The following is a 72,089-nucleotide window of genomic DNA, read 5'->3' on the forward strand; positions in this document are numbered from 1 at the left end:
TGTGTGGGGTGTGCACCAGGACTACGACTAGTTGTATGTGGGGTGTGCACCAGGAGTATGACTAGTTGTATGTGGGGTGTGCACCAGGACTACGACTAGTTGTATGTGGGATGTGTACGAAGACTATGACTAGTTGTATATGGGGAGTGCACCAGGACTATGACCAGTTGTATGTGGGGTGTGCACCAGGACTATGACCAGTTGTATGTGGGATGTCCACCAGGACTATGACTAGTTGTATGTGTGGGGTGTGCACCAGGACTATGGCTAGTTGTATGTGGGGTGTGCACCAGGACTATGACTAGTTGTATGTGGGGTGTGCACCAGGACTATGACTAGTTGTATGTGGGGTGTGCACCAGGACTATGACTAGTTGTATGTGGGTTGTGCACCAGGACTATGACTAGTTATATGTGTGGGGTGTGCACCAGGACTATGACTAGTTGTATGTGGAGAGTGCACCAGGACTATGACTAGTTGTATGTGGGGTGTGCACCAGGACTATGACTAGTTGTATGTGGGATGTGCACCAGGACTATGACTAGTTGTATGTGGGTTGTGCACCAGGACTATGACTAGTTATTTGTGTGGGGTGTGCACCAGGACTATGACTAGTTGTATGTGGAGAGTGCACCAGGACTATGACTAGTTGTATGTGGGGTGTGCACCAGGACTATGACTAGTTGTATGTGGGGTGTGCACCAGGACTATGACTAGTTGTATGTGGGGTGTGCACCCGGACTATGACTAGTTGTATGTGGGGTGTGCACCAGGACTATGACTAGTTGTATGTGGGGTGTGCACCAGGACTATGACTAGTTGTATGTGGGGTGTGCACCAGGACTATAACTAGTTGTATGTGGGGTGTGCACCAGGACTATGACTAGTTGTATGTGGGGTGTGTGTGCACTAGGACTAGGACTAGTTGTATGTGGGGTGTGCACCAGGACTATGACTAGTTGTATGTGGGGTGTGTGTGCACTAGGACTATGACTAGTTGTATGTGGGGTGTGCACCAGGACTATGACTAGTTGTATGTGGGATGTCCACCAGGACTATGACTATTTGTATGTGGGGTGTGCACCAGGACTATGACTAGTTGTATGTGGGGTGTGCACCAGGACTATGACTAGTTGTATGTGGGGTGTGCACCAGGACTATAAATGGTTGTATGTGTGGGGTGTGCACCAGGACTATGACAAGTTATATGTGTGGGGTGTGCACCAGGACTATGACTAGTTGTGTGTGCACCAAGATTATGACTAGTTGTATGTGTGGGGTGTGCACCAGGACTACGACTAGTTGTATGTGGGGTGTGCACCAGGAGTATGACTAGTTGTATGTGGGGTGTGCACCAGGACTACGACTAGTTGTATGTGGGGTGTGTACCAAGACTATGACTAGTTGTATATGGGGAGTGCACCAGGACTATGACCAGTTGTATGTGGGGTGTGTGTGCACTAGGACTAGGACTAGTTGTACGTGGGATGTCCACCAGGACTATGACTAGTTGTATGTGTGGGGTGTGCACCAGGACTATGGCTAGTTGTATGTGGGGTGTGCACCAGGACTATGACTAGTTGTATGTGGGGTGTGCACCAGGACTATGACTAGTTGTATGTGGGGTGTGCACCAGGACTATGACTAGTTGTATGTGGGGTGTGCACCAGGACTATGACTAGTTGTATGTGGGGTGTGCACCAGGACTATGACTAGTTGTATGTGGGTTGTGCACCAGGACTATGACTAGTTATATGTGTGGGGTGTGCACCAGGACTATGACTAGTTGTATGTGGAGAGTGCACCAGGACTATGACCAGTTGTATGTGGGGTGTGCAGCAGGACTATGACCAGTTGTATGTGGGGTGTGCAGCAGGACTATGACTAGTTGTATGTGGGTTGTGCACCAGGACTATGACTAGTTATATGTGTGGGGTGTGCACCAGGACTATGACTAGTTGTATGTGGAGAGTGCACCAGGACTATGACTAGTTGTATGTGGGGTGTGCACCAGGACTATGACCAGTTGTATGTGGGGTGTGCAGCAGGACTATGACTAGTTGTATGTGGGTTGTGCACCAGGACTATGACTAGTTATATGTGTGGGGTGTGCACCAGGACTATGACTAGTTGTATGTGGAGAGTGCACCAGGACTATGACTAGTTGTATGTGGGGTGTGCACCAGGACTAAGACCAGTTGTATGTGGGGTGTGCAGCAGGACTATGACCAGTTGTATGTGGGTTGTGCACCAGGACTATGACTAGTTATATGTGTGGGGTGTGCACCAGGACTATGACTAGTTGTATGTGGAGAGTGCACCAGGACTATGACCAGTTGTATGTGTGGTGTGCACCAGGACTATGACTAGTTGTATGTGGAGAGTGCACCAGGACTATGACCAGTTGTATGTGGGGTGTGCAGCAGGACTATGACTAGTTGTATTTGGGGTGTGCACCAAGACTATGACTAAGTGCAACCTGCCACCTTCTACCATAGTCCTCACTCAACTACTGAACCCCAAATCCTCTGAAGAGCAGGAGCAGGGTTTTAGGAATTACCAGGATTCTCTTAGTAAAACCCTGATATTATGGGGGTGCTCCAACTGCCTGATCTTCACCGCCTATGACCATGTGGATAGGGGGAACAAGTCATTCATAGGACACCCCCATTAACCCTTCAGTCCTTACACTCCTTTCCTTTTCTCAGTCCTCTGGCTGAGTGTCTCGCTGCCGCAGTGTTACCCTTGACGTGATGCGTCCCCTCATGCGCCAACTTTATGATCCAATATTTCCAGAAGTTCTTCCTATTATCAATCCTAGTAACTGACCCCCTGGTAGCTGAACCTCCTTGTTAACATCACTGAAGGGGGCGCTCCGGTGCACAGTTGTACCGTGCTCCACATTTAACATGCAATAGAAGTGTGTCGCACGCCCCATGTTAAAGGTGCACCAGAAAAAAAATGAGTGCTCTCTGTCGGAGCAGTGCAGTGGAGTGCAGTGCCTGAATCTGGCGCCCCCTGCATACTACACAGGACACTGCATATAGTATAGGCTGCACTGTTCTTAGTAAATGTGCCCCATACTGTTTATTAGTACTGTATCTGTATAGACCTGTAGAAAGGGTTAATGAACATTGATATATATTTTTGACCACATATCTCTAACTGAAGAGAAGCCATTAATTTTCCCACAGCTATAGTAGAAATTGCTTCAGAGAGGAAAACAGACTTTAGATTGACATGTGCAGTCTGGAAAGTTGTTTACTTCTTTAGAAACTTTCTGTCATAGAATATTATGGGGATCCAATGTAAGTCTAAGGGAGAATGCTTTGTCATTTTTGTTACATAAAATGTATCCACTCCTTCCCTAGTAGAAGGTGTATGAAGAGTCCCCAGGGTCCTGCAGTTAGCAAACAGGAGAAGACTGCCTGTATAACCAGAAGAAGAAGCTGAGATGAGAATACTCCCTGCACTTCCTCCTTAACCTCCATTATTTGGCTCAAATGAGCAGATTGTACATAGGGTCCTATCTGCAGGCAGTATGTTATAAAGTAGTAGGAGATGAGTAGATTGTACATAGGGGCACATTTACTAAGGGTCCGCATGGCGCAATTTCGTCGGGTTTCTCGACTATTTCCGATTTGCGCCGCATTTAAGTGGAGTTTTTGGTGCACGCGATCGGAATTTTGGCCCAATCGCGCCCCCAGATCATAGGCGTGGCCGACGGAAAACCCGACTGATTCGGCCTAAGCGCGGGATTTACAATTCAAATTGTACTCGCATGCATCGGGAAGAAGAAGGTGAACTCTGGCGGACCTCAGAAGGGAAGCGACACATGCAGGAAAATGGACGCACCATCTTGAAGAATCGCGGCGGACTTCATACTTTTCGTAGAACGCAGACCAGGGATCGTGACAGGACCGTGTAAGTAAATCTGCCCTAAAGTGTCCTATCTGCAGGCAGCATGTTATAGAGCAGGAAGAGCTGAGCAGACTGTACATAGTGTCCTATCTGCAGGCAGCATGTTATAGAGGCGGAGGAGCTGAGCAGATTGTACATAGTGTCCTATCTGCAGGCAGCATGTAATAGAGCAGGAGGAGCTGAGCAGATTATACATAGTGTCCTATCTGCAGGCAGCATGTCATAGAGCAGGAAGAGCTGAGCAGACTGTACATAGTGTCCTATCTGCAGGTAGCATGTTATAGAGCAGGAGGAGCTGAGCAGATTGTACATAGTGTCCTATCTGCAGGCAGCATGTTTTAGAGCAGGAGGAGCTGAGAAGATTGTACATAGTGTCCTATCTGCAGGCAGCATGTTTTAGAGCAGGAGGAGCTGAGACGATTGTACATAGTGTCCTATCTGCAGGCAGCATGTTATAGAGCAGGAGAAGCTGAGCAGACTGTACATGGTGTCCTATCTGTAGGCAGCATGTTATAGAGCAGGAGGAGCTGAGCAGATTGTACATAGTGTCCTATCTGCAGGCAGCATGCTATAGAGCAGGAGGAGCTGAGCAGACTGTACATAGTGTCCTATCTGCAGGCAGCATGTTATAGAGCAGGAGGAGCTGAGAAGATTGTACATAGTGTCCTATCTGCAGGCAGCATGTTATAGAGCAGGAGAAGCTGAGCAGATTGTATATAGTGTCCTATCTGCAGGCAGCATGTTATAGAGCAGGAGGAGCTGAGCAGATTGTACATAGTGTCCTATCTGCAGGCAGCATTTTATAGAGCAGGAGGAGCTGAGCAAATTGTACATAGTGTCCTATCTGCAGGCAGCATTTTATAGAGCAGGAGGAGCTGAGCAAATTGTACATAGTGTCCTATCTTCAGGCAGCATGTTATAGAGTAGGAGGAGCTGAGCAGATTATACATAGTGTCCTATCTTCAGGCAGCATGTTATAGAGTAGGAGGAGCTGAGCAGATTATACATAGTGTCCTATCTGCAAGCAGCATGTTATAGAGCAGGAGGAGCTGAGCAGATTGTACATAGTTCGTCTGTAGCCAGAATGTTATAGATCATGACGAAGAACAACATACTGTAATGTCCCAAACACGTAGGTCTGCTGCAGGTTTTTACTAGTGAGCTTTCGTGCTCTTCTTGTTTTATGTATTTTTTGTATTTTCCTCTTTTTTTAAAAGCATGCACCAAAGGATATAAACTTTAAAGAATATAACACGAGTGCCGGTTCTTTAATATATTTACTATGCGTCATCTACCTAAGTCGTCATAGGATTTCATAATTTTTTTCCGGGCACCGTTCACATTGTGGACGAAACGAGGAAACATTAGGCAACATTGGTGAGCTGTGGATATCTTCTTCTTCTCTTGTTATATCAGAATGTTATAGAGCAGGAGGAGCACCTGTACCTGATGCAGCCATGACAATGACAATCTTTCACAACAAGCTTCTACATGTCATGGATATTTGATTATAAAGCTATACTCTTTATGTATATAGCGTCATGCTATTCCCTATGTAATGGGGGACATATACAAATAAAGTTTGATTGCGAGGGCTGACTACAGGCAGTATCCTGTGGATAGGCCATTGATAGTAATTCTGGGACATCCCCTTTAAATTGCATACTTGGTATAAAATAGGTTACGCAACGTTCCTCCCTGGGCTCCAGAGTCGATCCGGTAGCAGAACCCTGATCTTTAGCACAGGCCGCTCTATTCTCTCTTACCGATTGCTCCCTAATCCCCATGCTCATTCCCAGACTTCTTTCCATGCCTCCATTTCTCCTACAGTCTTATCCTTCACATAATTAAAACAATGCCCCCATACCCTGTTCCATGAAAAAACCACTTTCCAGATCCCCCCTCACACAGATTGCTCCCTTTGTCCTATCTGTTGCACAGAAGTCTCTCTATGACCCATCTTTAGTTGTTTCCCTTGTGTCCTATGGTCCCTATCTCTCATAAACTGTCCCTCAAGACCCCCATATCATACATACTGCTCTCCACCATCCTCCTCTTATGGACTGTTCATCAATCAGTATCCAACTCCATCTTTCTATCGTCTATTAAGAGACGAAGGCAGGAAGGGATGAAGAGAACTCTGCAGCCTTTATGTGGCTTCACAATTCCCTCTATGATCTGGCTATATAAGTGGAGAGGGCTACAGAAAAGGGGGCATATGTGTGTTGGGGGTATTATAAGTTAGGGGCTAGAGGAAGGGGGCAATATTATTATTTGGGTCCCATTAAGAGGCATTTTAATAAGTATCCACAGAGCAATGGGATTATACAGTGAGAAAAGGGGATTAAACAGTATAGGTGGGATTTTATACATGGTGGGGTAGGACAGGACGGGGGCTGTACACAATTTTGTGGTTACTGAAGGTGAATTATACATTGTGGGTGTCACAAGAGTTATATAATATAGGCACCATAGGTCTCCCTCTTTGAATTTTTTCATTGTTTGGAGGTATGTCCACAAACATGAAATGGAGCAGCACTTTGCATGTTTAAACCCCAGTGCGCTTTGCCTGTGGCATTTAAAGGGTAACACCTGATCACGGGTGTTACTAGTGGAGTTGAGAGTTCGAGGGAACCTGAACCATAAAGGGGCTCTCTGCTTCTAACAAGTTGGGTCTTTTCCACAGGAGAGTCTGAATGACGGGACCCCCACGGAACACAAGAAGAGGGGTTCATAAATCACGAGAACAGGGGTTCATAGATCACGAGAACAGGGGTTCATAGATCACGAGAACAGGGGTTCATGGATCATGAGAACATGAGTTCATAAATCACGAGAACAGGGGTTTATGGATCACGAGAACAGGGGTTCATGGATCATGAGAACATGGGTTCATAAATCACGAGAACAGGGGTTCATGGGTCACAAGAACAGGAGTTCATGGATCACGAGAACAGGGGTTCATGGATCACAAAAACAGGGGTTCATAAATCACGAGAACAGGGGTTCGTGGATCACGAGAACAGGGGTTCATGGGTCACAAGAACAGGAGTTCATGGATCACGAGAACAGGGGTTCATGGATCATGAGAACATGGGTTCATAAATCACGAGAACAGGGGTTTATGGATCACGAGAACAGGGGTTCATGGATCATGAGAACAGGGGTTCATGGATCACAAGAACAGGGGTTCATGGATCAGGAGAGGAGGGGTTCATAAATCACAAGAACAGGGGTTCAAGAGGAGGGGTTCATGGATCACGAGAGGAGGGGTTTGTTGTAGCCCTGATGCACCCGAGATAACCGGGGCAACCAGTGCATGTGCGGGCTTCTCCTTTGATCTCTATCGGCTATCTCCATCAGCCTCCAGCCATTATACATGTATCACATGTCCTGCTATGAGCCTGATTGGATGTATGGTGCATTACATTGGAAAACGATGTTAATGGTCACGCCCAGCCTCCCGTTGCAAGTGAATGGGAATCGGGGCTGTAGGGAACAGTAAATCAATGAGGGATCGGTGGGTGTTGGACCTTCCATGATCAATTACTGTTGGCCAATCCTCGGAATAGTAAAACCTGGCCATTCCCTTGAGGAACTTGTACACCCCCATGATGCTCCATTTACGTAGATCACTTGCAGGACTCTACTCTAGTGATCACTGGGGGGTCACAGTGGTTGTACCCCAAGCTATCAGACTCTAACCCTCTGTCTTATAGATAGGGGAGGAATATCGTTGGTGTAACCACCCCTTTAATTTGCAAAAAAAAAAAAAAAAAATCAAAATTAATCTACACTTTTACAATTTTAGGAAAGCAGATTTACTTTAAATTGAAAACATCTTCTCCTCGTTCTCGATGAGCAAATAACCCAAACAAAAAGATTTTTAACGCAATGCAATACACATAAAACATAGTAAAATTTAATTGCTTTCCATTTTATTATCCTCTATAAGTCATCTCAATATGGTGCTTTGCTTCCTTTTCTTTTTTTTTTCCATACCAAAAAAACAGCTCACGTCGAATAAAAAAAAACAAAAGATGTGAAAAAAAAATTCAAAAACAAAACCAGAAATTTTTTTCCCCCTTATCGGAAACTCATCTGTTGTAGTGACCCCTGTCGGAGGTAACATCAGTGACTGCATTATATATAGGAATTTTTGAAGAATTTATAAATCAACTAAAAAGGTGAAAAAATTCACAGAATTTACAATGTTCAAAAAGTAGGTGATTTTGGTCCCTTGTAAATAGTCCAACCTAACAAGATATACAGTTTTTTTTTTTAGAAAAAAATAGTCAGCAGCAACAAAAAAACTCTGAAGGAGATCAGGCCCAGCTAGTCAGTCTTTTCCGTCTTGGCGTCTTTTACGACGAGGTCTGATGATTTCCGCAGGTTCCCCTTTTCTGAGTTGTTGTTTCCTTGGCTGCTTTCCGACACCCCCCCAGATTTATTCGTCGTGTGTTTCTCCAAATAATTCAGCATCTCACTAAGAACCGTTTGAAAGGTGCTAAGAGCCGCGCAAATGGCCGGAGTCCCGAAACCATGAGTGATCAAACTGCAACAAAAAAGTCACATGATAAATAGTGGGACACAAGTTTTTTCGTTAAAAATATACTTTAAACATTTTTGAACAACTTTTCCAAGTCACTATTGACAATAGATGATGTCACAGCTTATCTACTCCTCCCTGTACAATGACCTCTATATAGATAACACTGACCCATCATTACATCACTACTGACAATAGATGATGTCACAGCTTATCTCCTCCCCCTCCCTGTACAATGACCTCTATATAGATAACACTGACCCATCATTACATCACTACTGACAATAGATGATGTCACAGCTTATCTCCTCCGCCTCCCTGTACAATAACCTCTATATAGATAACACTGATCCATCATTACATCACTACTGACAATAGATGATGTCACAACTTATCTCCTCCCCCTCCCTGTACAATGACCTCTATAAAGATAACACTGACCCATCACTACATCACTACTGACAATAGATGATGTCACAGCTTATCTCCTCCTCCTGTACAATGACCTCTATGTAGATAACACTGACCCATCATTACATCCCTACTGACAATAGATGATGTCACAGCTTATCTCCTCCCCCTCCTTGTACAATGACCTCTATATAGATAACACTGACCCATCATTACATCACTACTGACAATAGATGATGTCACAGCTTATCTCCTCCCCCTCCCTGTACAATGACCTCTATATAGATAACACTGACCCATCATTACATCACTACTGACAATAGATGATGTCACAGCTTATCTCCTCCCCCTCCCTGTACAATGACCTCTATATAGATAACACTGACCCATCATTACATCACTACTGACAATAGATGATGTCACAACGTATCCCCTCCCCCTCCCTGTACAATCACCTCTATATAGATAACACTGACCCATCATTACATCACTACTGACAATAGATGATGTCACAGCTTATCTCCTCCTCCTCCCTGTACAATGGCCTCTATATAGATAACACTGACCCATCATTACATCACTATTGACAATAGATGATGTCACAGCTTAACTTCTCCCCCTCCCTGTACAATGACCTCTATATAGATAACACTGACCCATCATTACATCACTACTGACAATAGATGATGTCACAGCATATCCCCTCCCCCTCCCTGCACAATGACCTCTATGTAGATAACACTGACCCATCATTACATCACTACTGACAATAGATGATGTCACAGCTTATCTCCTCCCCTTCCCTGTACAATGATCTCTATATAGATAACACTGACCCATCATTACATCACTACTGACAATAGATGATGTCACAGCTTATCTCCTCCTCCTCCCTGTACAATGACCTCTATATAGATAACACTGACCCATCATTACATCACTACTGACAATAGATGATGTCACAGCTTATCTCCTCCTCCTCCCTGTACAATGACCTCTATATAGATAACACTGACCCATCATTACATCACTACTGACAATAGATGATGTCACAGCTTATCTCCTCCCCCTCCCTGTACAATGACCTCTATATAGATAACACTGACCCATCATTACATCACTACTGACAATAGATGATGTCACAGCTTATCTCCTCCCTGTACAATGACCTCTATATAGATAACACTGACCCATCATTACATTATTACTGACAATAGATGATGTCACAGCTTATCCCCTCCCCCTCCCTGTACAATCACCTCTATATAGATAACACTGACCCATCATTACATCACTACTGACAATAGATGATGTCACAGCTTATCTCCTCCTCCTCCCTGTACAATGGCCTCTATATAGATAACACTGACCCATCATTACATCGCTATTGACAATAGATGATGTCACAGCTTAACTTCTCCCCCTCCCTGTACAATGACCTCTATATAGATAACACTGACCCATCATTACATCACTACTGATAATAGATGATGTCATTGCTTATCTCCTCCCTCTCCCTGTACAATGACCTCTATATAGATAACACTGACCCATCATTACATCACTACTTACAATAGATGATGTCACAGCTTATCTCCTCCTCCCTGTACAATAACCTCTATATAGATAACTGGCCCATAATTACATCACTACTGACAATAGATGATGTCACAGCTTATCTCCTCCCCCTCCCTGTACAATAACCTCTATATAGATAACTGGCCCATAATTACATCACTACTGACAATAGATGATGTCACAGCTTATCTCCTCCTCCTCCCTGTACAATCACCTCTATATAGATAACACTGACCCATCATTACATCACTACTGACAATAGATGATGTCACAGCTTATCTCCTCCTCCTCCCTGTACAATGGCCTCTATATAGATAACACTGACCCATCATTACATCACTACTGACAATAGATGATGTCACAGCTTATCTCCTCCCCTTCCCTGTACAATGATCTCTATATAGATAACACTGACCCATCATTACATCACTACTGACAATAGATGATGTCACAGCTTATCTCCTCCCCCTCCCTGTACAATGACCTCTATATAGATAATCACCAGCAGATAGACAATAAAAACTGATACATTTTGTTCTGGTTTTAATGACTCCAAACATAAATTGGTGACACATTCCGTTTCATGTTAAGATTTATAGAGAGGTAAAATATGAAAAAAAACCTTGAAGTCATGACATGAAATTGCATCAAAATCAATTTATTGCACAAGAATATTCCGAAATTCTACTGGGAAAACCATTACAAGGAAAAAGCTCATTTAACTCATGTTATACACAGAATATTTTATTTTAATTTTTTTTTTTTTTTTTTTTAGCAGATGGTCCATAATTGCTCAAAAAATATATTAAAAAAAATCATTTGAAATAATATCAGTGTTCTGTATCGCTTTGAATAGAATATGCGTTGAATGGATCCTCTCTACATAAGCTGGGATGTTCTTGTCTAATCATGCAACCCCTGGGCATCGGAATGGAAATTTTTACCTTGAGAAGTTTCTGTCAGAACATGGATTACTGTGAAGGATACATACAGACCATGAATTACTTATCAAACCCTTTGTCCTACATAAGCCCTGATGCCGTACAGGTTAGTACAGTCAAAGTAGCTCCGTGCTACTAGACTTTGTCTTTATGATCTTTTTTTTTTTTTTTAATTTTTAAAGATTTTTTTGATGGTAATTATTTTACTGTTCAGGCTCGCAGCAATTTTTAAGTCGTGTTTTGTGTTTAAGAGTTTTCTATGCTTTCTGGAACCTATTTGAATTCTTAAAAGTTTGAAAGAGGATAACAATCTGATTAGTGGGGGTCTGGTTAAGAAATGGCGGTCCATGGAGTCCACTCTATGTCTATGTGGCTCCTGTGGCAGTACTTCAGTAGTGATGAGCGGGTTTGCTGAGTTTGACAAACTTGTAACAAAAGTTGGGCTTGGGTACCCTTACCTGGGGGTCTGTTCACTCCTATATACTCCATATACTGCATTACTGCAGTATTGATTGGATGAAGTTGGATCACTGTACTCTCTCTATCCTGTGTTTTCTTGGCATTTTTAATTGATTTTAATCTATGTGGAGTTGTGTATTTCATGAATTGTTTAATAAAGATTATTTTGCTTTATGTTTTGGTCCTCAGTAGCACACTTCTTTTTCTCCTAGTGTTTGCATTGAAGTATAGTGTGAACTGCATACTGATCTGTTTCAGTGTGCCACCAGCACACTGTTACAGATCACACTGAATGACAGGCCTAGAGCTTTCTACAGACTCCAGGCCTGTCATGGGTGCAGCCAACACCCACCCGTAACACCCAACACCGGTCATGGGAGTTTAAAAGTAGCACAGAACATCTGAAAAATAAAGATACATAAGGCACAAGGTGCAGGTAAAGGCGTACTTGAAAAGCGACATCATGGGAACCTTGAAAAGCTACAAAGGGAGTTACGTACCTAAAATGCGTTAAGTGTCTCTGGATATCAAGATCTAGAATTGGTGTTGGTCTGGAAGAGCCCAGCGGTGACCGGTCTTGACTGAGAAGGTCCTGAAATTCTTTACAGATTTGTCTAAAAATATAACATGCATGAGGATCAATATATTGTGGAAATAACAAAAAAATCATATAAAAATATCACTGTACAAGCATTAATAAACAGTGGGGAAATCTGAGGAAGCTTCATAGTGTAAAACTAAAATAAGGAAGAACTTAAAGATGTTCCCTTGCTGGTTTAGTGGGAAGACTATAAGACATAGTCATCCATCTTCTGCTGAGGACATGTACTGCACATGCTCCATGCTGTGTCAATACACTTTCCCAAACACCTTGCCAGCATCTAAACATCAAGCAGAAGTTTGAACACCTCTACTGGACTGCAGATGGGGTCAATAGGAAACCTAACATAAAGAAGTGACTGGGCCAGAAAGAAGAACTCCGAAATCCTGCACAATAGAGCCGGATAGGATAGGTAGCTTCATTAAGAGGGGAACACTCCTTTAAGGAGAACATCTCAACAAGTTACAACATGTATATCATTTTCACCCAATAAGACCATACGCATCTTTAGTGAGTCTGAAATCCAGAAGGGGAAAATAAGTCACTGTCAGACACCCCAGTGACTAATTTAGATAAAGCCAATTCCCTGAATATCAGGACAGTTAGGTGGACACATTAGACCAGTGATCCCCAAATATCTGACAACAGACCAATACTAATCCTTGGAAAATATGATCCCAGGTTGCACAACTGTATTTACACTACTGCACACCTTCACCACTCCTTCAGGCCACGGCAGGGAGAAGATAAAATAATAAAATGCAATTAGATGTACCCATTATCATTGTTCAGCCACTAGTGTCCTGGTGTATATTCCTGGTGGGACAGAAATGTGGGCATCGACGTGGCAGCTGTCGGCCATCAGTGGCCTTAGAGATCATAGAAGAGAGAACAGTGAGATTTAGCGGTTACCGCACCATTCTCCCTCCTGTGACTGCTGCTCGGTGGTAGTGGTCATACGACCACCACAACTACCAGTCTAGCAAGAAGTACACACAAGGGACCACATAGGACTTTCGGGGAAAGGCAAAGTCCTTTAACTAAAGAGATAAATTTCTATGATAAGCATCTCTCACCGTAGAGGATCCAACATGTCCATGTCTAACATCAAGGGTCTACAACCACATGAGGTTCTCCAGCAGAAGATAGGTGGCTCAACAGGGCTTAGAGAAGGTAAACCAGGCTAGTCAAGAGTTTGCTGTAGTGGAAATGTAGTGTTGTGTGCCAACCATGGAAATAGATGGCCAACCACATAGTACAGAGGCAGGGAACTGTTCTTACTTAGAGTTCAGAGATGGTTCCAAGTTGCCTTTACGACATCCATATGCCGGACTTCCCACAAACCATAAAAGTGCTAAAAAGCTCATAAAACCACCACAAAAAATACATAAATAGCCAAAAATATTTAAAAACCCAGTTACTTACTTTGTGGCAAGTATCATCTTTTTCCTTGCGGTCTGCTCCTTCTGTTCCATGTGTTGCCTGGCCAGATGTTCCCCAACAGCTTTTGCTGGAAATTCTGTCTCACAAGTGTATCCAAAATCTCGGGCTAAATGCAGAGCCTCTCCTACAGGGAGTCATAGAATTGGTGTAATGAGACAAGGTTATGCAAAAAAAAAAAACACAACTAAAAATTACTGTGAAGTATTCCAAAATTGTTTCTTCTCGATGTGCACTGGAGTTGTGTCCTTGCACTGCTGTATTACAGCTCCACAGTCCCTCACAGCGTCTTTGAGCCTCTTAAGAACTTAAGAATCCTATTTGGTTTGAATCATCTCATTTTGGGAAAAGTGTCCGTACATGATGGCCCAGTCTGTTTAAAGACTATAATCATGAACAATCTAGAGATTGCCTGATATACACGTTAATAGGAGCTTATCTACAGTTCTAGGTGTCTCAAGTGTCGGACCACCACTGATCCTATAGATGAGCCAATATCATTCTACTGGAAAAGCTATGATTTGGATATATATACAGGAGGGAAGATTCATGGTTGTGCAACACTTGAAAATAATCTTAATTTGGGGGGGGGCAGCTGGAAACAGACCTTAGTAACTCGGAGAACTTCTGAGGGCCCACCCTCCATCAACACCTGGGAAACAAACCATAGTACTCCAGAGGACTCCTGGGAACCTACTCTCCATTAATACCTGGGGAACAGATCTTAGTATACTAGTGGACTTCTAAGGGCCTACCCTTCATCAACACCAGGGGAAAAAAATCTTATTATGCTAGTGGACTTCTGAGGGTCTGTAACCTACTGGACTTTTGGGGGCTTATTTGCCATCAGCACTTTGGAAACAGATCTTTGTACTGTATTAGACTTCTGGAGGCCTGTCCTCCATAAACACCCATGGAACATTATTGTGTTAAATCCTGGGCCCATTGAGTACTCTAGTTGGGCAAGCTGACCATAATCAGTTAGGTGATAGGATATGACTAATTTTACAGCATATTGAACATATTGGAGCAGATTTACTTACCCGGTCCAGTTGGGATCCAGCGCCGCGTTCTCCGACGCTGATTCGGGTTCTGCCGAGATTCCCTAAGGTCGTGCGCCTGATATCCACTAAGTGTCGCTGCTGCGCTGAAGTCCACCGGAGTTCACCTTCTCCGTCTCGGTGTATGTGAGTGCTAATCTTGCGACACAACTTTTTTTTTAAATTCCGCTTTTTTTCCGAATCCGTCAAGTTTTCCGACGGCCATGCACCCTGGTTTCTGTCACGTGAAAGCCGGCGCTGATGCGCCACAATTCGATCGTGTGCGCCAAAATCCCAGGGCAATTCCGCGCAAATCGGAAGAAAACGGGAAACCCGACGAAAATGCGCGATTTGGACCCTTAGTAAATGAGCCCCATTGGCTATTCTTCATATTAGGAGGGGGTAAGGTGACACATTTAAGTTGAGTCCATTAGATGGCTAAAGGTCCCTTTTTCTCTGATAGTTCTAGACAGGAGCAGAATTCATATCATTGGTGATTGGTGGCTTCCCATTACATCTACACTGGCACATGGAAAACCACCCCATGGCCCATGAGATTACCAGCTCATTAGGGAATCTTGCTTCCTCTTTAGGGGCAAAACTACCAAATCTCCAATCCTAAAATCTAGGGATGACTCAACTCTACCATAGAAATATCCATTACAATGAAAGATTCTTACTGTAAAGTGATTTTTTAAGACAAGAGAATCAATGAAGAGAAATTATTAGAAGTATATTTGTAAGATCTCTTAAGACCTCAGAAGAAAGACCAGGCTCGATTTGATCAGCTCTTCCGAACATTCATGGGAATAAAAGGCAGAGGGTTTGTAATGCCTGGTATATGAGGATGCACTTTCATCCCACTCTGACTGAAAGCATAACTCCAATCCAGGTACTTTATCTGCTCCTACACTGTGTGACTTCATCTAAAATGATCAAAGACAAGTGGGATGTATTCTTCAGATCTGAAACTTCTGAACAACTGCAAAGATTTACAATTGTTTGAGGAGCGGAGAATGGCATCGCTAATCTGATTCCAAGTGGTGCGGCTGTGGGTAGGTGGGAAGCAGAGGCACACTTACCTTCCACTAAGGATGTCAGCAGCGTTACATTAGCAGCTTTTCGCCTTCCTGCAGGTAAGTTCAGACCCAGCCTGTCCAACTTCTCCCGTAAGCATCGACCCCCATTTTTTGACTTTGCCCTGCAAAAAAATGTTTAAGGAAGTCATTCTCAATCCTTGACAATTGAGATATTTCAAATACAATGAATCCATTTTTTAGAGTCTTTCTCGTTAACCTTTTACGACCTAGGACAGACACAAGGTGGGATTTGGTTTTTATGGGTTCAAAAGTTCCCAGGAAAGGGGGATGGGGGATCAATAGTGCCAGATACATTCCATATTGTTCTACCATATCACTAGACCGTACTGGGAGGAGGATGCAGCTCAGCTTTCTGCTTATCCTTCTATCCCCAATCTATCCATTTTATTAAAGGTTGACCCATTCCGGGCCCCCTTCCCGATCTCCTACTGGTACCACGCAATTGCATGGGTCGCTTTATAAGGACTCAAATTGAAGGACTGGGCAGATGTTGGCCTTAAACTAATTTTCATGACCTCTGAGGAGCAAAATGGTAAAAAGTAGGACATGTTGGTACCCACTGGTCTTTGTTGACTCTTTCACATTGATAATAGGCCGGGACATGTGGTATAAGATCACCAAGGCCACTGAATGACAACAGCCACCATGTTAATGAATGGAAGCTGAAGGAGAAGACTGGTGGATGTCATAGGGACAGTGGAGGTTCAGAAACCAAGATAGTGTTTTTTTTCATCTTAGTTTCTTGTAATTTCTTCAAATTGGCCTAATTTTTTAATCTTACGGGCAACAACAAAATATCTATCACAAAAAGCGTATTCACAAGATATCTGTAAGCTTCAGCTCTTTTGGAAAGGTAGATACAAATATTTCACTAACGGAATGACGATAACTTGTGAGATTATAGTAAAAAAAAGTGGCAAATTTAAATATTTTTAGCACTATATTTTTTTGATAAAGATGTTATGGCATGGTATATAGAACTATAAAGTAGTACATTGGTCTCAATAGTTGTCCAAAAATTTTCACTTCTGGACTGGGTCACCAGAGGATCCATTGGTGGTCTCGGCTCTAACAATGTAATGGCTCGTGATATGCAGTTAAAGACAACAAAAATGTGTGGTCTATGCCCTAGAGAGGGATGTGCTGGGTGGAGGTTGGACCTTCAGAGTCGTAAATCTGGTGGACCCAAGGAATCCTAGTCTGACACCGGTTATCATTTGTTATGAGCGAGTCAAACCACAATGCTTGGGTACCCAAATATGAACATAAGTATGAAGTTCGGGTTTAACGTTTAACTCAATCCCCACCGGTAACACCCGCGATCGGTGCTGGCTTCGCATGTAGGTGTTAACTCTTCATATGCTTGTGGTGTGTGTCACCTCTTACTCAATGGTCGTCCCTCCCCAATGATGTCGCTGCTTTGCCTGAGGCATTTAAAGGGCAATACCCACCATCGGTACACCCACAGGTAACCCCTGAACCAAAACCTAAATACAAGGGTGTAACTAGGAGAGGCAGTGCCCCATAGCAGACTTAGCCCCTCTACCCCCTTAAAAAATATACATATTAGTATACTCACACATGTAACTTACAATCACACACAGTATATACTGTACACACTCTATATACATACATACAGCATATACACATACATACAGTACCATATACACCCATGCATCATATACACAGACATGCAGCTTATACACATCACATATGCACACATACAGCAAATACATAAATAGATAAATACAATACAATACTATATACAGACGCACAGCATATGCACAAACTTCCAGTATATATACACACCACACATACAGCATATACACACCCATTGAAAACTCAATCCCCCACATGTGGGGGCCCCCTGAAACTGTGGGCCCCATAGCAGCAGCAGTGGCTTCTACCCCTGTAGTCACGCCCCCTGCTTGAATATGTCCACTCATCACTAATTAACATCATATATTTATATCAACTAGACGACCAATATTTCCGATAAGGGCTTGTAGACCCAGTAGAGAAGGGTCACCTGGTTACCCTCTCGAAAAGCCCATGGACAATTGCTTCAGGAAGATAATCTAAAGGGGGCAATTTCTGTACCGTATATAAATGTAAAATATAAATAAATGTAAATTTATATATAAAAATATGAATCTATATTACATGTCCAAGAGGAATATGATGGCTTAATACATATATAATATTTATTATTTTTTATTATTTAAAGGGGTGATTCTTAAAGAACACGTGATGTAAACTACAGCCGCTTCGCTCTAGATATTCAATACCGATATCATAGAACTTGGAAGCTAATTGGCAAATCCAAATATAGAAATATTGACCTGTATTTACCTTCGTAATATTCCACCCAGGAGAGAAGCGTTGAGACATTCCGGAGGAGAGAGACGTCTCTTCACTTCCGCTATGGTGACCTTGTACTTAGACGTGGAGCTTAGTAAGGAGAGGCGGCCGGGGACCGAGCAGAAGAGGTCTGTGGTGTTCACTACACATGTCCCCCCTGAGAGGAGAAGAACAAGGCAAAGGTTATAACAGCACAGAAATACAGCGAGAAAATAGACAATATTTATACATTGTAACCACATCTTATTCACCGGAACTTGTGATTTTTCTTATTTCTATGGATGACTATGATTATTAACACCCCGGTTATGTCCTGTCAAATTGGCTTAATATCTTTGTTACCATGTAACTAGTAATTCTCTAGAAGATTCTGTCACCTGAATGGCCTCTTAATGATTCATGTGATTAATTTAAGTAGACGCTCAGGAAATAGAACAAATTTTATAAGATTAGATGGTTAAAAGATAGATAACTAAATTAATAGATGATAGTTAGATAGATAGATAGATAGATAGATAGATAGATAGATAGATATGAGATAGATAGATAGACAGATAGGAGATAGATAGATAGATAGATAGATAGATAGATAGATAGATAGATAGATATGAGATAGATAGATAGATAGATAGATAGATAGATAGATAGATATGAGATAGATGGATAGATAGATAGATAGATAGATAGATAGATAGATGGATAGATAGGATATGGATAGATAGATAGATAGATAGATAGATAGATGGATAGATAGATAGATAGATAGATAGATAGGAGATAGATTGATAGATAGATATGAGATAGATAGATAGATAGATAGATAGATAGATAGATGATAGATAGATAGATAGATAGATAGATAGATGATAGATAGATAGATAGATAGATAGATAGATAGATATGAGATAGATAGATAGATAGATAGATAGATAGATATGAGATAGATAGATAGATAGATAGATATGAGATAGATAAATGGATAGATAGATATGAGATAGATAGATAGATAGATAGATAGATAGATATGAGATAGATAGACAGATAGATATGAGATAGATAGATATGAGATAGATAGATATGAGATAGATAGATATGAGATAGATAGATAGATAGATAGATAGATAGATGATAGATAGATAGATAGATAGATAGATAGATAGATAGATAGATAGATAGATAGATATGAGATAGATAGATATGAGATAGATAGATATGAGATAGATAGATAGATAGATAGATAGATAGATAGATGATAGATAGATAGATAGATAGATAGATAGATAGATAGATAGATATGAGATAGATAGATATGAGATAGATAGATATGAGATAGATAGATATGAGATAGATAGATATGAGATAGATAGATAGATAGATAGATGATAGATAGATAGATAGATAGATAGATAGATAGATAGATAGATGATAGATAGATAGATAGATAGATAGATAGATAGATAGATATGAGATAGATAGATAGATAGATAGATAGATAGATAGATAGATGATAGATAGATAGATAGATAGATAGATAGATAGATAGATAGATATGAGATGTACAAATATTTGCAAGTACAAATATAAAACTACAGGAGACAAGTAGGAGGAGGACCCCATGAGGGCTCACAATGTATATTGGAGGTAGATGGAGACACGAGGTGAGGGAGCAGAGCAGTTATTGTGTGTTGTAGATCCTGAACAGGTCAGTTTTCAGGTTACGTTTGAATGATTAGAAGGTGGGGGACAGTCTGACACATTTTGGTAGAGACTTCCAGAGGATGGGGGAGCACGGGAGAAGTCCTGGATGCGGGTGTCAGAAGAGCGGATGATAATAGAGTAAAGCTGAAGGTCCTGTGATGAGCGGAGGTTACGTGTGGGACGGTATTGGCCGATGAGGTCAGAGATATATGGAGGAGACAGGGTGTGGACGGCTTTGTAGGTCATGGTCAGTATTTTGAATTGAATTTGTTGTGAAATGGGGAACCAGTCGAGAGACTAACAGAGGAGAAGCCAGGAGACAGAGGGATGAGCCAGGCAGCAGAGAGGAGAGGCAGAGGAGAAGCCAGGAGACAGAGGCATGAGCCGGGCAGCACAGAGGAGAGGCAGAGGAGAAGCCAGGAGACAGAGGGATGAGCCGGGCAGCAGAGAGGAGAGGCAGAGGAGAAGCCAGGAGACAGAGGGATGAGCCGGGCAGCAGAGAGGAGAGGCAGAGGAGAAGCCAGGAGGCAGATGGATGAGCCGGGCAGCAGAGAGGAGAAGCAGAGGAGAAGCCAGGAGACAGAGGGATGAGCCGGGCAGCAGAGAGGAGAGGCAGAGGAGAAGCCAGGAGACAGAGGCATGAGCCGAGCAGCAGAGAGGAGAGGCAGAGGAGAAGTCAGGAGACAGAGGGATGAGCCGGGCAGCAGAGAGGAGAAGCAGAGGAGAAGCCAGGAGACAGAGGGATGAGCCGGGCAGCAGAGAGGAGAGGCAGAGGAGAAGCCAGGAGACAGAGGGATGAGCCGGGCAGCACAGAGGAGAGGCAGAGGAGAAGCCAGGAGACAGAGGCATGAGCCGGGCAGCACAGAGGAGAGGCAGAGGAGAAGCCAGGAGACAGAGGGATGAGCCGAGCAGCAGAGAGGAGAGGCAGAGGAGAAGTCAGGAGACAGAGGGATGAGCCAGGCAGCAGAGAGGAGAGGCAGAGGAGAAGCCAGGAGACAGAGGCATGAGCCGGGCAGCACAGAGGAGAGGCAGAGGAGAAGCCAGGAGACAGAGGGATGAGCCGAGCAGCAGAGAGGAGAGGCAGAGGAGAAGTCAGGAGACAGAGGGATGAGCCGGGCAGCACAGAGGAGAGGCAGAGGAGAAGCCAGGAGACAGAGGGATGAGCCGAGCAGCAGAGAGGAGAGGCAGAGGAGAAGCCAGGAGGCAGAGGGATGAGCCGGGCAGCAGAGAGGAGAGGCAGAGGAGAAGCCAGGAGACAGAGGGATGAGCCGGGCAGCAGAGAGGAGAGGCAGAGGAGAAGCCAGGAGACAGAGGGATGAGCCGGGCAGCAGAGAGGAGAGGCAGAGGAGAAGCCAGGAGACAGATGGATGAGCCGGGCAGCAGAGAGGAGAGGCAGAGGAGAAGCCAGGAGACAGAGGGATGAGCCGGGCAGCACAGAGGAGAGGCAGAGGAGAAGCCAGGAGACAGAGGGATGAGCCGGGCAGCAGAGAGGAGAGGCAGAGGAGAAGCCAGGAGACAGAGGGATGAGCCGGGCAGCAGAGAGGAGAGGTAGAGGAGAAGCCAGGAGACAGAGGGATGAGCCGGGCAGCACAGAGGAGAGGCAGAGGAGAAGCCAGGAGACAGAGGGATGAGCCGGGCAGCAGAGAGGAGAGGCAGAGGAGAAGCCAGGAGACAGAGGGATGAGCCAGGCAGCAGAGAGGAGAGGCAGAGGAGAAGCCAGGAGACAGAGGCATGAGCCGGGCAGCACAGAGGAGAGGCAGAGGAGAAGCCAGGAGACAGAGGGATGAGCCGAGCAGCAGAGAGGAGAGGCAGAGGAGAAGTCAGGAGACAGAGGGATGAGCCGGGCAGCAGAGAGGAGAGGCAGAGGAGAAGCCAGGAGACAGATGGATGAGCCAGGCAGCAGAGAGGAGATACAGAGGAGAAGCCAGGAGACAGAGGGATGAGCCGGGCAGCAGAGAGGAGAGGCAGAGGAGAAGCCAGGATACAGATGGATGAGCCAGGCAGCAGAGAGGAGATACAGAGGAGAAGCCAGGAGACAGAGGGATGAGCCGGGCAGCAGAGAGGAGAGGCAGAGGAGAAGCCAGGAGACAGAGGCATGAGCCGGGCAGCAGAGAGGAGAGGCAGAGGAGAAGCCAGGAGACAGAGGCATGAGCTGGGCAGCACAGAGGAGAGGCAGAGGAGAAGCCAGGAGACAGAGGGATGAGCCGGGCAGCAGAGAGGAGAGGCAGAGGAGAAGCCAGGAGACAGATGGATGAGCCGGGCAGCACAGAGGAGAGGCAGAGGAGAAGCCAGGAGACAGAGGGATGAGCCGGGCAGCAGAGAGGAGAGGCAGAGGAGAAGTCAGGAGACAGAGGGATGAGCCGGGCAGCAGAGAGGAGAGGCAGAGGAGAAGTCAGGAGACAGAGGGATGAGCCGGGCAGCACAGAGGAGAGGCAGAGGAGAAGCCAGGAGACAGAGGGATTGGTAGTAGAGTTCAGGATGGATTGGAGAGATGTTAGATAGTTAGCTGGGAGACCACAGAGAAGAATATTGCAGTAGTCCAAGCGGGAGATGATGAGGACATGGACTTGTGGTTTTGTAGACTTGATAAATGGTCGGATGTGAAAGATGTTCTTGAGATGGAGGCGGCAGCTTGCAGTAAGGACCTGTATGTGAGGCTTGAAGGATAAAGCAAAGATGACTCCACGGGAGCGGACCTTAGGGACCAGGGAGTGTGTGGAGCCAGTGATATGAGATAGATAAAACATAAAACAGGCAGCACTCCAACTTTAGAAAAGTGAAAATGTGATGGTTTATTCACACTTATAGGAACGTTTCAGTTGAGCAGCACAACCTTTCTTAATCAAATGTCGCTATATAGGTGAAGAAACTTACAAGTTTTCACTAATCTAAAGTTGCTGCCTATTTTTGCTTTTTTTACAAGTAGACATCTTGGATCATGCCATCCAATGATGTCACTGGGAGATGCTGGGCCCCCTTCATATCCTTGAAAATAAATATATATTTGTACACATGTTTATATACTCATACACACATTATATATACACACATACACAGTCCTACAGTCATACACACATTATATATACACACATACACAGTCATACAGTCATACACACATTATATATACACACATACACAGTCATACAGTCATACACACATTATATATACACACATACACAGTCATACAGTCATACACACATTATATATACACACATACACAGTCATACAGTCATACACACATTATATATACACACATACACAGTCATACAGTCATACACACATTATATATACACACATACACAGTCATACAGTCATACACACATTATATATACACACATACACAGTCATACAGTCATACACACATTATATATACACACATACACAGTCATACACACATTATATATACACACATACACAGTCATACAGTCATACACACATTATATATACACACATACACAGTCCTACAGTCATACACACATTTATGTACTCGTATAAAACATTTATGCACTTATACATACACTATATATATACACATATATACACATGTATACAGTATTAACTCATCCACAAAACACACATACATATATTAACGTATACAAACATATTGCTTATAAAAACATACAGTATATACACGTCTTACACCATACCATAGATTATGCACACACATACAGTACCACACACATATATAGATTGTATACACACACAAATCACATATATATATATATGTATATATATATATATACATGCAGATAGATTGTATAAACATCAGATATAGAGCATATACACATATCACATATACACACACACTTAAACAGCAAGTACACACACTTACACAGGATATAAACATCACATATACACACATGCATATAGATTGTATAAACATCAGATATAGAGCATATACACATATCACATACACACACACTTATACAGAATATACACATCACATATACACACATGCATATAGATTGTATAAACATCAGATATAGAGCATATACACATATCACATACACACACACTCATACAGAATATACACATCACATATACACACACAGAATACAGCAGCGAGATCAGAGGACACAGATCTGACTTCATGTCGTCCAGTAGTTGCCAACCACATGGGGGAAGTAGATAGTAGAAAGTAGAGATTTGGGATTGCTAGTCCTGCTGACTTGCTGCACCCTGTCCTTCACCAATACTTCTTATGGCCAGGCCCCCTGACACTGCGGGCCCCATCGCAGCCGCTATTGCTGTTACCACTGTAGTTATACCCTTGTCTATAGGTGTTTTTTTCAAATTTTTGAAGAGATTGATAGGTAAATAGATGGTTAAACAATAGTCAGACAGATAAATAGATATTGTGATAAAAATGCAGACCAAACAAGTGACAGCGATGTTTTGGGCTCAAACAGAAGCTTTTTCAAGTTTGAGCCAAAATGTCGCTGTTATGGAATAAAAAGGTCCGTTTTCTTCACCATAATTTGGATGTGTCTGCAGTGCTGCTCATTTTTTTTGGAACTTTTTACAAATTCGCAGATCGCTGATACAGAAAACGGACAACTAACAGCTGGAATTTGTAGACCACGAGTTGCACAGCAAATAAGAAAAAGTCACAAAAACGTGAAAATTGACGACTGTGCAAAAACTTTAGACTTGTTCGTACTAAGAAAATGAAAAATTAAAAGAAATCTCCCCCTTACACTTTCTTCTGTCTTTAGAGTGAATTCCTTGTATATGTTACATTGTGCTCTTAAGGCCTTATATCACTTCTGGCCACTAAATTTTGTGATTTTTTTTTTTTTTTTTCACCACTAAATTACAATTTTTGTTCTGTCATCTGCACTTTATTTACAGAATTGTAGGACCCACAAATCCAGTCCTGATTAAACATCATGAAAGATAAGGAATCTTCTACATCTATAGATACTGAGATTTTATCCTATACACAGCGACAACAAAACATTCAACAGATCAGATTTTTATATATTTTTAAAATTTTTTTATACTATGAAATGGGTAAGGAAAAGTCAAAAATAGCACAAAAGTAAGACTTGATGATCCGGATGAATATTTTCCATATTTCCAGGTACTAATTTGGAGATTTTTTTATAGGAATTAAAATCATTTTATTAATACGGACAAGATTTTCTGACCAAGAGCTGCACAAAAAATCTACAAATGTACTGTATTTATAAAAATATAATAAAAACACTACAATAAAAGATATAATAATAGCTGTGCAAATAGTTATATTTTTAGTTCAAGAAATACATTAAAGTTTTTGATATTGAAAAGTGAGGGCTCTCCCTATGAAACGGGAAAGTAAAAGTAAAAAATAGCGCAAAAGTAAGATTTATTGATCCGGACGAATATTCTTTATATTACCAGCTACTAATTTGGTGATTGCATCCTTATATCAATACGGATGAGATTTTCTGCCCACGAAATCTACAAATATATTTATGAAAATAAAACAAATAAACTACAGTAAAATATATATATGGTAAACATGCAAATATTTTTATGGTTAAAAAAAAAAAAATAAAAATAATCATATGTTTTATTTTAAATTATTTATATAAATAGTTGAAATTAAAAATATTATTTTGATGGATTTATTTAGGTTAAAAATATAAATATTTACACATTTATTAGATATATAAATATTAATATTTACTCACTTATATATAAAAATATTAATATTTACACACTTTTTATATATTTAAAAAACATAAATACAGTAGTTACACCCTTATCATATATAAAAATAAAAATATTTAAACACTTATTATATATAAAAATATATATACAGGCGGTCTCCTGCTTAAGAACACCCAACTTACAGACAACCTCTAGTTACAAACGGACCTCTGGATGTTGGTAATTTATTGTACTTTAGTCCTAGGCTACAATAATCATCTATAGCAGATATCACAGGTGTCTGTAATGAAGCTTTATTGTTAATTCTGGTTCTTATGACAACCCAACATTTTTAAAATCCAATTGTCACAGAGACCAAAAAATTTTTGACTGGGGTTACAATAATAAAGTATACGGTTCCGACTTACATACAAACTCAACTTAAGAACAAACCTACAGAACCTGTCTTGTACGTAACCCGGGGACTGCCTGTAAACAGCTATAACAGTTATCACTGGTGTCTGTAATGAAGCTTTATTGTTAATCCTGGTTCTGACGACAATCCGACATTTTTAAAATCTAATTTTCACAGTTCCGACGTACATACAAATTCAACTTAAGAACAAGCCCCCTTGTACGTAATCCCAGGACTGCCTGTAGTTACATACTTATTATATATAAAAATATAAATATTTACGCACTTATTATATATAAAATCTGAACTAGATGTACAGAATTTCTCGCGATCTATGGATATAAGACATTGAGTTTGATCTCATAGTCTATATGGCTCTGTATTAGATTGTAGGGGAGTCCGGGGGTTCGGTCTCTATATGATATCTATATGATATTCATCCCTACATAATGCACATTGATGCGGACGCCTGTATTTCTTGATTCTAGCATCTTCTTTGAGGATGACTGTACAGTATATATTTTTAATGTACATGAATGACAATTGCTCTATGAAATAAATCATGAACAAGCCCAGAGAAGATTCCTGCTGGTAACAACAATCACATTGCTGAAGGCGACGTCTTGGCTCCAGCTCCGTGCCAGTTCTGGAGGAATAGATAATTCTCCACCTCCAGATACATGGAAGCGGAAGATACTGTAACATATAAGAGCCACATGACATAAGACTGGAACAAGGAAGACTTAGGAAACTTTAGAGGAATTTGCATAGTGGGTTTTTGGCACAGAGCCCCCCCCCCCCTTCTGTGCTCTACCCCATGTTATAATATAATATCTGAATATTAAATGTTTCTATTTATTGTGGAACTTTGTAGATTCCTTCTTCTTCTTTTGTCTTTGCACAGTTTTGGGTCTTGTAGGGTCTTTCTCAGCCTCGTTCTAAACCTTTTAGGTTTTTAGTTGGTGTTTTTTGCATCCTAGCGTCCTAAACCGGCAACGGAGCGGAGTGTTTTTGCGACTCATTTTGGAGCCACGTGACACATTATGGACTAAAACATCTGAATTCTGGCGTTAAAGAAAGTGCAACATGGAATAACTAGATAGGTAGATAGATAGATAGATAGATAGATAGATATGAGATAGATAGATAGATAGATAGATAGACAGATAGATAGATAGGAGATAGATAGATAGATAGATAGATAGATAGATAGATAGATAGGAGATAGATAGATAGATAGATAGATAGATAGATAGATAGATAGGAGATAGATAGATAGATATGAGATAGATAGATAGATAGATAGATAGATAGGAGATAGATAGATAGATAGGAGATAGATAGATAGATAGATATGAGATAGATAGATAGATAGATAGATATGAGATAGATAGATAGATAGATAGATAGATAGATAGATATGAGATAGATAGATAGATAGATAGATAGATATGAGATAGATAGATAGATAGATAGATAGATAGATAGATAGGAGATAGATAGATAGATAGATAGATAGACAGATAGATAGATAGGAGATAGATAGATAGATAGATAGATAGACAGATAGATAGATAGATAGATAGATAGGAGATAGATAGATAGATAGATAGGAGATAGATAGATAGATATGAGATAGATAGATAGATATGAGATAGATAGATAGACAGATAGATAGATAGGAGATAGATAGATAGATAGATAGATAGATAGATAGATAGATAGATAGATAGATAGGAGATAGATAGATAGATAGGAGATAGATAGATAGATAGATGGATAGATAGATAGATAGATAGATAGATAGATAGATAGATTTGAGATATATATATAGGAAATAGATAGATAGATAGATAGATAGATAGATAGATAGATAGATATGAGATAGATAGATAGATAGATAGATAGATAGGAGATAGATAGATATGAGATATATAGATAGATAAATAGATAAATAGATAGGAGATAGATAGGAGATAGATAGATAGATAGATAGATAGATATGAGATATATAGATATATAGATAGATAGACAGATAGATATGAGATATATAGATAGATAGATAGATAGATAGATAGATAAATATGAGATAGATAGATATGAGATAGATAGATAGATAGATAGATAGATAGGAGATAGATAGATATGAGATAGATAGATAGATAGGAGAGAGATAGATAGATAGATATGAGATATATATATATATATATATATATATATATATATATATATAAACACTTCAAGCCTTGGACTGCTGCTCTGTTTTTTCTAGATAGATATGAGATCCATGTGATTACACACCATTTATCAAGAGCTTTTAAGAGACTATGGAAAAAAAAGAAGAAAATGTTGGAAGGGCGAATAAAATTCTTAAACACCATCAATTGTCTAATCCAATCATTTGTTTTTAAAGTTTCTTTAAAATATAGAACTATTATTAAGATAATTTTTTTAGATACATTAAATGGAATTTTAAAAGTCTTTAAAAACATCATCATTATGAGGAAATTTAAGCAATTATATGCAATTTTAGATTGAAGTGTAAATATTGCAAAGAGTTCTGAAAACTGTGAGCGCTGGAAACTCCAGGAACATGTAAGTTGTTCTTAAGGATATTGAAGGAACACTGTCAAGTCTTTAAGGGTAGTTTAGGTTTGGACGAGGCCTCGAAGACTTGGGGGGAACATTGTAGAATTAAAGGATCAAAGTCTAGTGCGTCACTCAAACATCTAAGAGAGTATCATGTGTAGTACATCCTCTACAGATCCATCGTAGAATTTTCTAGAATATGAAAAAAAACCCCATTGTAATGTAACTAAAGATTCCGGAATGTTAAGTAGCAATCCAAGATCTAAGTCAAGTCATCGAAAAGGATGAGGTTAGAACCACCATAGATTCCATGGATCTTGTAAGAACCTTTTCTCAGTATATAAGGTCTGAAGGAGTCCTGTAGACTGAACATAATATAAAAGATAAATGTAGAACTTTTAGAATTTGAAAGTAGCCGTGGTTATGTAGGAGACATCTTGGGCATCTTCCACCATCACATACCGCTATACATTATTTGGTCTCTTATGACACTGAGGTCGTAGATTAGATTTTAGTGATATTTCCTGAGGCTAGAGGGACTATCTCTGCAATGACTGAGGTCTTCCATAGTCCCCGCCCCTCTGAGGTCTTCCATAGTCCCCGCCCCTCTCCATAGGGACATATGGGCCACGGCGCCATAATACGGGAAAAGATAGGACATGTCCATACCATGCCGTGAGCTCATAGAGGTGTATGGGGGACTTATATCGGCTGTATATACGTCGGTGTATATACGTCCCCCATACATGTGTGTGAATGCAGCCTAATAGTTATTAGACTGGTTATACTTAGATATTATCAATCTATGAGAAAAGACAAAGAGCCTCCTATAATACCCCCTATATATCCCTTGCCCCTGCACCTTGGCATTGATACCAAGCCTTGTACCAGTTGGTAAATATGAGACCAGTAATGTCGTAGAAAGATGTGTCCATGAAACGTAGTATAGGACAGAGCACCCAATATTCTTACCATAATGATTATAGTCTCCCATACCCCCTTTGCCCTGGGTAGGAATATGTATCTATGAAATAAAATGAGGGCGGAGTGTCTTCTTCCCGTAGTTACTGGAACCCCCCCCCACCCCCTCTCAACACCCTTTGCCCTGGCACCTTGGCACTGATGCATGAACCTCTAATTGGTGATTAGTATATTATGAATCAATTAGAAAAAATGATGAGCAAAGAGATGGTACCTACTATACACCCTTTGCCCTGGCACCTTGGCATTGATGTACATGAGCCTCTGCTAGTCGGTAGCGATTAGACTTGTAAGAAGATCTATCTATGAGATGAAGTGATGAGCACTCATAATGACTGTACCCTCTATACACCCTTTGCCCTGGCACCTTGGCATTGATGTACAGTATATGAGCCTCTGCTAGTTGGTAGAGATTAGTGAGAACCTCGTAATGATGAAGTGAAGGGTGGAGCCCCTCCCTACTATAATTAATGTACCCTTTATGCACCCATTGCCCTGGCACCCTGTGAGATGAAGTGAAGGGTGGAGCACCTTCTTCCCATAATAACTATGGCCCACCCGTACACCCTTTGCCCTGGCACCTTGGCTCTGATGAGTAAACCTCTACATGCATGTGCCTAGTGTTGTTATATGAAGATATTAATAATGACTGTAACCCTTCATACAACCTCTGCCTTGGCACCTTGGCATGAGATGGATTGGAGGGTGGAGCACATTCTTCCCATAATAACTGTTGCCCACCTATACACTCTTTGCCCTGGCACCTTGGCTTAATCCTCTACATGTGCCGAGTGATGTAATATGAAGATATTAATAATGACTGTATTATACATACTCCCTTTGCCTGGGCACCTTGGCTCTGATGCATGAGATGAATTGAAGAATGGTGCACCCATAGTGAAGGTATCCGGTAAGCACCCATTGCCCTGGCACTGTATGAGAAGAAGTAAAGGGTGGAGCACCTTCTTCCCATAATAACTATGGCCCACCCGTACACCCTTTGCCCTGGCACCTTGGCTCTGATGCGTAAACCTCTACATGCATGTGCCTAGTGATGTAATATGAAGATATTAATAATGACTGTATTATACATACTCTCCTTGCCCTAGCACCCTGACATTGATGCATTAAATGAATTGAAGGGTGGAGCACCCATAATGAAGGTTCCCTGTATACACCTATTGCCCTGGCACCCTATGAGATAAAGTGAAGGGTGGAGCACCTTCTTCCCGTAATAGCTGTGGCCCCCATACTCCCCTTGCCCTGGCACCTTGGCATTGATGCATGAGATGCATTGAAGGTTGGAGCACCTATATTGAAGGTTCCCTGTATACACCCATTGCCCTGGCACGCTATGAGATAAAGTGAAGGTTATAGCACCTTCTTCCCGTAATAGCTGTGGCCCCCATACACCCTTTGCCCTGGCACCTTAGCATTGATGCATGCGATACATTGAAGGGTGAAGCACCCATAGTGAAGGTACCCGGTATACACCCTTTGCCCTGGCACCTAAGCATTGATGCATGCGATACATTGAAGGGTGAAGCACCCATAGTGAAGGTACCCGGTATACACCCATTGCCCTGGCACCCTATGAGATGAAGTGAAGGTTATAGCACCTTCTTCCCATAATAGCTGTTGCCTCTGTACTCCCCTTGCCCTGGCACCCTGGCATTGATGCATGAGATGCATTGAAGGGTGGAGCACTCATAGTGAAGTACTCTATATACACCCATTGCCCTGGCACCCTATGAAATGAAGTGAAGGTTATAGCACCTTCTTCCCGTAATAGCTGTTGCCTCTGTACTCCCCTTGCCCTGGCACCCTGGCATTGATGCATGAGATGCATTGAAGGGTGGAGCACCCATAGTGAAGGTTCCCTGTATACACCCATTGCCCTGGCACCCTGGCATTGATGCATGAGATGCATTGAAGGGTGGAGCACCCATAGTGAAGGTACTCTATATACACCCATTGCCCTGGCACTGTATGAGATGAAGTGAAGGTTATAGCACCTTCTTCCCGTAATAGCTGTGGCCCCCATACACCCTTTGCCCTGGCACCTTGGCATCGAGGCACGGCCCCTCTTACAAAACGTCAGAGCGATATTTTCAACCAAATAAGATGTGACGTCTCTATCCTGTAGTGAACGCCTCGCCATCCGCCCGTCAGTCACCTCTAAGCGATTTGACAATCTCAAGATCTTTTATAAACTGAAAGGAGTTCAGATCATATTAATTCCCCAAAAATGTTTTGATTCAAAGTAGTTTGTATTTTATGTTGCCAAGGGCAAACGGAAGAAAAAAAAAAAAACCTTGTTGCCGGTAGTCTTGTCCTCTCTTCATGGCCTAGAGGCGATAGTAGTATTTAAGCTTTTTGAAATTTGCCTGGGGCGTCCAGGCTGCATGATCACAAAGAAGGAACACAAGTTTTTTTTTTTTTTTGGACTCCATCATCGAGATCTCATGAAACGTTACGGGCCAAGATGTCGCCGTCTTATTTTTCAATTTTTTTTTTTCAATTTTTCCTTTGTCTCCAAATATTTCGAACCTTATCCCCCCCTCCCCCACCTCATTCACAAAGCTCCATACGGATGTACATTGACTTGTTATCAAACAATTCTTCAGAAAACACACTGATCTTTTTTTTTTTTTTAACTAAAGCATCAATTCTCCCCCAAAAAAAAAGTAGTAAAAAAAAAAAGTAGATTTTTTTTTTTTAATGATTAAAAACACTGCCTGCTCCTGTAAATAGCAGCCCCGGCTTCTTAGTAATTTCTTTTGAAATTGGTTATCTGAATATTCAACTAAGGCAAAAGCTCGACTCTGTATGAACAACATTAATATGATCTCTGCAGAGTTTGCTACTCGGAAATATTAGCATATCAAAGTAGGCGCCTAAGGCTGGAAAAAGCATCGATACACAAGAAGCGCAGAGAGTAAAGATTATTGGTTGTGATGGGGAGAGGAGAGGAGCTGGAGGGGACGCGCTGCACACCATTAACTAGAAGTGATAGCAGCGGGATCCTTGCGTCACTTCAGCTGCAAATATTATATCTGGGCCCTACAATCCCAGGCCCTGGCGCTAGAGCCAACATCTGTATGGAAGGACCAGGGGGGATACTAGAGACGGAGCTTACAGCTAAGGAGAATACAATCTGCTGCAAAATGGGGATCGGAGATTTCCCATCAATCACCACATCGTTCCCCAGAACAATGGAGCCGCGCACAATGGCGGAGGAGAGAAACTTTACAACCTGCGTCTCTTTATCTTATATAAAAGCAGATGTGAGGGTTGTATCTATCCAGACTGCGCCCCTGAGCTCCTACATACTTACCACATTGAATTATGGGTCAGACCTAGGACCTTTCATATATACAATATCTGGATGTAACTAGTACATGGGCTACAATATAATAAATATCTAGAGATAACTAAAACACATGCTACTATATAAGAGAGATCTAGTATAACTAGTACACGGGCTACAATATAGAAGATATCTGGATATAACTAGTACATGGGCTACAATATAGAAGATATCTGGATATAACTAGTACATGGGCTACAATATAGAAGAGCTATCTGGATATAACTAGTACATGGGCTACAATATAGAAGATATCTGGATATAACTAGTACACGGGCTACAATATAGAAGAGCTATCTGGATATAACTAGTACACGGGCTACAATATAGAAGATATCTGGATATAACTAGTACATGGGCTACAATATAGAAGAGCTATCTGGATATAACTAGTACATGGGCTACAATATAGAAGAGCTATCTGGATATAACTAGTACACGGGCTACAATATAGAAGAGCTATCTGGATATAACTAGTACATGGGCTACAATATAGAAGAGCTATCTGGATATAACAAGTACATGGGCTACAATATAGAAGATATCTGGATGTAGTTAGCCCATGGGCTACAATATAAGAAATATCTAGATATAACTCTCTACTATATAAGAGCTATATTGATACACTGTAACTAGTACCTGGGTAACAATATAGAAGATATCTGTATATAACTAGTACACTCTCTACTATATAGGAGATATCTAGTATAACTAGTACATGGGCTACAATATAAGAAATATCTAGAGATAACTAAAACACATGCTACTATATAAGAGCTATCTGGATATAACTAGCACACGGACTACAATATAGAAGATATCTAGATACAACTAGTACACTCTCTACTATATAGGAGATATCTAGATATAACTAGTACATGGGCTACAATATAGAAGATATCTGTATATAACTAGTACACTCTCTACTATATAGGAGATATCTAGATATAACTAGTACATGGGCTACAATATAGAAGATATCTGTATATAATTAGTACACTCTCTATTATAGAAGAGATATCTTAGGGCACTTACAACTATGTAGGAGATATAAGTTTTACCTAAACTACTATATCTAGAAATATAGAAATATCTAGATTATTCTTGTGCATATACTTCTATATAGCAAATATATGGAACTCACTTGTGCACTTACAACTATATAGGAGATATAACTGGATATAACTAGTAAATATACTACTATTGGGAGATAGCTAGATATGACTTGTACACATACTACTATATAGGAGATATCAGCATTGTACATATACTACTATAAAGAAGATATTTAGATATGATTTACACATATACTATTATATAAGAAATATCTGGATATAACTTGTTAATATACTACTATATATAGGAGATATCTGGATATAACTAGTACACATGCTCCTATATAAGAGATTTCTAGATATAACTAGGGCACGTACAACTATATAGGATATATAACTTTTACATATGCTACTGTATAGGAAATATCTAAATACTTTTTGTTTTTTTTATATATTTCTATATAGCAACTATATGGATATAACCTGTGCACTTACAACTGTATAGGAGATATAACTGAATATACTATAGGGAGATAGCTAGATATGACTTGTACATATACTACTGTATAGGAGATATAACTGAATATACTATAGGGAGATAGCTAGATATGACTTGTACATATACTACTGTATAGGAGATATAACTGAATATACTATAGGGAGATAGCTAGATATGACTTGTACATATACTACTGTATAGGAGATATAACTGAATATACTATAGGGAGATAGCTAGATATGACTTGTACATATACTACTGTATAGGACAGTGATGGCAAACCTTTTAGACACCGAGTGCCCAAACTACAACCAAAAAAACACATATTTTTCGCAAAGTGCCAATGCGACAATTTAAGCAGTAACTTATTACTCCCTGCTCTTTCACAGGATTAAATTGTATAGGCCCCTGAGGACACTTATACAGTAGAAAGAAGGAGAAGAAGTTTGGATTATCATTGTAGCTTCCTTCTAGGGTCCTGGGCTGCCTGGAACTGCAAGAGGCCTTGAGTCCTGTCTGGCGAAGTCTGCGATGGGGTGATGGCTCGGGTGCCCATAGAGAGGGCTCTGAGTGCCACCTCTGGCACCCGTGCCATAGGTTCGCCATCACTGGTATAGGAGATATAACTGAATATACTATAGGGAGATAGCTAGATATGACTTGTACATATACTACTGTATAGGAGATATAACTGAATATACTATAGGGAGATAGCTAGATATGACTTGTACATATACTACTATATAGGAGGTATCAGGATTGTACACATACCCTATATAGGAAATATTTAGATATGATTACTATATGGTAGTGTTGTGTAGGAAATATCTGGATACAACGTGTACATATACTGCTATATAGGAGATATCAGCATGTTACCAGTGCACAGAGTATTATATAGGTGTTTAGGTTTCATCAGGATATGTGGGAATTACTAGTCGGTAATTACTAGATATTATCATATCCAGGAATTGTACAGAATATGACTCTCGGATCCTCTTGGATTGTGATGAAGATTTGATGTGTCTTATGATTTATTATTACAGTGATGATGATACAGTATCTGGTAGATGTGATACAAGAGGATGTGGATGATCCAGGCTGGAGATATGAGTGTGAGGAGCTGTCCCTTCAGCACCAGCCTGTCCTATACCTCCCCTGCCCATTGTCTCCATCTATACTATATGTGTCCTGCTGGCTGATATCTAGTTATTCCTGTGTTCTCTCTGCCTGGGATTAAAAGTTAATTAAAAAATATGAGTCTCTTTATATAGATATACACGTCTATATGTGTGAGTGCATGGCCTACATACATACACATATATCTATATCTTTATATCTATCTATCTCATATTTATCTATCTCATATCTATCTATCTGTCTGTATATCTATCTTAATTTATCTATCTCTCTATTTGTGAAAATGCACAGGTATTTTGCATGTGTGTCTATATTATTATTATTATTATTATTATTATTATCATAATAACATAATAAAGTTGTATTTATTTGTGTCATTTATATAAACTCCATAAAGGTAGATATAAGATAGATAGATAGGAGATAGATAGATAGATAGATAGATAGATATGAGATAGATAGATAGATAGATAGATAGATAGATAGATAGGAGATAGATAGATAGATAGATAGAAGATAGATATGATATAAATATATAGATATATGAGATAGATAGATAGATATATATGAGATAGATAGATAGATAGATAGATAGATATGAGATAGATAGATAGATAGATAGGAGATAGATAGATATGAGATAGATAGATAGATAGATATGAGATAGATAGGAGATAAATATATAGATATATGAGATAGATAGATAGATATGAGAGAGAGAGAAGAAGAAGAAGAAAAAAGAAAGAAAGAAAGAAAGAAAGAAAAGAACGACGTGATTGATGTACATATATAATAGATAGATAGATAGAAAATAGATGTAAGTTATATAAGATAGATAGATTTAATGGAATTGTATGACAGAAAGTGCAGTAATAACAGAGGTCTCCCCTGGACGGGTGTGGAGTCCATATAGCCCAGGGCCGCTCACCCTACAGACTGCTCCTCCTGCTCTAATATCACCACACATCTGCTGGAGGTGTCACTGATGTGTCTGACATCACATCCTTGTAATTTACTGAACAGATTATGAAATAAAATCTAGACCTTTCCTTGTGTACCTTGAAGTATATAACACATAGAAGAGCAGCCATATGACTCGTGTAGAAGAGACTGATGGGGGACTTACCTCTTCTTATCACTCCTCCCTGGCTGTTCAGCACAAGTCCACACTGGGCCTCCACCGAGCCCTGCAAGAGGAAGGAGGAAGGAATTAATACACACAATTCTAGTCTATCTATATATCATATCTATCTCTATCATGGTGATAATATATCTCTCCCGTCATATTTATCTAATTACTATATCTATCTATTTATCTATCAACCCATCTAATTATCTACTTACTTATGTATATGTCTATTATCTATCTAATTTCTGTCTGGTGTAGGTGGATGTGTCCACCTATTTCATATTGATATAAACTTCCTCATATCTCTGTGTATATCTCAAATATATCGTTTTTTATCTGCTTTCTTAATCTACAATCTATATATTATATATGCATGTGTCTATCCATGTATCTATATATATCTCATGTCTACTCTAGGTATCTAACCATAGATCATTAATCCATCGAATATCTGTAGTGTCATATGTATCTATCTGTCTATCTATCAATCATCAAACTATCTTATATATATGTTTCATATCTATCCATATATATATAATCATTCTATCGTATATCTATAAGTCTCATGTTTATCTATCATCAATATAACGTATATTTATATATATATATATATATATATATATATATATATATACATCCCATATCTATCTATCTATCTATCTATCTATCTATCTATCTATCTATCTCATATCTATCTATCTATCTATCTATCTATCTATCTATTTATCTCCTATCTATCTATCTATTTATCTCCTATCTATCTATCTATCCCATATCTATCTATCTATCTCATATCTATCTATCTATCTATCTATCTATCTCATATCTATCTATCTATCTATCTATTTATCTCCTATCTATATATCTATCTATCTATCTATCCCATATCTATCTATCTATCTCATATCTATCTATCTATCTATCTATCTATCTATCCCATATCTATCTATCTATCTCATATCTATCTATCTATCTATCTATCTATCTATCTATCTATCTCCTATCTATCTATCTATCTATCTATCTATCTTTCTATCTATCTATCTATCTCATATCTATCTATCTATTTATCTCCTATCTATCTATCTATCTATCTATCCCATATCTATCTATCTATCTCATATCTATCTCATATCTATCTATCTATCTATCTATCTATCTATCTATCTATCTATCTATCTATCATCTATCTATCTCATATCTATCTATCTATCCATCTATCTCATATCTATCTATCTATCCATCTATCTCATATCTATCTATCTATCTATCTCCTATCTATCTATCTATCTATCTATCTATCTATCTCCTATCTATCTATCTCCTATCTATCTATCTATCTATCTATCTATCTCATATCTATCTATCTATCCATCTATCTCATATCTATCTATCTATCTCATATCTATCTATCTATCATATATCTCATATCTATCTATCTCATATCTATCTCATATCTATCTATCTATCTCTCCATCTATCCCTATTCTAGTCCTGCAGTCACACACATACTATTTCCATGATCATAAACCATATGCCCCCAGAATATAACATGAATATGTATGAGAACGACCAAACTTCAACACACTTAATTCCCCATTTTTACAAATTTTAACAAAGCAGATGATTTACTGAATTTCTAATGTCTATAATCTTCCAGATATAATTTCCAGAACACTACAACAGGCCTGAAAGGCTTTGAGTCTGGCAAATGGTGGGATAATGCAGTCGGGTCATGTCACCTCTCTCCCCCCCTAGTCATCAGTTCTTTACAGTCTCAACATTTCTCTCTAAACCCCGAATTGTAAGATCTCCTAAGAAAAAACACACGTTTGAGTTCTGCCTTAAAGTGATTATGAAATCGATAGAAGAGAAAACGTGAAGCTCTGTATAAATTACCGCAGTGATGAGAAAAGGTGTGACAGGGGCTTTTGTTACCCATGGAAAATCTTTTTAGGGGACTCAAAGATACGTCTAGCAGCCTCAAGACTGTTTGCATCTGTTCCCTTGACTTAAACACCCTGCAAAGTATTGGGGGGCTCATTGCCTATTCCACACGGGGGATAGATATTTACATTTCTGGCATTCATTACCCTAAAGGGGCAATAGCAAAACCCTTCAATAGATCCATTACACCTCCAGATAGTTGCGCCAGATATGCGCCAAAAATTTTTTAATTAAAAATACTATTTTTTTTTCGTTTTTTTGGTTACAATATTGTTTCAATTTTTTTATTCTCCCTCTGGGTTTTTACTTGTAACATGCTGTTTGCTCGGATGACATTGCATAAATGACTAGTTGAATAGGTTTAAGTCGCAAATTGGATAAACTACGGTGTTCTTTTGCTGGGGAATTAGCTTTTGTCTCCCCCCCTTGCAAATTTTCTAATCCCTCTTTTGAATGATGCCATGCCCGGTGACTGGCAATGGAAAAAAAATTTGTACAGATTGAAAAAATCAGCAGCAGACGTGGAAAAGAATGAAAAGAAAACGTCGGCCTCTTATTGAATGGGGGAGAGGTTTATCCCCTTGTCCTGAGACTACACAGCTCCGCACTACAATGATTTACTCACTGATACAAGGAAAGTCACGTTTACTGACACTTCTTACACAAGACTCCAAGAATTATACAACTTCCTTCTGCCTCTCTCTTCCCAGGATTCACCATCCGCTGCTTGTTTACCTATTATTCTATTTATTTTATATTGTATTATTCTATTTTAGAATAATTATTATTATTGCTGTAGTCTATTATTATTATAGATTACTATACATTAGTAGTAGTAGTAGTATCATACATGATGATTATTATTGTAGTTGTTTCTTATATATTATTATATTATTATTATATATAATATATTATTATTATTATTACTATTATTATACTTTAATAGTAGTAGGAGTAGTATTATCATACATTAAGATTATTATTATTATTATTGTAGTTGTTGTTATTATTATTATTATTATTACACTTTAGTAGTAGCAGAAATAGTATTATCATACATTAAGATTATTATTATTGTAGTTGTTATTATTATTATTATTATTATTACACTTTAGTAGTAGCAGAAATAGTTTCATACATTTAATTTCCTATTATTGTAGTTTATTATTATTATTATAGATTATTATCATTAAAGATTTGTTTTATATTAGTACTAGTATTTTACATTATAATTATTAATATTATATTTAATTTCCGGTGTTTAATTATACTATAATTCAGAATCATTATTATTTTTATGGCAATAAATATTACTTATTGTATGAAGCATATATTAATAGTTTCCTACTTCATTTTCGATTAAGTGCTTTGCAATTTTTTGTGGATTTTTTTTCTTTATTCTTAATATCTTGTGCTTCAATTATATTTTGGCTTTTTTTTTTAATTGTATCATCTCATATGTAATGTAAGGTCTTCAATGTATTTAGTTTAATTTACTTTTTACTTTACACTTAATCGTTTGAATTTGGTATTTTATTTGTACTTATAGCTTTATCCATATAATTATATATCTCTATAGAAACTCTCTTTATGTATGCATCTCTTTCTTACAATTTTGTTAAATAAAAAATAATTCATTAAATATCGTATTCATTCTATAATTACTCTTTAATAGTTTTTAATAGATCTAAAATTAACTTTTTTTTACCTTTAATTTTTTTTTCTCGCTTTCAACCTACTAAATTTATTTAACCTATTCTATACTTAATATCTGGTCGATCTTTTTTCCCCGCTATATTTTTCCTTTGCTTATTTTGTTGCTTTACTTTTTACTGGATTTATGCAATTACATATTTCAATCTCTATATCTATTGCACTAATATGTAGCGTCATCACATAAAATCCAGCAACAAAGGAGTAAATGAGCCACTGATTTTATCTTATTAGGATTATCTATCTACCTATAAATAGATAGTTATAGGTAGATATTTTAAAAGTTATAGATAGTTATAGGATAAATATACAAATAGATGTGAGGAGGATGGCTAGGTATTATAATATGTAGAAAGTTATTTCATAGATAGACAGATAGATGATAGATATGAGATAGATAGATGATAGATATGAGATAGATAGATGATAGATATGAGATAGATAGATAGATGATAGATATGAGATAGATAGATAGATAGATACATAGATAGATAGATAGATAGATATGAGATAGATAGATGATAGATATGAGATAGATAGATATGAGATAGATAGATAGATAGATAGATAGATAGATAGATAGGAGATAGATGGATAGATAGATTATAGAAAGATATGAAATAGATATATATGAGGTAGATAGATAGATGGATAGATATGAGATAGATAGATAAATAGATAGATAGATAGATAGATAGATAGATAGATAGGAGATAGATGGATAGATATGAGATAGATAGATCGATAGATAAATAAATAAATGGATAGATAGATAGAAAGATATGAGATAGATAGATAGATAGATAAATAAATGGATAGATAGATAGATAGATAGATAGATAGATAATGTGATAAACAGATGATAGATCTTTGATTATTTGTAGGTGCACATTCTCAGTCACGCCCAAACCAAAAATAGGAGCTGAATGTTCCTGCATGGTTGCGATGCGGTAAATGTTGCTGATGAATATATTAAATTGAATTTCTTACCTGGAAATCGTCCCCTCCAGCACCTGCAAGCCCCAAGCTGGATCCGGGTAGAAGCCTTTGATCTGGGTGCATGCCATACTGAGATCCATGGCTCATAAGAGACAAGTCATGCCTTCTGTAGGCATCTAGACACCCAAAGTCTCTCCTCTGATCGTCCAGGCAGGAGGACTTAAGTGCCCGGGCGTTATGGAGGTTAATAAAATCTGTAGGCTCCCCATGGTGGATCTGCTGGTAGTATTGCTGGGAATGGTGCAAGGAGTTTAAGGAGTAGGCATCAGGATTGACCGCCGGGTGACTATGCTGGAACTCATAGTGGAAGGATTGATGGTGGAGTGGAGTATACTGGTGATTTGCCGAGAAATATGGGGAAGCAAACTCAGTTCCAGTGGTGGAATAAGCTAGAGGAGACGTGGAAGAATAGGCGACACTGGAGTTGGCCACAGACTCCAGACACCCAAGCTGCATCAAACGGTAACTGTTTGATCCATCATGACGTATCTAGAAGGAAGGGAGAGAAAAAGACAGGAAAAATAGGTTTGTCATTTATAATAGCAAGTACCGACAGTAAGCGACCTGTCTCCCGACTACGCAGTCGTCTCCTCCAGGTGTAACTGTAGTCAAGTCATACAAGAGCAGTGCAATTATAACTCCAAGTAGAAACCCCTAAAAGCCCCCTGAACTGATCTCCCCTAAATAAACACACGCACACCCCATCTTCCCCACACAAGCTTCTGAGAGTCTGTCTATCAAAGCATCTGCAGTCGGGGATGATCACTCGCACATATAGCATGCCCCCTATGCCGTAGCGCTTTATCAGGGATTATTTTTTCCCCTACTTTTCGTTATAACAACTGTTGTATTGCAGAATGCCATTCCAGACGACAGATGTCATAACGAATTTCCTTCCTTCTCTTCTTCTGTAACTTTTTTTTTTTTTTTTTTTGGAGGAGCCCATATTCATTCATTGACTGTAACGGTTACAAGAAGGATTAAGGGGGGACGGAATCCTAAAAAAAACCATAAATCATAACAGAACTTATAGTAAAAGATAGAAAAATAAAAGTAGATACCTCTGAATCATGGACCAGTCCTGGGAATGAGGTTGACATGTTTGCCTTTTTTTGTTTCCTTGATTTGTTTCTTATATATTTTTTTGGGGGTGTGGGTAGATTATATCTAGAAAGAAATCAGCTTCTTCCTGTAAGAATCCTCTCCTGTAGGTTCTCCAGAAGATAATGCAGGGCTGGCAGGAGCTCCAGATCAGACCTTCTTTCGCCTACTCTCCCCTCAAAAAAGCTGCAGGAAAAAAATTTCCCCTCTGCTGAAAAGCAGCTCCCTGGATCAGATTTTGTAGTTGCTGGATAATTCTTTAGCTGATGTCGTAGGTCCCTTGGCAATATAGAAGTTTTGAAAATTAAGCATCAGCAGTGAGAAATGGGAGGACAATAGATAGAGCAGCTTCATCCCAAGAGACAAGGAATAAATATTGTATCTTCCCCTAATAGGGATCTCTGGGATCTTTCAGCATTTTATCCATTTCTTTCTAATCTTATTGCTTTAACTTTTTGCTGAGCTCGATGTTATTTTTCGGTAGATGTTAGAATTTTATTTTTGTAATTAATTGGTTTTTATTAACTTAATTTTATACAAACAAAATAACCTCGCAGAAGGAAATAATCCCCCCCCCCCCAAAACTAAAGCAGCGATGAAGAGGAAACGGGATGTGTAAATATTTGTAAATACAGGATATAATAAAACAAAATATTGATACAATATATTATACAGATCCATCGATTGTGTTGCGTTTCGTTTTGGGTGCGCAAAGAGACTGAGATCTCGCCCCGTGGGTGACTTTGTAGCGATTTTATGATTTTGATACATTTTGATACAGTGTTTATGGGATGTCCCTTTGCATTTGACACAAAGCAAACAGGTTGTATAGACACAGGGCATTTCCGTGTATTGGATATGTGTGGATTGTGGTAACTCGTCAGAAGTGGAGACACAGCCGGGAGACAGAGGAGGGAGACTGGATTTTAATTGGGAGTTAATATGGTCTCGCTTTCAAGTGTTAAAATGAGGAAGGTGTCTTAATAAGGGGCCGCAGGCAAACAAAGAGCAGAGACTCCTTCTCTCCAGCAGGAAGGGTCAGGATTTACTAGGGTTGGTTTAGACTCTTACAATGTCTTAAGAAGCTGTCACTCAAAGTCCTTCTTCTTAATGGACAAAGGCACACGCCTAGGAGCCAGGCTCATTGTGTGCATCTCAGTGGCCCTCATAGGGGTCAACAGCAAAGCTTTATCTACGTGTTATTAGCAGCCTCATCAAGACAATGTGCTCCATTTCACTTAATCAAATAAAACACAAGGAGGTGGAGGAGGAGGCAGGGCGTCCTGGATAGCGTCACCATGAATGGGAAGAGCCAGGCGGACAAGAGGAGAAGCCAAGAAGCAACCTGTGTGCTACAAGATGTCATGTACAACATGGAATATAGGTATCCACATCTGGGTGCATGGAGGTATCACCCATCCCCATAGAGGGGCAGGTGTGGTCATGTCAACTCTGCGATCACTGGTGTAATGGCCAAAAATTATAATAAACTGTAAGAATCTACATCTATATATCATCTATCAGTCTAATATAGATTAATTAATCAAAGTATTGTCATATAGTATTATCTATCCAGCATCGATAAATCTATCAATTATCCCTTATCTATCCATCTGTATATCAGTCTTTCTCTTCTATCTCTATATGTCTCCTATTATATATCCATCTATTCTATATAATATATTTCTATCTATTTCATTTTTGTCTATCTCTCATCAATATATACATATCATCTATCTATTATCTATAGATCTATCTACATCTTTATCTATTGCATATCTATCTATCTCTATTTCATATCTATCTATCTAATATCTATCTAACTATCTTTCATCAGTAGATATATATATATATATATATATATATATATACATATTTATATTAACATATAATCTATCTATTAATCTTATCATACATTCTATATCATCTATATATATCTATCTATTCTATCTATATTTATATTATTTATCTATATTTCTCTCATCTATATATCTATTATCTATTTAGCCATTTATTCTATATTATCTATCATCTACATTATTACCTGCATACATCTATTACATACATCCAAGCTATCTATATCATATATGTATCTCTATATCATATATATATATACATATTATATATATATATATATATATATATATATATATATAATTTATCTATCTATCTTCGATCTATCTATCTATCTCATATCTATCTATCTATCTATCTATCTATCTATCTATCTCATATCTATCTATATATCTATCTATCTATCTATCTATCTATCTCCTATCTATCTATCTATTGATCTATCTATCTATCTATCTCATATCTATCTATCATCTATCTATCTATCTATCTATCTATCTATCTATCTATCTATCTCATATCTATCTATCATCTATCTATCTATCTATCTCATATCTATCTATCATCTATCTATCTATCTATCTCTGTCTATCTATCTATCTATCTATCTATCTATCTATCTATCTATCTATCTATCTATCTATCTATCTCCTATTCCAGGATGATTCTGTCCTCTGTAGACATACCCCCCTGCAGGTGTACATATTATACCCTCTATCCACAGACAGTCTGATCCTATTATCCCCTGTTATGTAATAAAAGGACCGAGATGAGAACATCTGTTATCACTGAGAAATCTCTCTTCACCTCTTTCTGGGTTTATTTGCCTCAAAGCGAAGTATGAAATGCGATGTCAGAAGTTTTAGGTCTTTTTTCCACTGTTTTGTTCCAGTGTGTGATTATTACAGCTCTGGATGTGATACAATATAATACTTGTACGTGACATTGTCTTTACCCTCATCATTTGTTTTTGTAAAATTTAGTATGAATAATATCCGAACTAAGTGTTTCATTTTTTAACTGTGTGTATTTTGTCTTAACCCTTTGCATTCTGGGATCACATGACCTGCCCTCCCGTGGGCTGCCAGAGGTTATATACATATTATTGTATATGTCATATAATCTATACTTTGTTGTCACCTACTTTGTCTATGATACTATGATACTATGATATAATCTATACTTTGTTGTCACCTACTTTGTCTCTTATGTCATTCAAAGTGAAATGCTGATGTCACTATACAGAGGATGTGCCATAAGGCTTCTTATATCTCATGTTCTGTTGTGTAATGTCTCTTTTATATCTCATGGTCTGTGGAATATAATATTTGCTGTTCTGTGGGTTTTATTTCTTTGACAGGAAATGTTCTTTCTGGGATAATAACAAAAAAGAGATCAATGAGTCATCAGCTGTTTCTATCCGTTTGTACCTGCAGTGTTGTATGTGTTATTGTATGATCAGTATTATACATGTTATGTTGTATGTGTTATATTGTATGATCAGTATTATACATGTTATGTTGTATGTGTTATATTGTATGATCAGTATTATACATGTTATGTTGTATGTGTTATATTGCATGATCAGTATTATACATGTTATGTTGTATGTGTTATATTGTATGATCAGTATTATACGTGTTATGTTGTATGTGTTATATTGTATGATCAGTATTATACGTGTTATGTTGTATGTGTTATATTGTATGATCAGTATTATACATGTTATGTTGTATGTGTTATATTGCATGATCAGTATTATACATGTTATGTTGTATGTGTTATATTGTATGATCAGTATTATACGTGTTATGTTGTATGTGTTATATTGTATGATCAGTATTATACATGTTATGTTGTATGTGTTATATTGTATGATCAGTATTATACATGTTATGTTGTATGTGCTATATTGTATGATCAGTATTATACGTGTTATGTTGTATGTGTTATATTGTATGATCAGTATTATACGTGTTATGTTATATGTGCTATATTGTATGATCAGTATTATACATGTTATGTTGTATGTGCTATATTGTATGATCAGTATTATACGTGTTATGTTGTATGTGCTATATTGTATGATCAGTATTATACGTGTTATGTTGTATGTGTTATATTGTATGATCAGTATTATACATGTTATGTTGTATGTGCTATATTGTATGATCAGTATTATACGTGTTATGTTGTATGTGCTATATTGTATGATCAGTATTATACGTGTTATGTTGTATGTGCTATATTGTATGATCAGTATTATACATGTTATGTTGTATGTGTTATATTGTATGATCAGTATTATACATGTTATGTTGTATGTGCTATATTGTATGATCAGTATTATACGTGTTATGTTGTATGTGCTATATTGTATGATCAGTATTACACGTGTTATGTTGTATGTGCAGTGTTAGGTGTTATCTGCAATGTGTTATATAGTTGTATATGTATTATTAGTTACAATGGTCATTTTTTGTACAAGTCTTATTGGATCTGCAATCTATATGTTACATGCGAATATGCTGAATAATATATGCCATACTGTATTTGCATTGTTATATATGTCACATTGTATCTGTAAAATATTATCTTCTGTACATATACAGTGGTGTATATGTTATATTGCATCTGCGGAATATTCATTGTACCTATGTACATTGTATATGTATACTGTATATTTTCAGAGTATTAAATTTTGTGGAATATCTGCAGCTGATATACTGTTATTTATTATGGGTAGTGTCAGTAGATTGTAATTCAGTGTTATGTTGTCTTTGTTTAATATGCCCTGATGTGCTCTATCTGTTGTGTAATTATATTGTAACTGCAAAAATGTATATGTTAACCTGGGTCTATCAGTGTATATACTGTATTATGTTGTATGCGCAGTTTTCTATGTGTTATATTGTAATTGCAGATGAAAGTATACGTTTTATTGTATGCACATTTTCCTATATGTTATACATTGTATGTGCAGTATATGTAATACATTGTATGTGCAGTATATGTAATACATTGTATGTGCAGTATATGTAATACATTGTATGTGCAGTATATGTAATACATTGTATGTGTAGTATAAGTAATACATTGTAAGTGCAGTATATGTAATACATTGTATGTGCAGTATATGTTATACATTGTATGTGCAGTATATGGAATACATTGTATGTGTAGTATATGTTATACATTGTATGTGCAGTATATGGAATACATTGTATGTGCAGTATATGTTATACATTGTATGTGCAGTATATGTAATACATTGTATGTGCAGTATATGTTATACATTGTATGTGCAGTATATGTAATACATTGTATGTGCAGTATATGTAATACATTGTATGTGCAGTATATGTAATACATTGTATGTGTAATATATGGAATACATTGTATGTGCAGTATATGTAATACATTGTATGTGTAATATATGTAATACATCGTATGTGCAGTATATGTAATACATTGTATGTGCAGTATATGTAATACATTGTATGTGTAGTATATGGAATACATTGTATGTGTAGTATATGGAATACATTGTATGTGTAGTATATGGAATACATTGTATGTGCAGTATATGTAATACATTGTATGTGTAGTATATGGAATACATTGTATGTGCAGTATATGTAATACATTGTATGTGTAATATATGGAATACATTGTATGTGTAATATATGGAACACATTGGGGGTCATTTACTAAGGGCCCGATTCGCGTTTTCCCGACGTGTTACCCGAATATTTCCGATTTGCGCCGCTTGTACATGAATTGCCCCGGGTTTTTGGCGCACGCGATCGGATTGTGGCGCATCGGGGGCGGCATGCGCGCGACAGAAATCGGGGGGGGGCGTGGCCGAACGAAAACCCGACGTATTCGGAAAAACCGCCGCATTTAAAAACCGAAAATGTGTCGCTTGGGGAGCGCTCACCTTCACCTTCTATGGGATGGTGCATTCCGGGGCGTTAAGATTATTTTCGGCGCTGCAGCGCCACCTGGTGGACGGCGGAGGAACTACCATCTTAAATCCCAGCCGGACCCGAATCCTGTGCAGAGAACGCGCCGCTGGATCGCGATTGGGCCGGGTAAGTAAATGTGCCCCATTGTATGTGCAGTATATGTTATACATTGTATATGTACATGTAATACATTGTATGTGTAGTATATGTAATACATTGTATGTGTAGTATATGTAATACATTGTATGTGTAGTATAAGTAATACATTGTATGTGCAGTATATGTAATACATTGTATGTGCAGTATATGGAATACATTGTATGTGTAGTATATGGAATACATTGTATGTGCAGTATATGTAATACATTGTATGTGTAGTATATGTAATACATTGTATGTGCAGTATATGGAATACATTGTATGTGTAGTATATGGAATACATTGTATGTGCAGTATATGTAATACATTGGGGCACATTTACTTACCCGGCCCATTCGCGATCCAGCGGCGCGTTCTCTGCACAGAATTCGGGTCCGGCTGGGATTTAAGATGGTAGTTCCTCCGCCGTCCACCAGGTGGCGCTGCAGCGCCGAAAATAATCTTAACGCCCCGGAATGCACCATCCCATAGAAGGTGAAGGTGAGCGCTCCCCAAGCGACACATTTTCGGTTTTTAAATGCGGCGGTTTTTCCGAATACGTCGGGTTTTCGTTCGGCCACGCCCCCCCGATTTCTGTCGCGCGCATGCCGGCCCCGATGCGCCACAATCCGATCGCGTGCGACAAAAACCCGGGGCAATTCATGTACAAGCGGCGCAAATCGGAAATATTCGGGTAACACGTCGGGAAAACGCGAATCGGGCCCTTAGTAAATGACCCCCATTGTATGTGTAATATATGGAACACATTGTATGTGTAATATATGGAACACATTGTATGTGCAGTATATGTTATACATTGTATGTGCAGTATATGTAATACATTGTATGTGTAGTATATGTTATACATTGTATGTGCAGTATATGTAATACATTGTATGTGCAGTATATGGAATACATTGTATGTGCAGTATATGTAATACATTGTATGTGTAGTATATGTAATACATTGTATGTGCAGTATATGTAATACATTGTATGTGCAGTATATGTAATACATTGTATGTGCAGTATATGGAATACATTGTATGTGTAGTATATGGAATACATTGTATGTGCAGTATATGTAAAACATTGTATGTGCAGTATATGTAATACATTGTATGTGCAGTATATGGAATACATTGTATGTGCAGTATATGTAATACATTGTATGTGTAGTATAAGTAATACATTGTATGTGCAGTATATGTAATACATTGTATGTGTAGTATAAGTAATACATTGTATGTGCAGTATATGTTATACATTGTATATGTATATGTAATACATTGTATGTGCAGTATATGGAATACATTGTATGTGCAGTATATGTAATACATTGTATGTGCAGTATATGTAATACATTGTATGTGTAGTATAAGTAATACATTGTATGTGCAGTATATGTTATACATTGTATATGTATATGTAATACATTGTATGTGCAGTATATGTAATACATTGTATGTGCAGTATATGTTATACATTGTATGTGCAGTATATGTTATACATTGTATATGTATATGGAATACATTGTATGTGCAGTATATGTTATACATTGTATGTGCAGTATATGTTATACATTGTATGTGCAGTATATGTTATACATTGTATGTGCAGTATATGTTATACATTGTATGTGCAGTATATGTTATACATTGTATATGTATATGGAATACATTGTATGTGCAGTATATGTAATACATTGTATGTGCAGTATATGTTATACATTGTATATGTATATGTAATACATTGTATGTGCAGTATATGGAATACATTGTATGTGCAGTATATGTTATACATTGTATGTGCAGTATATGTTATACATTGTATGTGCAGTATATGTAATACATTGTATGTGCAGTATATGTTATACATTGTATGTGCAGTATATGTTATACATTGTATGTGCAGTATATGGAATACATTGTATGTGCAGTATATGGAATACATTGTATGTGTAGTATATGTAATACATTGTATGTGCAGTATATGGAATACATTGTATGTGCAGTATATGTTATACATTGTATGTGCAGTATATGTTATACATTGTATGTGCAGTATATGTTATACATTGTATGTGCAGTATATGTTATACATTGTATGTGCAGTATATGTTATACATTGTATATGTATATGGAATACATTGTATGTGCAGTATATGTAATACATTGTATGTGCAGTATATGTTATACATTGTATATGTATATGTAATACATTGTATGTGCAGTATATGGAATACATTGTATGTGCAGTATATGTTATACATTGTATGTGCAGTATATGTTATACATTGTATGTGCAGTATATGTTATACATTGTATGTGCAGTATATGTTATACATTGTATGTGCAGTATATGTTATACATTGTATATGTATATGGAATACATTGTATGTGCAGTATATGTAATACATTGTATGTGCAGTATATGTTATACATTGTATATGTATATGTAATACATTGTATGTGCAGTATATGGAATACATTGTATGTGCAGTATATGTTATACATTGTATGTGCAGTATATGTTATACATTGTATGTGCAGTATATGTTATACATTGTATGTGCAGTATATGTAATACATTGTATGTGCAGTATATGTTATACATTGTATGTGCAGTATATGTTATACATTGTATGTGCAGTATATGGAATACATTGTATGTGCAGTATATGGAATACATTGTATGTGTAGTATATGTAATACATTGTATGTGCAGTATATGGAATACATTGTATGTGTAGTATATGTAATACATTGTATGTGCAGTATATGGAATACATTGTATGTGCAGTATATGGAATACATTGTATGTGTAGTATATGTAATACATTGTATGTGCAGTATATGGAATACATTGTATGTGCAGTATATGTTATACATTGTATGTGCAGTATATGGAATACATTGTATGTGTAGTATATGTAATTCATTGTATGTGCAGTATATGGAATACATTGTATGTGCAGTATATGGAATACATTGTATGTGCAGTATATGGAATACATTGTATGTGTAGTATATGTAATACATTGTATGTGCAGTATATGGAATACATTGTATGTGCAGTAGTATATGTGTTGTATGTATCTGCATTGTGTTTGATAAGTTACATTGCATCTTCAGTGGCCTATGAGTCACGTGGTGTCCGTATTGTGTTACATATACAGTAGCTTCATTGTGTAAGTTGTATCTCTCCTACATTATACAGCATGGCTTCCTTGTATAGAGTCCTTCTACTACTATGTCCCTGGCATTATGGCTTTTCATTCACCGACAAAAAAATACATGACACAAGTGCTGATAATATTCAATAGTCATGTATAAAGATGTCTACCCAGAAATACCCGGTATTCATATATTCACATTGGTTTATATAATTCACCAATCCATTAATTTATTTATTAAAATAGGCATATGCCATTGCACTGTGTACCTGGCCAGCTGTTATCTATCTGTCTATCTATCTATCTATCTATCTATCTCCTATCTCTCTCTCTATCTATCTATCTATCTATCTATCTATCTATCTATCTAATATCTCTCTATCTCTCTATCTCTCTATCTATCTATCTATCTAATATCTCTCTATCTCTCTATCTCTCTATCTATATATCTATCTATCTATCTCTCTATCTCTCCATCTCTCTATCTATCTATCTCCTATCTATCTATCTATCATCCATCTATCTACCCTCTATATACTATCTGTCGTGTGTTATTCCTCTGTAAGGTGGTTTCTAGAAGGCACATACACTTTCTTCCTAATCTTAATAAAAAAAATATCTAATTTATAATTAATCTATGCAACATGGTTATAAATAATGCAGCAGGATCCTCTGGATTATATTAGACAGCTCCTGTAGTAAGTGCACACAGTGCGGTCCAGGCTTTACTCAACAGAACCAGGAAGAACTTTCTTTACATTATAGAACCTGTGCAGATGTGTGTGGTGAGGGGGTGTAGTGCTGGATCAATATCAAGTGCAACAGAGAAACTTCCTTCTTAGTACCTGCTGATGGTGAATGCCCTTGACATTAGTGTATACTACACAGCATAACCTCATTGTATAGATCTACCTATCTATACCAACCTACATCTCTATATTTGTACTATCTGTTATATATCTATAGAATTTTGATTTGTTAGTTTTTTAGCTCTAAATCTATCAACATCTATCTAATATATTGTATTATCTAGCTGTTTAATTCAATCTCTTTACTTTCTCTATCTATCTATCTATCTATCTATCTCATATCTATCTCATATCTATCTATCTCATATCTATCTCATATCTATCTCATATCTATCTATCTATCTATCTATCTATTTATCTATCTATCTATCTATCTATCTATCTCATATCTATCTCATATCTATCTATCTATCTCATATCTATCTATCTATCTCCTATCTATCTATCTATCTATCTATCTATCTATCTATCTCATATCTATCTCATATCTATCTATCTATCTATCTATCTATCTATCTATCTCATATCTATCTATCCAATTAAACATATTTAGGACTATAACTATGCATGATATTTCCCTTATCTATCCAACGATCTCTCATCAATGCATCTCACCATCTTTCATTTTATCTACCAATTTATGTTCTATCTATCTCATATCTATCTATCTCATATCTATCTATCTATCTATCTATCTATCTATCTATCTATCTATCTCATATCTATCTATCTATCTATCTATCTATCCCATATCTATCTATCTATCTATCTATCTCATATCTATCTCCTATCTATCTATCTATCTATCTATCTATCCATCTATCCATCTATCTCAAATCTATATATCTCCTATCTATCCATCCATCCATATCTATCTATCTATCTATCTATCTATCTATCTATCTATCTATCTATCTATCTATCTATCTATCTATCTATCTCCTCTCTATTTATCTCATATCTATCTATCTTTCTCATATATATCTATCTCATATCTATCTATCTATCTATCTATCTATCTATCTATCTATCTATCTATCCATCCATCTATCTATCTGTCTCATGGTACCTGAATGAGGTCACCCTGTGCAGCTCAGAGAAGTTTCCATGCATGCTCCAAAGCGCCCCTTGCTGGATGTGTTGGGGATTGCTCTGTGCAGCTTCTCCTCTGTGGCCAAATACAAAGGGCTGAAATATTCATGAATATCAGGTCCAATCTGCTGAATCCCCGCCTGCAGCAGCTCCAACGGAAAGAGCAGATGCCTTCTCCTTGCGCAGATCTTCTGCCGGCATTAACATACTTAGAGGGATTAGTCACTAAATACTTGTACATTTATTTTAATACAGTCTAAGTTGTGTGTCACAGGGTGAATGGGAGAAGCCGAGTAATTATCACAGATAGTTTAGCGCAGATTATTTTTCCCTTCCTTGCCATTCAGTCTCAGGCATTTACATACTGGATGAAGGGATTATCCCCAATCATAATGAATGGCTAATCTGGGTTACCGTTATGCTTGGATTGGGGGGGGGGGGGGGGAGCAGCGTGGTATAACATCCCCAAGCTGTGGACGACTACCACTCCCATCATTGGACTCACTCAGAGTCTATGAGGAAAATCCAAAATGGCACAAATCCTTACTTAAAGGTGTTTAAGTGATTGTCCAGGAATACAAAAATAAAAAAAAATTATAAATTAAATAAAAAAAATAATTATCTGTCTTTATAAAACAGCGCCACTCCTATTCTCAGTCTGAGAGTGGTACTGCAGCCCAGACCCTTTCACTGTAATAAAGGTACTGTACTGTATGCTGTAATACTACCACATAACAAAGCAGCTTGTTTACCTAATCCTAGAAAATCCCTTTAAATACTTTCACTATATCTGGACTTACATCTTACATCATTGGACTGACCTTAAAGGTGCAGTGCATGAAAGAGAGTCATAAGAAAAGTCAAATATGATAAAAAAAAATCCTATTTAGGTTATTAAGTTAAGTGGTTTATAAGGATTAAAAGAATATCTTATTAGAACAGCGCCACCCTTATCCGCAGGTTATGTGGGGTATTGCAACTCAGTCCTATTCACTGTAATATGCAGCAATAGTAGACACAATAGTTGACATTTTTTGGTGGAAGAACTTAGCTAGTTTCCCCTAATTCTGTAGAGCCCATACTTTTACAATATTCAGACAACTACTACTCCAATCATTGGTCACAGTTTGAAGGTAGAGAACATGACAAGATCAATGAGGAATGTGTAATCTGGTTATGGTTTTTACTTATATTAAAAAAAGGAATTCTGATTTTCATAAAACAGCACCGCCCCTGCTCACAGGTTGTGGGTGGTACTGCAGCTCAGTCCCATTCACTGTAATGAAAGTATAAAGAAATATCACACCCAACAGTAGTCAACTATTTGGGGTAAAAAAAGCTGTTATCATCTAATCCCTGGATAGCCCCTTTAAATATTTGTACTATATATGGGATAATTTTCATGCTAGGGGGCAGTGTTGTGTTTTCTAATTTCCCCATAGGTGCTCATTAGGCTGATCTACTTATTGGGGCAGTTCCCCATCTGACTGGTTTAGACCCTGACTATGCCATTTCTATAGCCAGTGGGCATGTCTGAATTTGTTAGATGCAATTATCCGCTCCCACCAATAAAAACACTCAAAAAAGTATTTTAACCCTCTCTCACCTTAATTCACGGAATGTATAAAAGTTATATTGTATCTGTATGCTATACCACAGACCTAGTGCTCTAAATGTGAAGACTAAAATTACCTGGCCAAAGTATACCATCAGGTACAGATTTTCATGACAAATTCATTGAACCATGGCTTCTCATTGATTAATGCACCGAAAGATGACTTCAGCTTTTTACAGCACATACCCACACTGCACCCCTAAAAATTCACTTACAGCACAATGTCATCTAGATAAGAACGGTGTCCCGCATAACACACATATCCCTCATACCATGGTTGACCTCACTGTGCCCCCCATATATCATATATTTTACTCATTTCACCCAGCTGCCCACACTGTGCCCCTACATATATCATCATGAACCTCTCACAGCACAACTGACCACATTGTGACCCCAAATATGTCACAAATGCCTCTCATACTGCAACTGACCACAATGGGGCACATTTACTTGCCCGGTCCAGTCACGATCCCACGGCGCGTGGTCCGATGAGGATTCGGGTCTGCTGTGATTCACTAAGCTCATGCGCCCGATATCCAGCAGGTGTCGCTGCTGCACCGAGGTGCGCCGGAGTTCACCTTCTTCTTCCCGATGCATGTAAGTGCTTGATCTTGCGACACAAATCGGTTTTTAAATTCAGCGGTTTTTCTGAATCGGACTGACACGCCCCGCGTGAAAGCCGGCGCCGATGCGCCACAATCCGATCGCGTGCGCCAAAATCCCGAGGCAATTTGGCGCAAGAAAGGAAATATTCGGGAGACCCGAATGACTGAACTGTAGCCCCTTAAATATATCATACATACCCCTCACACCACAGCTGACCACACTGTGCCCCTCATATATCATATATACCCCTCACACCACAACTGGCCACACTGTGCCCCCACATATATCATATATATCCCTCACACCACAACTGACCACACTGTGCCCCCACATATATCATATATACCTCTCACACCACAACTGACCACTCTCTGCCATCACATATATCATATATACCCCTCACACCACAGCTGACCACACTGTACCCCCACATATATCATATATACCCCTCACACCACAACTGACCACACTGTACCCCCACATATATCATATATACCCCTCACACCACAACTGACCACACTGTGCCCCCACATATATAATATATACCCCTCAGACCACAGCTGACCACACTGTACCCCCACATATATCATATACACCCCTCACACCACAACTGACCACACTGTGCCCCCACATTTATAATATAAACCCTCACACCACAACTGTCCACACTGTGCCTCTACATATATCATATATACCCCTCACACCACAACTGACCACACTGTACCCCCACATATATCATATACACCCCTCACACCACAACCGACCACACTGTGCCCCCACATATATCATATATACCCCTCACACCACAACTGTCCACACTGTGCCCCTACATATATCATATATACCTCTCACACCACAACTGACCACACTGTATCCCCACATATATCATATATACCCCTCACACCACAACTGACCACACTGTGCCCCTACATATATCATCTATACCTCTCACACCACAACTGACCACACTGTGCCCCCACATGTATCATATATACCCCTCACACCACAACTGACCACACTGTGCCCCCACATAAATCATGTATACCACTCACACCACAACTGACCACACTGTGCCACCACATATATCATATATACCCCTCACACCAAAACTGACCACACTGTATCCCCACATACATCATATACACCCCTCACAACACAACTGACCACACTGAGCACTTTTACATATCATATACACTCACCGGCCACTTTATTAGGTACACCTGTCCAACTGCTCGTTAACACTTAATTTCTAATCAGCCAATCACATGGCGGCAACTCAGTGCATTTAGGCATGTAGACATGGTCAAGACAATCTCCTGCAGTTCACACCGAGCATCAGTATGGGGAAGAAAGGTGATTTGTGGCCTGTGAACGTGGCATGGTTGTTGGTGCCAGAAGGGCTGGTCTGAGTATTTCACAAACTGCTGATCTACTGGGATTTTCACACACAACCATCTCTAGGGTTCACAGAGAATGGTCCGAAAAAGAAAAAACATCCAGTGAGCGGCAGTTCTGTGGGCGGAAATGCCTTGTTGATGCCAGAGGTCAGAGGAGAATGGGCAGACTGGTTCGAGCTGATAGAAAGGCAACAGTGACTCAAATCGCCACCCGTTACAACCAAGGTAGGCATAAGAGCATCTCTGAACGCACAGTACATCGAACTTTGAGGCAGATGGGCTACAGCAGCAGAAGACCACAGCGGGTGCCACTCCTTTCAGCTAAGAACAGGAAACTGAGGCTACCATTTTCACAAGCTCATCGAAATTGGACAGTAGAAGACTGGAAAAACGTTGCCTGGTCTGATGAGTCTCGATTTCTGCTGCGACATTCGGATGGTAGGGTCAGAATTTGGCGTCAACAACATGAAAGCATGGATCCATCCTGCCTTGTATCAACGGTTCAGGCTGGTGGTGGTGGTGTCATGGTGTGGGGAATATTTTCTTGGCACTCTTTGGGCCCCTTGGTACAACGCCACAGCCTACCTGAGTATTGTTGCTGCCCATGTCCATCCCTTTATGAGCACAATGTACCCTGTAACATCTGATGGCTACTTTCAGCAGGATAATGCGCCATGTCATAAAGCTGGAATCATCTCAGACTGGTTTCTTGAACATGACAATGGGGCACATTTACTTACCCGGTCCATTCGCGTTCCAGCGGCGGCTTCTCGGACAAGCGTTCGGGTTTTCCGGCGATTCATGAAGGTCCTGCTCTCGATGTCCACCAGGTGTCGCTGCTGCGCCGAGGTCCGCCGAGTTGCGTCGGAGTTCACTGATCTCTTCCTGGTGCATGTGAGTATGGCCCGTGCGACCAATTTTTTGTTTTAAATGCGGCGGTTTTTCCGAATCCGTCGGGTTTAAGTTCGGCCACGCCCCCGATTTCCGTCGTGTGCATGCCAGCGCCGATGCGCTACAATCCGATCGCGTGCGGCAAAAATCCGGGGCAATTCATGGAAAATCGGCTCAAATCGGAAATATTCGGGTAACACGTCGGGAAAACGCGAATCGGGCCCTTAGTAAATGACCCCCAATGAGTTCACTGTACTCAAATGGCCTCCACAGTCACCAGATCTCAATCCAATAGAGCATCTTTGGGATGTGGTGGAACGGGAGATTCGCATCATGGATGTGCAGCCGACAAATCTGCGGCAACTGTGTGATGCCATCATGTCAATATGGACCAAAATCTCTGAGGAGCTTCCAGCACCTTGTTGTATCTATGCCACGAAGAATTGAGGCAGTTCTGAAGGCAAAAGGGGGTCCAACCCGTTACTAGCATGGTGTACCTAATAAAGTGGCCGGTGAGTGTATACCCCTCACACCATAAGTGACCACACTGTACCCCCTACATATATCATATATACCCCTCACAACACAACTGAGCATTTTGTGCTGATTATGATCTCTTATATAGTGACAGATTGCTGGTAGTAGGAGTAGAAGCATAGTCAGGTCTGAGGACATTGGATGTCATCCGGAGACCGTCCAGAATGAGACAATTTAGAGGATGAGGCAGAAGTATAGTGAGGAACAGAGACAGGGACCGGAGCCAGGAGCAGAACCACAAGAATCTGATGAAGAAGCCCAAAGACAGAAGCAACATCCAGGAAGAAGCCTGAGGTCAACATCAAGGTCAAGTATCAGAAGTGCCAGGAAAAAAACTTGAGGTAAAAACTATTATTGTTAAAAAAAAATAAACAACACCAAACCTTAAAAAATGAAATAATAAATAAAAATAATAAAAAAATACTGAAAAGAAATGAAAAAAAAAAAAATTGATCAAAAAGGCAAATAAACTTTTTGGATATCCTCTTGTATGTTAAAACATGAGTTAATACGAGAGGGTCAAGGGGAAGTGAATCTTTAGATGCTGCTACCTCGGTCTCTGTAGCAGCAAGAAACATGTTTCTGGTGTCATTTTAAAGATGTGAATCTCAGCTTAAATCGGATACAAACTCTCAGAGAGGTGAAATCAGAGATATGGACACCAGAGACCTTTTATGACCTGTGGCTAAATTTTAATAGCAAGTTCTCCTGAGGGTTTTTTTGGGCTACTATACAAGGACCTTTTGTATTGAAATAGATCATCATAAATACATACATAGATATAGATTATACAAGCAGCCTCATGGTAGTAACTGTAAGCTGCTGGCGCTTGCTCCCAATGACAAACTAGTATCAATAACACTCATAACACGGAGGCGGCACAACAACCAGTAGTGCGTTTGGGTTAATAAAATACCCATCACTTTTTTTCACAATTTTTTTTTGGTGTGCAGCCTCCGTTTTTAGAATATTATAGATAAATAGATATGAAACTGATAGAAAATAGATCTCCTATTAATTGGATCATTCAATGCTCCAATATTTTGCAACTTAATTGCAAATTGTAAAAGTGTCTAAAATACTTATAAGACACTTTTCAGACAAGATTCTAGAATCTCCAGTATTTTATCACACCCAGGGCAGAAGTCATGTGAATGTATAGGGCTGCAGTATATCCCGTAGTGGATTATAATATCAGCGGTATGGGTGGTAGACTGGGGCCCAAGCCTTCTAGGGGGGCCATGCCCACCCAAACCACCCATCAAATTATATAGTGGGATGGACATTTACCCATGAAATCCTCATATACCTGTTCCCACTCTTAATACATAGGTACTCAAGAGCCATTTCAGGACCTTTGAAGGTCTTCCAAAGGTCCTGACAGCAGACAGAAGGGACACATCCTCCATTCATCAAGAAGCTTCTACAACTAAATGTTGGAAGTGAATTCCAGACTCTCATATCTCATCTTATATCTATAATCTATCTATCTATTTCACATCCAGGGGCACATTTGCCATGAAGCAAGTTGAGCATCTTGCCTCAGGCAGAGTGCCTCCTGCTGGACGAGGGGGTGGCCCCACGCTCTCACCCCCGCCAACGAGCACAGGGCTTCAGGCATTGAGCTTCCGGCACTGTGCAACCGCCTGTATGCATTTTCTACTACATGGCGGCGCGCTGTATGCATTTTATACTACATGGTGGTACGCTGTATGCATTTTATACTACATGGTGGTACAATGTATGCATTTTATACTATATGGCGGTATGCTGTATGCATTTTATACTACATGGTGGCACGCTGTATGCATTTTATCCTACATGGTGGTACGCTGTATGCATTTTATACTACATGGCGGTACGCTGTATGCATTTTATCCTACATGGTGGCATGCTGTATGTATTTTATACTACATGGCCGTACGTTGTGTGCATTTTATAGTACATGGTGGCACACTGTATGCATTTTCTACTACATGGCGGCTCGCTGTATGCATTTTATACTACATGGTGGCACGCTGTATGCATTTTATACTACATGGTGGTACATGGTGGCACGCTGTATGCATTTTATACTGCATGGCAGTACGCTGTATGCATTTTATACTACATGGTGGTACGCTGTATGCATTTTATACTACATGGTGGTACGATGTATGCATTTTATACTTTATGGTGGTATGCTGTATGCATTTTATACTACATGGTGGCACGCTGTATGCATTTTATCCTACATGGTGGTACGCTGTATGCATTATTTTATACCACATGGTGGCATGCTGTATGCATTTTATACTACATGGTTGCACACTCTATGCATTTTATACTACATGGCGGCTCGCTGTATGCATGTTATACTACATGGCGTTACACTATATGCATTTTATACTAGATGGTGGCACACCATATACATTGTATACTACATGGTGGCACGCCGTATGCATTTTCTACTACATGGCGGCACGCTGTATGCATTTTATACTACATGGTGGTACACTATGCATTTTATACAACATGGTGGCACGCTGTATGCATTTTATACAACATGGTGGCACGCTGTATGCATTTTATATTACATGGTGGTACACTGTATGCATTTTATACTACATGGTGGCACGCTGTATGAATTTTATACTACATGGTGGTACACTGTATGCATTTTATACTACATGGCGGTATGCTGTATGCATTTTATACTACATGGTGGCACACTTTAGGCATTTTATACTATATGGCGGTACTCTGTATGCATTTTATGATGGATCTGGTCCTGACACTACCTGATATACTACATATATGGGGGGGGTTTGTCTCTATATCGCTTGCCTCAGGCAGCAGACAGGCTTGGTTCACCCCTGGTCACATCTATCTATTCAATTCAAAGAAGCTTTATTGGCAGGACCAAATACAAGTTTAAAGAATTTGTCGATTGTGAAAGTTGAGGTGCAGGGTGATGGGGAACAGGATGATGGGGGACATGGAGTGTTGGGGGGTTATAGTTGTCTATGGTATCATATATGTCTCATTCCATGGTTTATCACATGTCTCTCAGCCTATGGCCGGCCGACATATTCTGCGGCCATAGTGGACTCCTCTTCCCCCAGCAGGATGGATATTCTCTCCCTCCTCCATGGAGCAGAAGCCCGGGAGGAGATCTGAAAGTCAATTCAATTCAATTTAAAGAAGCTTTATTGGCAGAACCAAATACAGTTTAGCAGTGTCAAAGCATTATGAAATATAGGATTGTGGGGAATAAGGTGGGGTACAGGGTGATGAGGAAGAGGATGAAGGGTGACATAGGGTTTGGGGGGGGGGGGGGAGTTGTTATAGTCCATGGTATATCACGTGTCTCTCAGTCTTTGACAGCCGGTGACGTATTGTGCGGCCATTGTGTTCTTCTCTCCCTCCTCCATGGAGCAGAAGCCCGGGAGGAGATCTGAGAGTCTCCTGAAGTGAGTGTTCCTCACTGCTGAGTATTTGGAGCAGTGCAGTAGGAAGTGGACTTCATCTGGACTCCATGGCCAGGTTGTGGGTGTTCAGTCTATAGGTGCTCTGGATGAAGATCTCTTGGGTCCGGTAGTTTCTCCAGTTTCTCTCTATCATCTATCTATCTATCTATCTATCTATCTATCTTTCTCGTATCTATCTATCTATCTATCTATCTATCTATCTCATATCTATCTATCTCATATGTGTCTATTTATCTCATATCTATCTATCCATCTATCTATCCATCTATCTATCCATCTATCCATCTATCTATCCATCTATCTATCTCATATGTGTCTATCTATCTCATATCTATCTATCCATCTATCTATCCATCTATCTATCCATCTATCCATCTATCTATCCATCTATCTATCTCATATGTGTCTATCTATCTCATATCTATCTATCCATCTATCTATCCATCTATCTATCCATCTATCCATCTATCTATCCATCTATCTATCTCATATGTGTCTATCTATCTCATATCTATCTATCTATCTATCTATCTATCTATCTATCTATCTCCTATCTATCTATCTATCTATCTATCCATCTAGAAGAAGTAAAATCCAAGTCAGCACAATCTTATGGACTCCTAATAAGGAGGGGTGCAGCGCCCCCAAAGGTTCTGGCTTGATCCTCTTGTAGCTAAATAAAGTAAAAAGTGGGCAGCACTCCATGGTTCAAAATTTCAAAATAAAAGGTGAACTTTATTGAACAAGTGGCGACGTTTCGGCTTGATGAAGGTGTTACACACCGAAACGTCGCCACTTGTTCAATAAAGTTCACCTTTTATTTTGAAATTTTGAACCATGGAGTGCTGCCCGCTTTTTACTTTATTTATCTATCCATCTATCTATCTATCTCATATCTATCTATCTATCTATCTATCTCATATCTATCTATCTATCTCATATCTATCTATCTATCTCATATCTATCTATCTATCTATCTCATATCTATCTCATATCTATCTATCTATCTATCTCATATCTATCTATCTATCTATCTATCTATCTCATATCTATCTATCTATCTATCTATCTCATATCTATCTATCTATCTATCTATCTCATATCTATCTATCTATCTATCTATCTCATATCTATCTATCTATCTATCTATCTCATATCTATCTATCTATCTATCTATCTATCTCATATCTATCTATCTATCTATCTATCTTATATCTATCTATCTATCTCCTATCCTATCCATCCTAACATCTTTAGCAACCAGTAATAATATTTTATTCCTCCTCCCTCCCTGTAATGACACCTCGGCTTCTCTCTATCTATAAAATAGCAGATTCCGCCTCCTCCACAATTTCAGGTCACACATTTTCTACTCCAAGATAATATGATACGGAGATATTTTATTTAGATCTTGTTATCTATGTATGAACTTATCCTATGGCCTTATGTTATATGATAGTTATTAGACCACAACAATTCTATGGAACGACAGAAGTTTATTTATTTCTGCACCCAAAAATCTTCACCAATTCGATATTTTCCTAATACAGAGGATTTTCAGCGTTACACAGTGGCCGGGGTCTTGTGGGAGCCCTGGATGTGACTCGTCTTTTATCTTGAGCTAAGTGTTCCCAAAGAATTTCCCCAAGGACCCAACTCCTGTCTGATGAAGCACAATATTGCTGCATCTTAAACCAACCAACTGCGTTCTCCCCGAACACATCCCTCATCCCAGTCTCCCAGCATCACCTCCAAACCTTCTCTAGCCCGGGGCAAAATAAGCCTCTGCTGTGATTGAGATTCCATTTTCCCAAAAGTCTATATACAGCAGTACCACTGGGTCAGCAAATCAGCCCCAGCTCCTTCTATCATTACAATAGAGACTCACATTCTCCAGCATTTGCATCTCTCCTGGAAAAAGAGAAAAAAAAAAGCTTATTATCAGCAAAAAAAATAACAAAAAAATAAAACAACAATGTTGTGTGTGAGGTTTATGTTTACTGGAAGGGAAGACAAATGGGTTAAGAGAAAAAAAAAATTAAAAACAAACACAATAAAATCATAAACAAACAAAGCAAAAAAAGAAAATAAATAAAATAAATGAAATAAAAAAAAATCATAACGGAAAAAATTCTAAAACTAAAAAATACAAGCAAAAACTATACAAAAGAAAAAAGGCAAATGGCGACAACAATGTAACATTTATTATTATTTGTATTATTTGTTTATAAATCCCAAAGTGCTGTACATGTGATAAGTATAAGACAATCACAATAAAACCACTAAACTAGATGTCTACATAGGGAGCAGTATTATAGTAGTTATATTCCTGTACATAGGGGGCAGTATTATAGTAGTTATATTCTTGTACATAGGGGGTAGTATTATAGTAGTTATATTCTTGTACATAGGTGGTAGTATTATAGTAGTTGTATTCTTGTACATAGGGGGCAGTATTATAGTAGTTATATTCTTGTACATAGGGGGCAGTATTATAGTAGTTATATTCTTGTACATAGGAGGCAGTATTATAGTAGTTATATTCTTGTACATAGGGGGCAGTATTATAGTAGTTATATTCCTGTACATAGGGGGCAGTATTATAGTAGTTATATTCCTGTACATAGGGGGCAGTATTATAGTAGTTATATTCCTGTATATAGGGGGCAGTATTATAGTAGTTATATTCTTGTACATAGGGGGCAGTATTATAGTAGTTATATTCTTGTACATAGGGGCAGTATTATAGTAGTTATATTCTTGTACATAGGGGGCAGTATTATAGAAGTTATATTCCTGTACGTAGGAGGCAGTATTATAGTAGTTATATTCCTGTACATAGGGGGCAGTATTATAGTAGTTATATTCCTGTACATAGGGGGCAGTATTATAGTAGTTATATTCCTGTATATAGGGGGCAGTATTATAGTAGTTATATTCTTGTACATAGGGGCAGTATTATAGTAGTTATATTCTTGTACATAGGGGCAGTATTATAGTAGTTATATTCTTGTACATAGGGGGCAGTATTATAGAAGTTATATTCCTGTACGTAGGAGGCAGTATTATAGTAGTTATATTCTTGTACATAGGGGGCAGTATTATAGTAGTTATATTCTTGTACATAGAGGGCAGTATTAAAGTAGTTATATTCCTGTACATAGGGAGCAGTATTATAGTAGTTATGTTCCTGTACATAGGGGGCAGTATTATAGTAGTTATATTCCTGTACATAGGGGGCAGTATTATAGTAGTTATATTCTTGTACATAGAGGGCAGTATTATAGTAGTTATATTCTTGTACATAGAGGGCAGTATTATAGTAGTTATATTCTTGTACATAGAGGGCAGTATTATAGTAGTTATATTCCTGTACATAGGGGGCAGTATTATAGTAGTTATATTCCTGTACATAGGGGGCAGTATTATAGTAGTTATATTCCTGTACATAGGGGGCAGTATTATAGTAGTTATATTCTTGTACATAGAGGGCAGTATTATAGTAGTTATATTCTTGTACATAGGTGGTAGTATTATAGTAGTTATATTCTTGTACATAGGGGGCAGTAATATAGTAGTTATATTCTTGTACATAGGGGGCAGTATTATAGTAGTTATATTCCTGTACATAGGAGGCAGTATTATAGTAGTTATATTCTTGTACATAGGGGCAGTATTATAGTAGTTATATTCTTGTACATAGGGGCAGTATTATAGTAGTTATATTCCTGTACGTAGGAGGCAGTATTATAGTTGTTATATTCTTGTACATAGGGAGCAGTATTATAGTAGTTATATTCCTGTACATAGGGGGCAGGATTATAGTAGTTATATTCTTGTACATAGGGGCAGTATTATAGTAGTTATATTCCTGTACATAGGGGGCAGTATTATAGTAGTTATATTCTTGTACATAGAGGGCAGTATTATAGTAGTTATATTCTTGTACATAGGTGGTAGTATTATAGTAGTTATATTCTTGTACATAGGGAGCAGTATTATAGTAGTTATATTCTTGTACATAAGGGGCAGTATTATAGTAGTTATATTCTTGTACATAGGGGGCAGTATTATAGTAGTTATATTCTTGTACATAGGGGGCAGTATTATAGTAGTTATATTCTTGTACATAGGAGGCAGTATTATAGTAGTTATATTCCTGTACATAGGGGCAGTATTATAGTAGGTATATTCTTGTACATAGGGGGCAGTATTATAGTAGTTATATTCTTGTACATAGGGGGCAGTAATATAGTAGTTATATTCTTGTACATAGGGGGCAATTTTTATTAGTAAAAAACAAACATAAATACAGAAATACTTTTCCATCAAAATAAATCATAGATCATTCAGTATAAAACATACATGTTCATAAAAATAAAATGTATATTAAATGTAACTTAAGAGTCCATTTTAGCTGAAAGGGAAACAAAAAAAAAAAAAAAAAAAAAAAAAAAAAAAAACAGAAAAAAACGAATGCATCCACATTATATAATCAGACATATTTCACTCCAGATGAATGTTCCTCCAAAGTCTTATATTCTCCCCCTTTTTCCTGACCTCTAATGACCGGATCCACCTGAGCTCGGACATGATGAGGCTTATGGCCTTATGATGGTGGAAGTCCTCGCTGTGGATGGACACTCTGGTTCTCATGTGCCAGTGGTAGTACTTGATGACCTGGATCACTATGTACATGGTCTCCTGGTTGGTGTTACTTACAGTATGTGTCACACCATAGAGGATTTCTGGGTACTTGAGGGACTGCAGTGATGTTAGTCTTATCTTGGTGGATATGTCACGCCAGATGTTCCGTCCACCCCAGCACTCAGATATAAAATGGACCATAGTCTCCTCTGTCTGACACCCGAGGGGACACATACGGTCTGCCACACTAAGGAACTTAAGATTCCCCCTGACAAACAGTTTCCCCTGTAATGAGAGCCAGGCGATGTCACAAAACTTATGGGGCAGCCTCCGACCATTCAGAAACCTCAGGCTGTCCTTTAGGGTGGTGGTTGGACAGTCTGGAAGTGCCAGCTGCAGAGAATAGAAGGTCCTACAGACTCTGGAGTACAGATCTCTCCTGGTATTACTTTCAATAAAAGACTTATCTATCCCCCATTTCCTTAAACACCTGAGACCATACTCCAGATACTGGGGGAGGAAGCCAGGAGTCCTTCGGCCCCTCTTGAGACTGCCGCCTCGCACCCAAGACTCTGCAAAAGGCAATATCCAGTCCCTGACACTACTTACCCACAGGAGACCATTATTTGAGTCCAGGCAACCGAAATTAACTTTCAGAAACATGGAGTCAAAGAAAACCCTTGGATTTAACATATCCAGTCCACCCTCTCTCCTCTGCAGGTAGGTGATCCCTCTTTTTACTGGGTTCAACCTGTTCCCCCATAGAAGTTGGAAGAACAGGCTAAAGAGCCTAGCGGAGGAAGATTCTGGCAAAGGAAAGACAACAGAGACGTAGAGGAAGACAGGGACCAGGTAAGTCTTCATCAGAGTAACCCTTTCTCTATAGGTCAGCCTCCAGTTCTTCCATCGCTGAACCTTTACATTTCCGGCTTCCAACTTCTCCTCCCAATTTAGTGCAGAATTATCTTCCCTCCCGAATTTAACCCCAAGGATTTTAATATGGGTGGAGGCCTTTACAAACTGTGGCAGATCAAAGCCAGGAGCAGTATCCAATGTCCAGAAAGCTTGGCTCTTCTCAAGGTTGACCAGAGACCCGGATGCCTCTGAGTAACTTCTGATGGCTGCAGACAACATCTCCACCTCACGAGGTTCAGATATCACCACAGTCACATCATCCGCGTAGGCAACAACATCCAGGGGCAAGCAATGGGGGACCGGCACCCCCTGAAAATCACACCACTGCAGTGATCTCAGGAATGGATCAATAGCAAACACATACAGCAGTGGACTCAGGGGGCAGCCCTGTCGCACCCCTGCCTCTACCCTGAAAGTGTCACCCTGCCAACCATTGATCAGAGGAAAGCTCTCAGCCTCTCTATACAAAGTCCTGAGCCAATCTACAAATTCTCCCGGAATACCGTACTTTGATAAAGTGGCCCATAGATAGTCGTGATCAACCCTGTCAAAGGCTTTAGCCTGGTCCAGACCTACAACATATCTCCCACACCTCAGAGCTTTACATCTCTCAAACATCTCCCTTATCGAGATGACTGCTCCAGAGATGTTCCGCCCTTTTACCGTGCCGTACTGAGAGCCTGCCAACAGTGCCGGGGACAAACAGACTAATCTAGAAAAGAGGATTTTTGCCAGAATTTTCCTATCAACATTCAAGAGGGCGATCGGCCTCCAGTTCTTGATGTCACTAGGCTCCTTACCTTTGGACAGCAGAATTAGCGATGAGACCCTCATGGATGGAGGCATCAGGTGATTTTCTAGACAATTTCTGTAAACATCCACAAGGATTGGAGCCAAGAGATCTCTGAACTTCTTATAAAATTCTGCTGTAATACCATCTGGACCTGGTGCCTTCTTCAGATGTAACTTATCAATGGCCTCTTTTATCTCCTCCACTGTTATTTCTGCTGTCAAAGGAGAAAAGTCCAATTCCCTAGTATCAGGGCCTGGAGTTGCCTCCAAGAATTGGGTCACTTTTTCATTATCCAAAGCCTTCTTCTGAAACAAGTCAGTATAGTAAGATCTCACCACTCCCAGGATACCCTCCCGAGACTCTTGTAAAACACCCTGGGAGTCAGTGAGACCTGTGATCAGTTTCTTCTCTACACGCTCCCGGCAATTCTCAAATGGATCCGGTGCCCCTTGGGTGCCATAGTCACGTTCCACTACCAGGGAGGTGTACCTACTGTACTGATACTGCCTTATCTCAGATTTCAGCCGGTCAATCCTTTGTTGGTCATCCCCACCCGCCGAATAGAGTGACTCCAATTCTTTACGCAGTCTCAGATACTGGCTGTACTTACTTCTCCCCTTCTTAATTGACAGTCTCTGCAAGAGGGATCGGATCTCCTCCTTGACGTCCTCCCACCAGTCAGCCATGTTGTTATAGAAATCCACTCTGTCCAGTTGATGCAGCAAAAAAGATGAAATGTATTCCTGGACAGAAATATCATCTAACAGACTAGAATTTAGTCTCCATAGTCCTCTTCCAACATCAGGATACTTAGAGGAACCCAAACAAAAATATAAGGCAAAGTGATCCGAATATGGGACATTCCTTTCCATTCTCTCACTGATTGCTTCAGTAGGACTCACCAGAGCAAGATCTATCCTGCTGCTGCGTCCTGCACAGGTGTAGGTGAACTTTGGACTCCTACCACCCTGTACAAAAACATCAGACAGGCCAGCCTGCTGAATAATACTGTTTAGGACCTTACAGTCCCTGGTAAGGGGCCTACTGTTCCTGTCCCTGGTGGTAGTGGTGGCATTAAAGTCCCCAGCCATGATGACAGGAATTGATGTGAACAGATAAGACTTTACATCGTTAAAAAGCTGAGTCCTTTCGGTCACTGTCTGTGGGCCATAGATGTTAATGAGCCGGAGTCTTCTGCCTCTGATGGTGACCTCTAGCAGCAGGCACCGTCCCATCGATATCTCAGTGAGTCTGTGGACGGTGACATTGTGGGTGTTAAACAAGATGGAGACTCCGGCATAAGGCTCCACAGCCAGCGACCAAAAGGACGGACCAGACTGCCAATCTCTCTCCGCCTCTCGCATGAGACCCAAGGTGTTTAAACGGGTCTCCTGTAAGAAAAACACATCGGCATTGAGATACTTTAGATGATCATACACAACATGCCTGGTCCTTCTAGCCCTAATACTGTTTACATTACTGGTGATCACAGTAAGATGGAAGTCTGCCATTAGAAAAAGAAGAAGAAAGAACATCCCCATCATCATAAGTCGGAGTCAGAGTTGTCTTCCTGACTACCGGTTTCCATATCCCATACTGACTGAGACTCGGCATGAAGTGGTTTCCTTTTTGTGGGAGGATCCCCCCCTGGATCATCATCATACTCCTCCATCATGCGCTTCAGTTCTCTCTCTATTTCCTCCTCTCCATCTGACTCGGACAGTACGCTGTACCTATTAGTGGTTACAGTAACATCAACCTGACTCTGCATTTTCATTTTAGAGGGTTTTTGGACGGTGGTCCACGCACTCTCGGGTTTTCTGGTGCTCTTATCCTTCTTCCTCTTTTTAACACTATTATTTTCCCTAGTGGTTGGTATCAGTTCGGGGGAAGGGGCAGGCACTGGCTGCTCTATAGGCTGCTCCACTACCTCCATGTCTCCCTCTGTGTTACCTGTCCCCGGATGGTCCGGGGCAGCACCACTAATATCTGGTGTCTCTGGTACTGTACACACTGACCCTGACAATAGGGCCTCCTCCTCCTGCTCCTCATCTGGTACATCTGCCCCTTCCATCAGGTCTTCATCGGGGAGGTCCCTACAGATGTTGTGCCAGGCTTCAGGACAGTCTCTGTGGGGGTGACCGATTTGACCACAAAGGTTGCATCTTATGGTCTGGCAGTTGGCGCTCACATGGCCCAGGTCCCCGCACAGGGTGCACTTCATTGTGGTGCAGTTACTTGCCACGTGACCTGATCTCCCACACCTAAAGCATAGCCTGGGCTGACCGACATAAAAGCACACACCCTTCTCTCTGCCGATAAAGAAGGAGTTAGGGAGGTGATGGGTGATGTTCTGGTTCTGATGTAATTTAACCAGGACCCTCCACCCCCCGGTCCAGATCCCATCCTCATCCCTGGTCTTAGTCATGTCTGACATGAGGGTGCAATGTCTCTTGAGCCATATGATGATATCTTGAGGGGGGACAGACTCGTTCCAGAACATTATGGTGACAATCGCTGTATCTAGTTTGGAGATGGGAATGAAACTAAACTTGTTCCACCCCTCAGTATCTCTATAACGGGGTTGTTGAGCCCAGAACCGGTCCAGATTAGACATCAGCTTGAAGCTGATATCATACCCCTGTCTGTCAGGCAGATTTATCACTGCCAGGATGTCGGCTGGCTGGAAACCCATCTGGGTGCACAACATATCCCTGACCACATGCCTCCTGTCAGGCAGATCCTCCTTAGCCCCTCTATGCCTAAACCTGACAACGTTCCTCCTCTTGAAAGCCTGGCCGGTGTAATGGGTGCTAGAGGAGAAAAATGGGGAACCACGACTCCATGCATTACCTGATGACTGACCCCTGTCCTGCTGTGGGGGATGTGTGGGCCGGGGACCATCAGTAGTAGGGGGCTGCTGACCACCCGGACCATGGGGCTCTGCTGTCTGTGGTGTAACTAAGGGGGGGAACTCCTCAGCCGTAGATTGACCCGCTCCCTCCACAACAACATCAGGGCCCTCTGTGTCTCCAGTTTCCATAGACTGCGCCTGAGATGCCTGCTCAGCTAGGACATTATCCACAGAGACATTCGCAATTTCAGACACTTCAGTAACAGAAATATCAGCAATTCCAGACATATCAGCAACACTATTAAGAGCATTAAGCTCCTGCAGATCACAGTCCTGAATGTCCTGCTCACATACACGCCTCACCACACAGTTCTGTGTAGATACACCCTGAGGTGCTACAGAGTTACTTTCTGGCGGGAGTCCAGAGTCCTCCTGAAGTGCACTGCCACCTGGGACTTGTGGTGCCTCCTCCACTTCACTGCTGTTATCAGGTAATAGTCCACGGACAGCTGGAACTTGCAGTGCCTCTCCAGAGGTTGCTGGGACTTGTGGTACCTCACCAGTGGTTGCTGGGACATGTGGTGCATCACCAGCGGTTGCTGGGACGTGTGGTGCATCACCAGCGGTTGCTGGGACGTGTGGTGCATCACC

At 39.5% G+C, this 72,089-nt stretch overlaps 1 protein-coding gene across 3 annotated transcripts; it reads right to left on the reverse strand.

Moving 5' to 3' along the window:
* Nucleotides 1-7,842: 7,842 nt before the first annotated feature.
* TFAP2D (transcription factor AP-2 delta) lies at nucleotides 7,843-42,962 on the reverse strand. Of its 3 annotated transcripts, none has more exons than XM_072143773.1 (8): nucleotides 42,635-42,962; nucleotides 41,565-42,062; nucleotides 36,912-36,972; nucleotides 18,393-18,558; nucleotides 16,023-16,141; nucleotides 13,886-14,027; nucleotides 12,360-12,473; nucleotides 7,843-8,476 (listed from the first exon to the last, which is right to left on the reverse strand). In XM_072143773.1, the coding sequence occupies exons 1-8, from the start codon at nucleotides 42,671-42,673 to the stop codon at nucleotides 8,257-8,259; spliced, it is 1,359 nt and encodes a 452-aa protein (XP_071999874.1). In that variant the 5' UTR covers nucleotides 42,674-42,962; the 3' UTR covers nucleotides 7,843-8,256. The 3 variants fall into 3 exon arrangements, with proteins under 3 accessions (XP_071999874.1, XP_071999876.1, XP_071999875.1); XM_072143775.1 differs by lacking the exon at nucleotides 42,635-42,962 and adding an exon at nucleotides 42,401-42,416; XM_072143774.1 differs by lacking the exon at nucleotides 42,635-42,962 and adding an exon at nucleotides 42,272-42,318.
* Between the last annotated feature and the right edge of the window lie 29,127 nt (nucleotides 42,963-72,089).

This window comes from Engystomops pustulosus, chromosome 3, assembly GCF_040894005.1.
Source record: "Engystomops pustulosus chromosome 3, aEngPut4.maternal, whole genome shotgun sequence".
In the NCBI taxonomy this organism is placed as follows: Eukaryota; Metazoa; Chordata; class Amphibia; order Anura; family Leptodactylidae; genus Engystomops; species Engystomops pustulosus.

Excerpts from the sequence above, each read along its gene's own strand:
- TFAP2D (XM_072143773.1), bottom strand. The coding sequence starts at position 42,673 with ATGTCAACCTCATTCCCAGGACTGGTCCATGATTCAGAG. Across the intron at positions 16,142-18,392 it reads CTGGGTGGAATATTACGAAG|GGCAAAGTCAAAAAATGGGG; the intron begins GTAAATACAGGT and ends ATTTTTTTGCAG. Across the intron at positions 8,477-12,359 it reads AGACACTTAACGCATTTTAG|TTTGATCACTCATGGTTTCG; the intron begins GTACGTAACTCC and ends TTTTTGTTGCAG.